The 72089-nt window shown below is 42.7% G+C and overlaps 1 long non-coding RNA gene across 1 annotated transcript; it reads left to right on the top strand.

Moving 5' to 3' along the window:
• Nucleotides 1-37563: 37563 nt before the first annotated feature.
• On the top strand, nucleotides 37564-55255 carry LOC308579203. Its single transcript, XR_014004369.1, has 3 exons — nucleotides 37564-37658; nucleotides 54085-54189; nucleotides 55151-55255. It is a non-coding gene; the product is annotated as an uncharacterized lncRNA (long non-coding RNA).
• Nucleotides 55256-72089: the final 16834 nt, after the last annotated feature.

Below are 72089 nucleotides of genomic sequence, written 5' to 3'. Positions count from 1 at the left end.
CGCCAAGGGGCCTGGTAGGAATTTTTTCTACTTGGCAAATTGGCACCAGCCATTTGGTTTTTCGCCTACCTCATAGCAAATCGTCACAACTTTCTCGGCATTGGCGGTTAGGCATTGGTAGGGGTATTGTTATGCAAATGAGAGGGGGGAAGGAAGTGCCATCACCTTTCCCCAAATCGAAGGGTAGTCCGGTAAAGGATTCCGGGGGGCGTTGCCCTGTCCAAAGCCTATGGAGGTGTGGGTCTAAGTTCGTAACGAGAGGTACCACTATATGTGGGTAAATAAACCAGATATCATAAAGACACGACAGGCTCCACTGTCCCTCTTTCTGAAGGAAACACAAACCCTGGGCAAGCACCTGGAACCCCTGGAATCTTGCACCGCTCAGATTGGAGTGGTGTGCAGCAGTACTTTGAAGGGCCTTTAGCATGCCAACACCTACCCTTTGGAACTCCTCCACTTCAGATCAGGCAGGTGCCATTGCTATTGTCCTTTTTGTACTCTTTTGGTAGACCTCCTAAGTGGATATATGTTATCCAAGCTGATATCGATTTTGGACTTGAAATTGTTTTTATATATGAAATTGTTTTAATTGTTTTTATACATACAATTGTTTTCACTGTTTTCATATACGAGTCCCCCCCCCATTGTTTTTATTGTTGCAAGATGCTTCACAGGAAATGATTTGTAAACGAAATTATGATAATGATGGGTTGTATCCAATGTTAATCCAACTCAATACAGACCCATTCAAATTGGTAGATGATGCTAATTTATGTCCATTAATTTCAGTGGGTTTAGGACTTAGCCGGATAAAATAATGTGTGAACACAGCATCTGTAAGGTCCTTTTGGATTTACCCCAACCTGGTGGATGGAGGCCCCTGTGGGATTAAGAGCTTTGTGCATGATTTCATAAGCAACTTTTCCAACACAGCATCATTATAGAAGCCTAAACTTTTTTTTAGTCTACTATGCTGAATTTTGTCCTCTAATTCCAAACTTGCATTATACAGTATGGAGTTTGCTGACAACTCCAGGCTTTGAATTAACCACAACCTCCTGGGTAGCAAAGCTCAAATGAGCAATGCAAAAGGAAACAGTTTCTATAGGGAAAGGGTTTTTTTGGTGGTGGTGGTGGGGAGTTAAAAGTGAAATGCAAGATTAAAAGGGTTTTTTGAGGGGGGAAATGCCTGAGCATTTTTAGTTGCAATGGCTGTTTTAGTTAATATTTGTTAAGGGGAGAACAGTTTGAAAATGTTTGTGGGGAGTTTGTAGAAGTGGATAGATTAGGAAGCTTACGGACCAAGTTTCTTTATCTAGGGCTGCCAACATCAACACCTGAGACAATGCATCCCTTTGAGGGAACCTTCTCTGACTGCATTAATTAGCTGTGTGTCCCCAGTTGTTTGAATCCTCAGTTCCTCTGGTGATAATGCAAATGATGTTGCCAATTATAATGCTACTTGGGGTATGGGTTAGTTATGGGAACACCTTTAAGCAATGCTGAAAGGGCATTATGGTGTGTATGGAACTGAACACACAAGATTTCACAGAAGTGAGAAAGTAAAGTATAACAGAGGGCATAAGCTAAAGCATGGAAGAAAAACAGCAACAAGACAATGATTCTTCCCCCCACCACTCATCCTCAGAAATGCTACTTCCCTTTCTCCACTTAATCATGCTCAGGCACCCCCCCCAACACAATGTAATTAAACAGCTTTATTTAACCCCATTTAATTTAAGGAACCAATGACCACTGTAGCTGGGAGAATGCTTTGGCCTTGTCATTTGATAGGCTAATAGCCAATAAATGTGTCATGTCAATTGATGAAATATTTCCCAAAGAAAGCTCAAGCATGTCTAGGGGCTAGACACATCTGCCAATTTTTATGCAATTTTGGTATGAATAGTGGCCCTTCTGGGTCAGATCAAAGCGTATCTGGTCCTAGCACGTTGATCTCACAGTGTCAAGAAGATACCTATGGAAATTCTTCAAGCATTCTTCCATTCATCATTCCTGCAGATGGTACCTTACAACCAACAATACTGGATGCATAGTAGCCATCACAACTAGGAGCCACTGATAGCTATCCCCTCTGTGAGTGTGTCTAACCCCCTTTCAAAGCTGTCTGCGAATTCATCGCCACATTTTGTCTTCATTCATATGCTGCTCGAAAAACCACTTTAATTTGTCAGTCCTGAATCAATCCAATCATTCAACTTCAGTGGATGACCCTAAGTTCCAGGATTACGCGCACGAGATAACCATCTCTCTGTCCAGTTTTATACACCTTTATCATGTCCTCCACAACTCACTCAATGTCTTTACTGAAACTAGAAGACCCCAATGTTTCAACTTTTCCCGTTTAAATGTTAAAAGGGAAGGAAATGCATGGACAGAGATAAAGCCTGAAGCTACACATTTTACACAACATGTCACTAGTCCTTGATTTGTTGCTGGCATTTATATTTTTAAAGAGACAGTAGACATGTGCTTGTGGGCCTCAGCTTTTGGTGTAACTCAAGGTTTCCTTATACACCGAATAAGACTTAAACTAATTAAGTAATACCTGTTACGTTCCAGTTTCAGACTATTAAAATCTGCATGCAGGCTTATATTCTTTTCCTATGCTGTTGCAAAACATCAAGCATGATGAAGGGTTTGATGGAACCAAAAGTTTGCTTGCTCCTTTGGTGACTTTTCAGTGGCCCTATTAAAGGGCATCACCCTAGAATTCCTTTTAGACTCCTGCCATGCTCACATGTCAATAGTAGGAGCTTCGTCATGAGAAACTGCTATTTCAAGAACTGGTTACACTTTCTGAATTTCAATGACCTTGCAGCAATGAATATGCCATTCAAATACTTTTGGAGAGAACATTATTATCTCTTCAGACACACCAGAAACAAGACCCACAGAAAGGGAGTCTGAAACTGGTAGAAGAAAGATAACAAGACTGCAATTTTTCTCCCCCCCCCTTTTTAAAAAAGAGGACAGAATGTGAGAAAATGAACTTTGCACTGTAGCATAGATGAGTCAAATTATCAGAAGACTGTCAATACGTCTTAGTGGTGAAGAGGATTTGGCTGATAAGTGATTCTATCTCCTCTCCCATGCTTTCAGTTTGGACTGATGAAATGAGAAAGATGCTATTTTAAGTTCAGTGCAATTTGCCACTATCCATCAGGTACTCTTAACAAGGGATGGGGGAAAAATTGATTCAGTTTCTATATAATGGTGAAACCTACCTAGTTCATACTTTGAAACAATATGAGAATCAAACCACAACCAGCCTTTTAAATGTGTACTTCTCTGAATTTTGCAATTCAGTTCTGCAGCCAAATAATGTGCAGAAAAATGAAAATACTAGGAGAGTGTGTGCATTAAAAATGCATATACTACAAAAAATAACACAAAAATGCATTATATTTGGAAAATGTGTTTTGCAAAAATGTGTCAATTAGATAAAATTGTACATTAAAATCTGCATATTAAGATAAATCAGCACTAAAACTCTGATCATGAGAGTTTAAAAAACAACAACAAATAAATGGTTAAATCTCAAACTGGGATAAAAATGTGGAGAATTGAGGAGTGGAAAACTTAGAAACTGAGATAGAAACTGAGAGAAGCCAATGTGAGCAGATTTGCCCATCCTTACTGTAAGCACAACTTGTTGAACACTTTCCTAAAGCTCAGTTGCAAGAGATCAGATGCTAGAAATAGTTTGCATGTACTACTAAGCCAAATCATGGCCCAGCATGAGTGTCTGGGTACCCACAGTATGAGTGTTTTGGTATCCACAGTAAAAATGGTCCTCCTCCAGTCCTGCTGTTGCCATGCTACTTGGTTTGGCTTAGTGTTCTGTGTGAATCAAAGCTCATGGCTTGTTTTACTCCAGAAAACCCAGAAGTGGTAAGCCAAGTGCAATTATTGGTTACAACTTTCATTGGTTAAATTCCCATACATTTGTTAAATATATTTAGGGACATTTAATATGATGCATTACTATCGATTAATGTTTGTTGATGTTGTCTCTTCCAACTCCACAATTCTATGATAAGCCTGCCTTTTCCAAGCAATGAGGCATGGAGAGGGATGTGTCAAAGCTGGGTCTCATTCTGGCCAAATGTTTCCACTACACAGCAGAAAAAGGCACACGCTTTGTTCATCAATAACGAATTAAATAACTGTCTCAAAATTGAACGTCCCTTATCTTTCCCATTCAAGGGGATAAAGCTTCTGTGCAGCTAAAGATGACTTTTTTTTTTTAAAGCACCACATGTAACACCTGAAGGCATTTCTTTATTGCCATGAGATAGTCTGAAATTGTCTGTTAGTTCCAGGGGTGCCTGCTTGAGCAATAATGGGGCATCTTTACCATCTCTTTATATGTCACTGTTGATACTGTTCTGGACCCCCCCCCCCCTTTCCTGCATGCCATAGCTCAAGTCAATTATAATGACAGATAGCATCCTCCTGGCTTATCTGATTACCTCTGACCTTTTTACAGCTGGAGAAAGCCAAAAGGAGCCTGAAAGAACTCATGCATATATGACACAAAGCTGGAATTTCATATCTCAGCCACAGTCAAGAGCACCCTGAATGTCAGCAGATTTCTGACAAAGCCTCTAGCAAATAATTTCTTGGATGGTTTGACTCTACTGCAGCCTGTCATCTATTACAACCGGGCACTGACAGGAGAAATAAACTTGATTAATCTTATATCGATACGCTGTATAACAGTCATTATGGGGCATTGTTCATTCGCCAGAGTCTGGAAAGGCCTGTCCAACAGGGTAGGCCCCTGATGAGGATGATGATTTACTTTGGTGGCTTAAGAGGAGGAAACATTAACTCAGCTTTAACAAATGAAAATGAACAACAAAATATCAGTGAATGAGAGAGTAAGGCAGTCTGCCACTATACACAGAAAACCTTTAAGATCTTATGTGGTTCAAGGAGTATCTGAACCAATCCTGACCCTGCAGCCTCCATTAGAGGCTCTTCTCCATGTACCCCACCCAAGGGAGAGACAGAGGGTTGTCACATGAAAAAATGGCCTTTTTAGTGGTGGCCCCTGATCAGTGAATGCTCTCTTTACATTCTGCAGCCTAAGGGAATCTTTAGGTTGCAGACTAATTTTGTTTTTTTGTTTTTACCCAGGCATTTGGTAACGAAGATGTTTCTTCCAGTGGTGCTCATATTTTAGTGGGGTCGGTAGGACTTCTCCTTAGCAATATGCTATTGGAGGAACAGTTCATGTATTTTGCATTGTCCATTGCTTTATTTTTTTCCTTGGTTTTCCTTTTTGTCTTTTGTTAATGCATTTTAATGCATTTTCTTCTTTTCTTTTGTATAATGTTACTTGCCATTGTAATTAACAACAGCAACAGCAGTAATAATATGGTAATGATGATGGGAAGGGTCTTTGTAGGAACTTGTGCTAGTCCCAAGTGGCTTCCAGTCTAGATCAGCCTTCCCTCAACCTGATGTCCTTAATTAGTAAGTGACTATATTAAGTCAATTAAGAAAAAAAAAAACTAATAATACTGTAATGGCATTGAGAAGGGAGATGAAGAAAGCAGAGGGAAATGGGGGCAGGAGTAAATGTGCCCTGAACTTTGTGTCCTTCCACACAGTCTGGGCCAGCCCTACCTGGTTTCCCTGAGGGCAGTTGATAGAACTTACTTGATGCAGCGCACAGCACTTTTCAAATACTCATGATCAGCTGGGCAGTGAGAATTACATAATGCTGTGCACAGAAGCCCTCAGGATCAATTGATCATTGGAGTTTGGAAAGCACCACCCACAGCAGAATATTCAACTACAACTCCTATCATATACTATCATATCCGACTACCGAGCTAAAGCAGCTGGGGACAATGAGACATGGTCCAGAAACATCTGTAGGACCCAAGACTGCAGGCCTCTTGAGAGAGATTGTTTCTTTAACAAGTGCAAATTTCATTTCGGTTTGCCCATTGTTTTCAAAAGTACAAATATAGTAAATGTGAACTGAATAAAGCTTAGTAAGAGCTCTTTTACAATGGAACGGTCTCTCTCAGGAGGCTGTGGACTCTCCTTCCTTGGAAGCTCTTAAGCAGAGGTTGGGTGGCCAGCTGTTGTGGATGTTTTAGCTGAGATTCCTGCATTGCTGGGGGTTGAATTTGGGGTCTCTTCCAACTCTACAGTTCTATGATTCTCCCCATGGCAAATATCACTGATACAGACAGTACTGTGTTAAATGGACCAATAGTCAGACCGTGGACAAGACAGCTCTGTGTGTTTTTTTTACAGATCACCAATGAGGCTCCAAAACACATGAAGGGCTGGAAGCACAGGTAAACAGAAGTAAATTAAATTATGCTGTACTGACAAAGTGCCAGTCAAATGACACAACCAGTTTCAGTTTTAAATAGATTTTTAAATTAATGTCTACAGTATGCAGCAGGGGTAGGCAACAACAACTCTCATCCTGCTTGGCCATTGACCATGCAGCCTAGGGCCAATGGGAGGTTTAGTCCACAACATTTGGAGGGCACCACTCTGGCTACCCCTGATATATGAAATAACCCTCTAGGTTCCCTATATAGTGGTACCTCTGGATGTGAATGGGATCTGTTCCGGAGCCCCGTTCACATCCAGAAGCGAACACAACCCGCATCCGCGCGTCTGCACATGCGCGGGTCGCGATTCGCCGCTTCTGCGCATGCGCGTGATGTCATTTTGACCGTCTGCGCATGCGCGAGCAGCGAAACCCGGAAGTAATGGAGCGCATTACTTCTGGGTCACCGCAGCGCACAACCCGAAAATACTTATCCCGAAGCTACTTCAACCCAAGGTATGACTGTATAGGAAGGTTTATTTCAAGGGATAAAGTGATAACGCTCTGAAATAAACCTTTCTTATGTGGAAATCTTTTTATGTCCTGCTGTTTTCTTTCAGAGGCCTCCGACCTCTCTGTAACTTTCCGAGAGAGAAAGGAAAACACACACACAATGGCTTGGGTGTCTTTCCAAGTAGTTTGGTGATAATATACACTAGCAAGTGGACTTTATTTTATGCTCAATTAAAATTTAATTGCTCACTGACACTGCTCATATTCCTCAAACTAAATCACTATTTCTAAATGAGGAGAGCGGCTCTGCTGTTTATGAGAACTTACCAAGGCAATCACCAGTTTGACAAAAATTGCCTGCCCTGCTGTTCTGAAGAGCTTCAGGTGGAATTAATGTGCATCAGAGTTGACAGCTAGTTTGACGTCTTTAAGATGATGTTGATCTATTTATTATATATCAAGCCAGTCCTTCCTGTATAGAAAATATGGGGCTTTCAGAGGTCTCCTATGCAGGCAATTGATTAGGTCCGGACCTGCTTACTTCTCCAGCAGTGCTATGACACTAGATGCTCCCAGCCTTTTGTTATTTCTTACTCCACTTTTGCACAGAATAATGGCCAAATCTAAAAGGAGCCATGAAAAGGCAGAAAGTATAATGAAGCTATTATAAAGTACAGTGAAATAGTTAATGTGGCTACATGTATTTTATTTCAATGTTAGCATTGAGGTGGTTCCATGGTATGCATACATAAAGCTCACTAGAGTCATCTTCTCTTAAAATAATTGTACCCTCATTCTCACACTCCGAGAAGAATTCAAGCTAGCAGACTTTCACTTTTCCTGGACTAGAACATCACTGTGGAGGGAAATGATATGATATAGCTTCCAAAACAGATCTGCCCTACTGCTCAGTAGTGATGAATGTGGTGGTGGGAAGCCATGAGGCCACCCTTATAAGACTAGATCTCTGATTGCCTGGACAGGGCTGGGGAAGTGAGGTGAGGAGGTTAGGGCCATTTGGGTGCACCAGCTGGAGCACAAGATTGGTAATTGGGGTCCCACTGGTGTGCCCATGCAACCTCAATCTCGCCTCCACCTCAGTGCAGGCCCATCCAAGCAAGGAACAGTGACGCTGGTGTTTGGAGGGTGCGTAGACACCACCATGTGTACCGCTGCTGCAACTGCTACTATATTACATATCAGTTCCCCAACTGTACTTAAAGCACCACCACACTACTTTAAGCAGTCATGGTTTTCCTCAAAGAACCATGAGAGTTGTAGTTTGTTAAGGATGCTGAGAGCTGTTAGGAGGTGCCCCCCTCCATTTCCCTCACCACAGAGCTCTCTGGGAAGAGGAATTTATTGTTAAACCACTTTGAGAACTGTAACTCTATGACGAGAATAGGAGTCTCCTAACAATTCTCAGCATCCTTAGCAAACTACAACTCCCAGGATTCTCTGGCGGAAGCCATGACTGTTTTTAAGTGCCACAATACAGCTTTAAATATGTAGTGCAGACGGGCCCTAAGTTGCAAACTAGAGTTTCCATCAAGTATTCTGTGTTCTACTGAGTTCAAAGGGATTACTTCTAGGTATGTGTGCACAGGATTGCAACCATAAAGTCTTAGCTAGGATTCTCTGCTAACAACCTTCAAAACCAAAGGCTTACTGGCATTCCGGGTGGCCCCAAATAAGCAAAGGTTTAGCGAAAGGCCTACTTGTGAGACCAGAAAATTTTGTCTCTGTCCCAGCCAACACCTAAAGGCTAGCCATGCTGTTTGCCCTGAAGTTAACTCAGCAGTAACTCTCTTCTTTGCTTATCTTTCTAAAGTCCACACTGATGTAGTTCTCTTTTTGTTATTTGAATCCATTTGCCTGACATCAATCTGTTATTGTTTCTTCTTCTTCTTTGTCTTTTTTTATCCAGTATGGAAACAATAATAAAAAAATCAATAGGAGATAATGTTAAAAAGCGTGGATGAAAACTGATATGCTTTAGAGCGCACTCTTACCAGATGGGAATATTTTATTATAGAGTAAAGAACCACATCAAAAATAAATCAAAAGTTGCAAAACAAGGATCCTTTCATATGACGAATTCCTTCACTTCTTGGCTTGGGTGAAATTAACAAGCAGGGCTAAAAACAACAACCACAACAACCTTGCAATCTCCTATAATTCTTTGGTCCCAGGCATCTTGAGGAATAAAAAATGATGAATGCTGCGTCTTCTTTTGAATTGGCAATAAATCCTGCAGTAGGCCATCTCTCTCCTAAGTATCCCCCAAAGGTCAGAAAGGGATGGATTTGTTGTTTGTTGTTTAGTCATTTAGTCGTGTCTGACTCTTCGTGACCCCATGGACCAGAGCACGCCAGGCACTCCTGTCTTCCACTGCCTCCCGCAGTTTGGTCAAACTCATGCTGGTAGCTTCGAGAACACTGTCCAACCATCTCGTCCTCTGTTGTCTCCTTCTCCTTGTGCCCTCCATCTTTCCCAACATCAGGGTCTTTTCCAGGGAGTCTTCTCTTCTCGTGAGGTGGCCAAAGTATTGGAGCCTCAGCTTCAGGATCTGTCCTTCCAGTGAGCACTCAGGACTGATTTCCTGAAGAATGGATACGTTTGATCTTCTTGCAGTCCATGGGACTCTCAAGAGTCTCCTCCAGCACCATAATTCAAAAGCATGAATTCTTCGGTGATCAGCCTTCTTTATGGTCCAGCTCTCACTTCCATACATCACTACTGGGAAAACCATGGCTTTAACTATACGGACCTTTGTTGGTAAGGTGATGTCTCTGCTTTTTAAGATACTGTCTAGGTTTGCCATCGCCTTTCTTCCAAGGAGCAGGCGTCTCTTAATTTCGTGACTGCTGTCACTATCTGCAGTGATCATGGAGCCTAAGAAAGTAAGAATACCACATTTAAAAACCTAAAACATCCCACCCTGGTAATTAGATCAGACCTGCAGGACCTTTGGCCAGTTAGATGTGGATAAATGGTGAATGGCTGAATGGCATCATGTGCTAGAGATGATGATGCACATCTCTGCCAATTGGAAAACTCATTAGAACTGAGGATTCCAGCAGAGACAGGCTTGGAATCCTCCTTAGGAGAGAATACACAACTCACTTGGGGGAGGGAGTATAACTCTGTGGTAGAGCATGTGCTTAGTATGTGAAGGTTTCCATGTTCCATCCTTAGCATCACCAAGTAAAGTTGGACAAGATCCCTTTCAGAAACCTTAAAGACCCACTACAAGTAGACCAGGATGAAGATCAGAAATTGGGAAGTGGTGACCCTACAGATCTTGTTGGCCAATGCCCAGGGTTCATGGGAGTTGTAGTCCAACAACTGGAAGGACATTGCTTCCTCATTCCTGCTGTACATAATATGGAGCTAGTTTGGTTAGACTGGTATGGGGCAGCTTTCTCTGCTAGTTTTGTCAGGGGAAAGTATGACAAGCCATTCACTACAATGATAGACTGTATGTACATAACTAATGTGGTGCACCGAGTACTGTGCTGGTGCCCAGTGACAAATTCATAGAGAACAAGGCTATCTGTGGCTACTAGCTATCAAGGCTATGTTCTGCCTGCACTATCAGAGGCATTGTGCATCAGCATACCAGTTGTTGGAAATTGCAGGTGAGCAGAGTGCTGTTCTGCTTGTGAGCTGCTTGCAGGTTACCTACACACATCAAATAGGCCAGTGTGAGAAAAGGAAGCTGGGTGAGATGGGCCATCATCCTGGTACAGTAGGCTCTTATGTACTGTTTTACACACTTTCAAGACAAACATGAGCAATGCCAAGCAAACTCAGGTAAGCAATTGCATGTTCTTGTTTATCAAGTACACCAGGAGTCAGTGTAGCAAGCATGTTGTGAAAATACATATCATGTTGGTTACAGGAAGCTTTCATGCAGTACTAGGAAATTCAGTAAATTGCTCTCTGGTGAGGCAAGACATATCTGGGGACAGGGGTGGCAACTATTTAAAATTCCCTATAGATTCCTCATGGTATCAGAGCATTGTCAGAAACTTAAAATGGAGGTTCATACTCTCAACTGCTGCAAGGATCCGTGGGCAAGTATCTGTGCCGTGCTGGGGAACTGGCAATAGTTTAAAGATGCTGAGTGTTGATGCCAAGGCCCAAACAGAGCAGCTGAGCTGGCCTTTACTTTGCTTATGCAAGAATAACTCTTTGAAAGCTCAGCACCTAAGGACCTTACTTCAGAAGTGTGATAAATAAGTGCAATTGCTTCCAGAATTCCCAGCTTATTAATTTCTCCTTGAGCTTTTGAGGTCAAAATTATAAGTATTGTTTCTGAAAATGAAAAGACATATAATGAATCCCAATGCACAGCACCTAAGGTTCATGATGGAAGAAGGGCTGGAGAGAAATGCTACAAAATAAATACGGTAAGATAAATACAATGATTTCTGAATTTTGTACAGAGTGCAATGTGTACCCAGTTCACCGAAGCCCTGCTTCAGCTGATATTTGTCTTCCCACCATGCATTACTGACACACATATGCAGATTGATAAAACACAGCTCATCTACAATTACAAAGGAATGTATGCATGGCTCTGCTTCATCCATGGGAAGTGTTTTATGCATGAACAGGAGCACACATCAATACTGAGACTGCAGCGAAAGCCTCTGGCAAAATTAATGACAACAAGACAGACAAAATAGGTCAGATAGCAACATTTGCATATGCTATGCAAATGGTAGGTCAACACTTTGCATGCAGTTTTGAAGATGTTCTGGGAAATATCACTGTGCATATTCTTAAAGTTTGAAAGAAACATGATGAGTGGCTAAACACATGCCCCAAATATGACTATGTATTAGTGCAGGTCCATTGTCCCCTTAGTTGTTGCTGGATTCCAGGTGCCATCAACCCCAGGCATCAATGGTCAGGTATGATGGAAGCTGTAGTCCAAACCCACTTAGGGTCACAGGTTTCCCATTCCCATTCCTGTCATAGTGGCAAACATATTTTCTTGCAACTGTGTTCATGTAGGTAAGAGCGCTTCTCAAGAACAGTGAACCAACACAGACACAACTGCCTAGCTCAGAACTTGACAAACAACCTTTTCCCCTTTAGCAGCATTTAGAATGATAACCCTTAGGTGGCGCTGCTGTTCTTCCAAAAACACTTTGCAAATTCCAGAAGCCCGAGTGAAAAACAAGACTCCTTGCAAAATGTATCAAGGACCAGGAGACATTGTGGGTATTTCATAGAATGCATTAGAACCTGAACTTTTTATTGCTATTTTGCTTAATTAGAAAGAAATATATTTGGAATAAACTTTTTTAAAAGCAATGGGTATGTCTATGCCCATCCAACAACATGCAGCTTTAAAAAGCTAATCAATATAAGCTACACAGTATATCGCTTGCGCATGTCTAGACACTAAATGATCGCTGGCCATCTGAATGCCAAGGGCAACATTATTTACTCTTTCCAATAGATTTAGATGCTGCAAAAGGACACATTGTTGTTCAATGTGTTGCTAAATCTAAGTACTTTAATTAAGCTGCATTGGTTTTCATTATACAGGTTTGGTGATGCCAAAGCATAGCAACAGACATTCACTACAGTTTCACATTAATGTCTTTCTAAGCACTTCTGTGGATGGAACAAGGAAAAGCCATGTCCTACATTCACTTTGATCACCTCTTGGGCTCTGCCCAGGTTGTTTTCTAGGATGGAGCCAGAAGTTGCTTGTTTCCTTTCAGCACATTTGGGGCCATCATTAGATCCATAATTTAACTCAATGCTAGTGATGTTTTCCAAAGGCACAAGAGTAAGGGGGGAGGAGAACCTTTTGCACCCCGAATGCCACACTCCTTTCTTGAAAACCTTTGGGGGGCATGCTGGAACCAGAGGAAAGCATGGGCAGAGCAATGAATGCAAATTGTGTGTGTGTGTGTGTGTGTGTGTGTTTGCATGCATGTATGTGCAATAGGCTAGTTTCCACACCCACACACCCACACACCCCTTTCTCTGCCCTCTGTAGAGGCAAAAGGCAATATCCAGGTTCAAGGACACATTCCATTCAGTCAAAAATGTTCATGGAGGGTACAAGGCCAATAGGGGACACAGCTGGGGAAGCTGTGAAGCCCAGGTCCGAGTTCCCTGCTCAAGAGCTTCAAAGCACAAGCCCACTGACAACCCTTGGGGTCTCCTAGTCCTCCTTTCCCTTCTCCTTGCTTTTCTTCTCCTCCTCCTTTCACTTCACTTGCCCTTTCTAAGCAAGCAACAGGAGCAAAGATGAGGAGCAGCAGCTCCTGTTTACCTTTCACTCTTCATCCTGTTTGGAACCAAATTAAAAGGCAGTGAATAGGTAGTGGTGACAGCAGCAAGAGAGAGCTAGAGGAGGGGCTCACCGAGGGCATTTAGCTCAAGCCCCATTCAGAGCTGTGTTAAGCATATGTGGTGGGGGGGGAGGATCCGTCTGGTGCCCCCCCCCCGGTTGCCCAGTCCCAGGCGCACAGGAGGGCAGAGCTGTCTGGCTGCCTCAGTGTCTTTCTGGTTCAGTTGCCCCTGAACTCGCAGTGCAGAGCCGCCCGCAGCAGAAGAGCCCACTGCAGCACTCTGAGCGATGGGCAGGCTCTTCCCTGGACTCAACTCTTGGGCCTGGTCCCCTGAGAGCCCAGAGCCTGGGTGCCCCACACCCCTAGCGCCTATGGGTAAGATGGCCCTGGCCCCGTTCCCCACTCTCCTACTGAAGCTTGGAGCTGATACTGTCAGTGTTCCTGTGTATGCATGGAGGGAGTGGAGCTACACATGCATTCCTTTGCATGGGTCATGTCCCTCCATTGAACTCAATGCATAAGTGCACATGAAACCCCAGATCCTAGCAAACAGGGGCAGCCCTCAGATGTTTTGCTACTCTGGGCAAAACTGAAAATGCCACCCCTTCCTGCCAGTTCCTTCTCTTTTTCCATCACTTGGAGGCAGCCCTGGGAGCAAAAGGAGGTCAGAGAGGAGTGGGTGGCAGTGCAGGCATGCAAGCACATGGGGGTGGGACGTGAGTGGCAAGCATGTGGTGGCAGCGGGTGGGCATGCAGAGGGGGCACATGGCAGTCATGTAGCAGTGGTGCCCCTCCCAGCTGTCTGGAGTCTGCTGTCCTGAAGTGACTGCCTCATTGGACCTCATGCCTTCAGGCAAGGGGCTTATTTTACCGGATGGAACTGAATGGCTCATCCCTAAAAAGATAAGCCATCATTTATGATTTACATCTGAACAAGTACAAAATATTCTTTTAGCAGAAAAGCTTTACCACAAGCCTGGGAGCTGATTGCATTCTCCAGGTCGCCAAGGGAGGGAGGGACATCCAGCTTCTCCAAGACAGACAGAGTCTGGATACTGTCAACTGGAAACCATGTCCTCCCATGAGTTTGGTTTTTGATAGTGCTCTGCCCATCACTTCATCTGCTTGCTGTGGTCTGTGATGATCTCTCCACATAATGTTTTCAGTGGTGTAGTTTTCCTGACTGTTAGTTGAATGTCTTTCTTCATGCAAATGTTGCCACTGTCAGCAGCAAGTTGGATGCTCAGGCACAACTTTAGCCAGTAGTCACTGGTGCATCGTCTGGCAATCTGCTGGGCACCATTCCTTGCCCTTCTCAGTGTAGCAAATGCCTTTTTTCGGGGCACACACTTGTAGTTCGCAAGAACCTCACACTTTGCAGTAATAACAGGACCCATGTCCTTAATGCCAACCTCAAACCAGTTTGGGACCTGCTGCTCTCTTTTGCCAAAAGAGGACATAGCTGTGTTGTAGGTTGCCTCTTTGATGTAGTTCCACCTTGCGTTGCTGCTGTCTCAATAGTTCAATGGAATTGGAGAAGCATTCACAAAATTCAGGTATGGCAATTTTTCTGATAGTGTTGATTTGAGGTTGCAATTTCTGCTTTGTGCTATGGGTCCTCTTTGGCTGGAGAAGGATATTGCTTACCATCAGGGAGTGTCACAGTTAGCACGGTGGTAGTTCCTTGCAACATGAACACAGTTAAGTACTCATCCCCTGGTGACAATAAAGTTCCAGCTATGGATGTCTCCAGAACACTCGCTGTTTTGCCTTGGCAGAGAAGATGCATGTTCTTATTCATGCTGCCAATACCAAAGTGGCGTATGCAGTTATCCCATGTGTGATGATCGTCCCTGACTCTGGCATTGATGTCTTTCAGCAGTATTAGGTATTTGTAGTCTGGGACCCTCCTGACAGCCTGGTCTAGTGCCTTACACTGAATAGGTCCTTCTGTATGTCAGTGGGAGTCTAAACACTCAAGATGTTAACCGGACTGGAAGATGGCAGAGGAAAAGCAAGAAGAGAGTTCCTCACTGCAAAGTCTACACTGTGAATAGAAATGGTGACCATTTTGTGTGAGAGTTCCTTTCCTGCCCTCCCCCCACATGCTGGCAGTGCATGCATAAGCCTTCACCCCATTACATCCCTGTTCCGCTCCACCCTTCCCCCATGCCACCCTGTTCCACCACTGTTCTGCCCTCTTCTGGGTACAAAAGGACTCATGCATCTGTGGTCCTGTGACAATTGGAAGCACACAAAATTGTTTCCATGTGTATGTGGTTCTTCTGTATGCCCTCTTTACCAGATAAAGGTGTAGTTCTTCCCTTGGAGGCTGCCATTTGAAGTAAGTCTGGTTCTCCTGTAGAGCAGCAATGTGAACATTACCATACTGTACAATGGGACATTCTGCATTCTTTGACTCAGCTACTTTTGTCTCTGGCCCCGCCCACCACTGATATCTGAAAATTTGCATTCAAAGAACTAAATTTGCACAATAATAAAAAATGAAACTGAAAAAAGGAAAGGGAAGATAGAAATGTGACCATTATTTCCTACCTTTCTCCATTTAGCTCAAGGTGGCAAACACAGCCCTTTCCCCCAATTTATCCCCACCTGTGTGAAGTAGGCTATGCTGCAAGAGAACGACTGGCCCATGATCACCCAGTGAGCTTTGTTCCCAGGGCTGACACCGTCATGAAGCTGAATGAAGCTGATGCTGGGTGGTGCAGAGGGGGAAAAACCGGGTTGGTGGGTCTCATGCATTAGAACATAAGAAGAGCCCTGCCCATCTAGTCCAGCATACTGTTCTCACAGTGGCCAACCAGGTGTCCATGGGGAGCCCAGAAACAGGTTCTGAGGGCAATGGCAACCTCCCCAGTTGTGATTCCCAGCAAACAATGCCTCCACCAGTAGAGCATGTCTCATAGCTACTGATAGACTTGTCCTCCATTAATTTGTCTAGTCCTCACTTAAAGCCATCCAAACTGGTGCCCAACTTCCCCTGCTATGGGAGTGAATTCCCTTGTTTGGCTGCGCACTGCATGAAGAAGCAATTCCTTTTGTTGTTCCCGAACCTTCCATAATTCAGCTTCATTGGATGTCAATTCTCTGCATTCTGTCACAGTGTGATGTGTCCAGAAAACAGAGCTAAATACAGACACCAGCTAACCCTGTTTCTTAGGAAGCTGAGTTTGTTGGGACAAACGATCCATGTGAGAGATGGATGGGAAGTCATGCTTAGTTTTTAATTTTTGAAGGATTCTGCTACTATGAGAGAGAAGGAAATGTTTCCCTATCCACTATCTCCACACTAGCCATTATTTATACACTACTATCATGGCAACTTTTATTGCCCTTACTCACCTGTCCTGTACTAAGTTAGCCTGCTGGCCTCAGGTGAAGTGGAAGATGTTGAAGGAAAATTCAGCTGCCAGGCTGGTCAATTTTGTACATGAAATGGCCTCAGGCAGCAAGCCAGCCGTTTACGGCTGCATGAGCATTCGAAACTGCCTGTCCCCAGTACCTTTCTGACACTCTTAACTATTCACACCACACTACTTAGAAAAGCAAGGTAATATTTTTTTAAAAAAGGATCCTGAGCTTCTTCAAGCAAAGTGAAAGTGTTTGTAAAGTCAAGAAGAAGAAAAAGTTTACACAGCTTGCTTGTGGTCCCAAGAGCAGTATGGTCGTGGCCAGGCAAGGTCAACACCAGGAAATAAAGACACAGGGCACTGGTGTTAGGGGAAAACAGGCCACAACTTTTATTGATTACAGATGTAAGTAGGCTTTGGTGAGGGCACTGGGTGTAATCTGGGATCAACCAGCCTGCCCACAGATTGATACTCTGGCTGGGTTGGGGGTTCCCCTAAGCCATACATCCAATTGGGATAACCCACCAGAACTGCTGTTTGGAGGGGTGCTATGGCCCATTGGCCCCTCCATGAGCTTCCAAACAGAGACACACCTTCCTGGAGCCATTTAACAGGGTACCCAATAGTCTAAGGATCCAAACCAATGCCTAATCCACTACCAGAGTCAGCTTCCTGCAGGGCCAACTCGTGAAGCAATGTAAAAGTGCTTGTAAAGTCAAGAAGAAAAAAGTTTACACAGCTGTTCAGGACAGGGGGCTTGCTTATCAAATTAAATAAGTGTTTCTGTAGTCCAAGCTCATTGTTTGGACTTGTTTTCAAGCTTCAAATGAAGATTAATTTGTCTATCTGCTGATCATGAATCAACCCTTTTTTATATATAGCTCAATTAACTAAATAGCTTTAGAGGCAATCTTGGTGCATTTATATGGATGAAAATCTTCATTGCTAATTGTCCCTAATATCTTTCCCCACTCATCCCTCCCAAATGAAATTAATAACCTACGTGCTTCTTGGAGTTTGTTGCTTCCCAGTGGCTCATAGGACTCCCTGCCCCCACAGTTTGTTAACAAAAGAAAAGATGAGTTTAAGATCAACACTGATAGACCTTGGCTGCCTCATCTCTCTTCAGTTCAGTTTTATTGAACTTATACAAATTATTTTGAATGAAATTATCAGAAAAGTGTGAAATCACTGAAACCTGACAAGTGATATTTATACATGGGTTACTGCAGAGGTGGGGAACACTCCCACCACCACTCTGAGGGTTACTGCCTAAGGTGGCAGATTCTGGGGACAGCAACATTAACCAGATATTGCTCACCATCTATCCAACCATTCCCTTCTGGCACTCCTGACTCTTCTAATCTGGTTTGCTGCCTCAGGAGCAGTGGACAGTATCCCATCACCAGTGTTGAAGTAAGATTCAATTGCTAGTTCAGTTGACCTGAAATAGAGAAGGGGCACCAACTTGTCTTTCACCTCAGGCAGCCAAATGTCTTGAGCCAAACATGAAGCAAAGGACAGATGGTAGCTGATAGTGGATTTGAGAAAGACTGAGAAAAGCACAGCAACAAATTAAAAATAAACCGGACTTCTAAGTTTGAATGCCTTTCACTTTACAAATTTTAAGGAATGTGCTTAGTTCTGTCTCAGCATAAGAAGCTGGATGAGTCAGATGACTTGTCCATTCAGTTTTGTATCATTTACACAAGTGTGAATGTATGTGTGCATGGGGTGTTTCTTGTTTTCATCCAGATGTTTTTGGACACCCATCAGCCCCAAGCAGGGATTGTGGGAGCTGCACTCAACAACATCTGGAGGGCTACTCCCACACTTGTTTCAACTGTGTAGAATGGGATAGACAAATAGTTTGACACAAGCCCTGGTCTGCACTGACTGCCAGCTACTCTCCAGGGTTTTAGACATGGACCTTTATCACCCTTAGCTAAAGATGGCAGGATTTGAACCTGGGGCTTTCTATATGGAACTTATGTGCTCTGCCACAGAGTTATGGCCTCTCTATTTACCAGAGCCTATGTAGCCTATAAAGCCTTAGCTTCAGAGCTTAGTCTGAACACCTTATACCTTGTGTAAGGAGGATGCCTAAATCCATTAATTGTTCACCTGGAACTCTGTTTTCATGGGGAGGGGGGAATCTTCCACATGCTACCCTTGTGTGCTACCACTGAGTGATGGTCCACACCAGAGTTAAACTGATTTAACACTCATTTCCTCTGGGAAAAACGGGACTGTTGGGAGAAACAGTGGTCTCCAGCACAGCACACTCATCTGCTCAAAATTCCTATGTCCCTGCAGCAGATCAAAATGGGTTATTTGGAAGAAGCCATGATGCTGGAAGTGTTATCAAGCCAATGAATGTTTGTAGTGTAGATATGTTGTGAGACTCTGAGACAGACTTCCTAATTTCTCGAAGCTGTTCTTTATTTCAGCATCCTTGAAGTGTGGCTCAAAAACAAACCAAATCAGAAAAATAGAGGGGCTAGATTGCCATCACTATTTTATCTTCACAGTAGTGCAGCCCAGCGTACAACATCCATCAATCTTAATATACTAGTCAAGGTCAGTTATTATTACTGCAGTAATATATACTGATAAGACGGGTTGCATTTTAAAACAGTCCATCATTTCTGCTTCTTATTCCAAACATAGAAGAACAATGGTTGGCCAGGGAGGGGGGTGATATTGGCAAAGGGATTATTCACGGTGTGATTAAAGGAGAAATATAGTAAGAAATATCAAATGCAGGCATCATGGCCTTCAAAAGGATTAACACAGATTGGAAAGTTCAACAGCATTCTGTAAACTTTTTAAAGATGGCTCTGGGGCAAAACTGTCAAAAGGAAGATAAAAGAATAGCTATGGCTATAGTCTCCTCAGAAGGATACAGGACCTGCAAGATGTCAGACAGCTTATGTCCATGCTTAGGATCTTGCAGCTTAGACGCTTACCAGTATTGGTTAAAGAATACTTATCAGTTTGTTTTAGATATTGCCTTTTGCCTTATCTGTGGTGCACTGACATCTGAACCCATTCTGATCTTCAGCTTTGATATGGCTTCATTTTATCATGGCTCCCTCAGAGAGGGCTTCATTGGAAGCCTGCTACATAGTGAGATTGTGCCCAATGGACATGCTGGGGCCTAGTGAGTACCCTGGAGTTCTGTGGGATACAGAACTTTCCCTATGACCAAAATGATCAGGTGGCCCAAGCAGCAGGTGCTTTAAAAGACTTTGGCCTTCAGGTTTCATTTCTAGGATGCGGGTGGCATTGTGGTTTAAACCACTGAGCGTCTTGGGCTTGCCGATCAGAAGGTTGGTGGTTCGAATCCACTAGACAGTGGTGAGCTCCCATTGCTCTGTCCCAGCTCCTGCCAACCTAGCAGTTTGAAAGCATGCCAGTGCAAGTAGATAAATAGGTACCACTGTGGCGGGAAGGTAAATGGCGTTTCCGTGCACTCTGGTTTCCCTCATGGTGTTCCGTTGCGCCAGATGTGGTTTCGTCATGCTGGCCATGTGACTTGGAAAGCTGTCTGTGGGCAAACGCCGGCTCCCTCAGCCTGAAAGCCAGATAAGCACTGCAACCCCGCAGTCACCTTTGACTGGACTTAATCATCCAGGGGTCCTTTACCTTTATCTTTTTTAACCTTCTAGTACAATATTCTGCACACTCACACGTCTTTGATAGTTCTGATTCTCTGTCTCTGTCCTTTCACTGTCCTTATCCCCCCCCCCTTGGAGGGGTGGAATGGTATAGATTATTCAGGGTCCAATTCCTTCCACCAAGAGTTTCTAGAACAAGAATGTGAAAGGAGCAATTCCCCCACGAGGAAAGGATGATGCATTTGGAACATTTTATCTGTGTCTTATTGGCAGTTACCTTATGTACAAATGTATTTTAATCTTATGTATAATAGTTTATTAGCTGTGTTCTATCACTAATTTTGTTATGTGCACTGCTTGGAGCAAGGGTGGGGAACCTTAAAAGGAGGCTCAAATCTTTTTAACTGGCCCTTGGGACTCTTCCCTAGGCCATACCCCTTCCTCCAGTACTTTTTACTGGCTGGAATGTATCTTTGAGCCATGAAAATGCATCATGTTTGCCTGATGGAGGATGAGCTGTGTGAGGGTAGTGCACCGTTGTGCTCAGATCCTGCTTGCAGGTTTCCCATAAGCATCTGGCTTTCTGCTGTGAGAACAGGATGTTCTTCTTCTGAGTGCACTTGCCACTACATCACTGTTCTGGTCATCCTTTCCGAACTGAAGGGAAACCATCTGTGGCAGTGAAGCATGCTCTACTTAAGAACTTAAGAAAGTCAATGGCCCATCTAGTCAAAGGCCTATATCAGGGGTTGTCAGCCTGCTCCCTAGTGGGCGCACTAGTGGGCATTTTAGGATTCTAGGTGGGCGGCAGGGGGTTCTACAGCACAAGCTAAATCCTCCTTCCATCCAGCACTGGTGGGCGGTAAGGAAATTTTACCATGAAGAAAGATGCATTAGTGGGCGGTAGGTATAAAAAGGTTGACTATCCCTGGTCTATATAGAGAAGTTTCTAGCACTCTCACAGTGGCCAACTAGATGCCTATGGGAAGCCCACATGCAAGACTTGAGTGCAAAAGCACTCTCCCCACTTCTGAATCCCAGAGATGCATTTCCTCTGACAGTGGAGGTGGAACCTAGTTATCCTTTGCCTTGTCCTCCATGAAATTGTATAATGCTCTTTTAAACCCATCCAACTTGGTGCCCATTGCTACCTCTTGTGGGAGCAAATCCCATATCTTAACTACGTGCTATGAGAACAAATACTTGTGTAGGACCACACCTGCACCAAGCATTTAAAGCACTATTATGCAGTTATGGCTTTCGACAAAGAATCTTGGGAACTGTAGTTTGTTATGGATGCTGAGAGTTGTTAGGAGGCCCCAATTCTCCTTGCAGAGTTACAATTTCCAGAGTGGTTTAAAAATAAATCTTTCTTGGCGTGGAACTCTGGGAATTTTCATCTCTGTTAAGGGAATAGGGGTCTTCTAGCAACTCTCAGCACCCTTAACAAACTACAGTTCCTAGGATTCTTTTGGGGAAGTAATGACTGTTAAATACTTTAAATGTACAGGACATATGGGGCTGCATGAATCAGAGGCTACGGATGGAATTTTCTGAAAAGCTGGATGTTCAGCATCTCCACACAAGTTCAAGAGCATACAGCTCAAGTGATCCTTCCAAGCATTTATATTTTAATGTCCCATTAGGGAACAAAGAGCAGGAACATTAGGTAGGCATATGCATCCTCCCCCCCTCCCCGCCAGAATTAAACAGCTTGTTCAACCACATCAGCAATTACACGATATCAGATAACCTGCAGTTTTATTGTCAGTTACCCACTGTTTTTCCTGCTCTTGGAAGTCTCTCGGCTCTGACACTGATAAATACCACAGAATAAACTGTTTCTATATTTAAATCTATAAACACTACATAGCTAGCAATAACTGTTACAAGTATTGATTTTATCTTCCTTAGTTCAAGACTGTAATTCCAATCTTGGAGAGCAACTTTGCCCAAATATTAAATCAGATGCTGCAAAGGTGTGGGGAGCAGTGGCAAGGCAGTCTAGTCAACTTGGATAAATATAGAAGTCAGGTGGAAGGCATTTTAAGACAGGGCTCCTGTTCATGGTTTTTCGTGGAACCAAATATGCATCACTCTTCCAAACACACTATTGCATATGCTCCCTTTGCCTATCCTCATAATTTCCATGGACAGTTTGAGGTTCAGGAAAGAGTGAGCAAAATGATTGAGGGGGTGGAACAACTCCCCATTGAGTTGGAGCAACTGCCCAATGGGAGTTTTTAAGTTTAGATAAAAGGTGAGTAAGAAGCAACATGATAAAGGTAAAGATAAAGGAAACCCTGACCATTAGGTCCAGTCGTGACCAACTCTGGGGTTGCGGCACTCATCTCGCTTTACTGGCTGAGGGAGCCGGCGTACAGCTTCCGGGTCATGTGGCCAGCATGACTAAGCCGCTTCTGGTGAACCAGAGCAGCGCACGGAAACGCTGTTTACCTTCCCGCCAGAGCGGTACCTATTTATCTACTTGCACTTTGACATGCTTTCGAACTGCTAGGTTGGCAGGAGCAGGGACCGAGCAACGGGAGCTCTCCCGTCGTGGGGACTTGAACTGCTGACCTTCTGATCGGCAAGTCCTAGGCTCTGTGGTTTAATCCACAGGGCCACCTGCATCCCTAAGCAACATAATAGAAGCATGTAAAATTATGCACAGCAGGGAGAGAGTAGATTGAGAAATGTTTCCATCCCCACCTGTCTAGAACTCATGGACATCCAATGAAGCCGAACACTCAAAAATTCAGGACAGATCAAAGGTAAACAATGGAACTCTCTCCCCAAAGAAGCAGTGAGGGCCACTTACTTGGGGGGCTTTAAAAGAGGATTGGACAAGTACATGGAAGAGGGGCTTTTTGAAGCCTACGACTGATGAAAGCTGTGTTCTGCCTCCATGGTTGGGTCCTGCTTGTGAGTTTCCCACAGGTATCACAGCTCCTTTGGATCTAGTCTATAGTTTGCCACTTTTGGAAATCAATAGGGCAATACCTAAATCACCATTCACCCTGGTTTCATATCAACTTTCATATCTACCTGTTCTATTTTTTAAAAAAACAATATTTATTAGTAGTTTCAAAGTTATAAAGAAAAAAGAAAAATTAAAAACAACACTGTAATACATAGGAAGAAAAAGAAAAAAAGAAACAACAATACAACAAAAAATAAAAAATAAAAATGGAAAACACAAGAAAAAAGAAAACAACATAGATCCTAAATTACATATCTATAACTTCCATTTGCTTGTTTCATTGACCTCCTCACACCTCCCTTTTTGTATTCTAGTTTAATTAATTATTTCAGCAAATTCTTTCCATCTTTCTCAATTTTTGTTAAAAAAATTATCTTGACAGTTTAACTTTATAATTAGCTCAGCAAATCCTTACCATCTTTCCTATATCTACCTGTTCTAAGTCAGACTGGTGGTCCACCTAGTTCAGTGTTGTCTACAGTGAGGGTTCAGCCACAGGTCCAGGTCTGAGCATCCCCCGCCCGGGGGGGGGGAGCTTCTCCTGCAAAAACCAGTTATTTACCACTGAATCAGAGCAAGCTGCAACCCAAGGAAAATCTGCATTTCCAGTTAGCTCCAATTCAGCAGTAAGGAGTGTGTTTTCTTGGGGAAAGTGGCAGGTCAAAAACAAAGCACTTGGACATGGATGAGGAAAATGCAGACCTATGCCCAGAAAATGCAAGGCAAAATGTCTGTATGTGTGGATAATTATTTCAGGCATAGCTCTTTCCCAGCCTTACCTGGAATTGCAAAAAAAAGACACACATTTTGAGATAATATGCAGACAAAAATGCGTATTTGGTGAAAAATGTTCAAAAGCAATGTAAATTTTAAATAAATAAATGAATAAATCAGAGATGGATGCAGAAACAGATCTATGAATGAACACATGCAAATCTGACAGACCAGGAAACACTGAGCCACCCATTCCTAGTTCATACAGTGGTACCTCGGGTTAAGTACTTAATTCGTTCTGCAGGTCTGTTCTTAACCTGAAACTGTTCTTAGCCTGAAGCACCACTTTAGCTAATGGGGCCTCCTGCTGCCGCTGCGCTGCTGCTGCACAATTTCTGTTCTCATCCTGAAGCAAAGTTCTTAACCCGAGGTACTATTTCTGGGTTAGGGGAGTCTGTAACCTGAGGCGTATGTAACCTGAAGCGTATGAAACCCGAGGTACCACTGTATCTTGCTTTATCTATATATATGAGCTTCATTTTATTGCCTATGCTGTATAGTTTTTTATTGTTTATTTTGTACATATACTCTAATTCTGCTAATCTGTCACTATGTTTTTTTTGTTTGTTTTTGAAAAATCCCCCCAATCTATATCTTTCCTTCCATGGTAATCAGGCACACCTTTGCTAAAGGAGAAGTAATTAGGGAAAGGTATATGGTGTAGCGCTGGTCTTATATGTAAAGTCATATTCAAATCATCCTCTGGCAGCAACTCTGCCTCAGGTTTGCCTAGAGCAGAACTACAGTGAGGCCTTTTAAACCTCAATATCATTTTGACATGGCTGACCTTATAAATAATATTGATGTTGGTGTTATTTTCAATATTATTGAATGTCACACTGCTAATGGGAAGCTAATAGGAAGTCCTGCAGAATTTATATGCGAAAATAGCTCTGCTTTATTGCAAGCTCCCCCCTTCCCATTTCTGAAAAAGAAAAAGAACCACCAAGTGATCAGAGCAGAAGGCTGAGGACTGGCTTTCATGATGCAAACCAAACCAATCCATCACATTTTTATTGTTGAAACTATAGCTCATAAGAAAGAAGAAAAGACACCCAGGCATCATCCATTCAGAAAGGTTGCAGAAATATCTGGAAAAGCACCAGTAAAAACAGCTCCAACTTCACACCAAACCCACTGAACTGGTCTGGAGATTGACAGAAATTTCAAACCATTATCATGCATATTCACTCAGAAATAGATCTGGTTGTGTTTCATACCTGCAGGACTCTCAGTTGAGGCAAAAGCATTCCCTTATGACTAGATATGGGGAAAACAGTCTTGTGAGTTTGAGTGTCAGCCTGTGTTATGCCTAAGTCCATTGTAATTCCTGGGGTTCTGGATCCAGGGAGGGTTAAAATTTAAAGGAGGATTCAATTGTTGAACTAGCTAGGCTAACTTCTTCATGAGCTAATGGGCCTAAGCATGGTCCTTAGTATAACAAAGGAAGTGGCTTTGTGCAATTGGATGGGTCCCACTCTCTCACCTGGCTGGAATGTGCGTAGAGGAGGGGGACAAATATGATCAAGGGTCTGGAAACCAAGCCTTATGAGGAACAGTGGAGAGAGTTGGGTATGTTTAACCTAGGAAAGAGGAGACTGATACAGGGGCGCCGACTTATAAAAAACATTGGGGGAGCCCGCGAAAGCTCATGAATAATAAATAAGCTCATGAATATGCAGATAAAGTGGCACCGCCTCCTCGTGAGCGAATAGGGGAGAGCGTGCTGCGCCTATTAATCAGCTCCGAAGGAAATTGGGTGGAGCTTTTGCTCGGGAGGGAGGGCAGGAGGCATGCAGCCCGACCCTGTGCATTTTGGGCTGGGGAGGGGCGGCGGTGGCGCTCTGCTGGAGGGGCGCCCGAGATTATTGGGGGGCGGAGCCCCCCAAACGAATTTTTGAGGGGGCTCGGGCCCCCTCAGGCCCCATGGAGTCGCCGCCTATGGACTGATATGATTGTTGTTGTTGTTGTTGTTTAGTCGTGTCCGACTCTTCGTGACCCCATGGACCAGAGCATGCCAAGCACTCCTGTCTTCCACTGCCTCCCACAGTTTGGTCAAACTCATGCTGGTAGCTTCGAGAACATGATAGCCATCTTCAAATATCTCAAGGGCTGTCAACATGGAAGTTGGAGCAATCTTGTTTTCTCCTGCTCTGGAGTTTAGGACACAAACCAATGGCTTCAAGTTACAAGAAAGGAGATTCTGACTAAACACCAGGAAGAACTTTCTGATTGTAAGAGTTTTTCAACAGAAGGTTGCAGACTCTCCTTCCTTGGAGGTTTTTAAGCAGAGGTTGGATGGCCCTCTGTCATTGATGCTTTAGCTGAGATTCCTGCATTACAAAGTGTTGGACTAGATGACCCTCTGGACTCCTTCCAACTTTACAATTCTCTGATTCTCTGAAGGGTTCTGGAGAACTTGGAAAACTTGCACACTTGTTTTCTTTCAGTTTTGCTTCTCCTAATATTGCCCTGATGTGATCTGTCTCCCCCAGAATTGGGTATCACGACTGCTCATCTTTTTTTACATAACTTCAGAATGTCCCTGTTTTCATTTGTGAAATATTAATGGAAGTTGTGTCCATATACATCACGGAACACAACCGATGCAAAGACTGTCCCATTTTCAGAAGTTTTGCCTTTGAAACTTGAAACAGGTGGATCTGAATATTAAAAGCCATGCCATAAGATTTCCACTTCCCCCACGAGCATTTGACTAACTCCAGGGGATTCCTTGGTGAAGTCATGCGGATTTTATGGAGAGACTTTGAAAGACTCAGCTGTGGGCTGAAAACACAAGCTCCCTGATCTAAATGCAGCACTTTCCAAAGACTTAGACGGAAGAGAAGGCCTGGATTTATTCTCTTTCTGATAGAAGATTCTCACTGTGTTCATGCTAACTGGGGAAAAAAGCCCTTTACAGCCCCGTGATAACCATAGTAAGTGGGGAGGGGAGGAGGGAAATGAAAGAACTCCTTCCTTTGATCTTGTTAACAATCACACAGTCACATAGAATAAGAAACAGGCACAGTCTAAATGGTTTAAAGTATTTATCTGATTTTTTAAAAAGTCTTCACAGTGATACGAAAAATGAAGAAATTTTATGCATCCCTCAAGCAACGACAAGCTGCTTTACATTCACTTGCTTGTAGCAACAAACAATAATCTAACAATCAGTGTGCATTTGTCTATTTTATAACCCTATTAGGGAGGCTACAATACTGTTCGGTTTGCTTTATGAATTAAGACTGCCATGTTACACACATAGGGGTTAACTTGTACTGAAGTCAAAGGAGCTTTCTTCTGAGTAGACATGTATATCATTAATATACAGTGGTACCTCAGGTTACATATGCTTCAGGTTACATATGCTTCAGGTTACAGACTCCGCTAACCCAGAAATAGTACCTTGGGTTAAGAACTTTCCTTCAGGATGAGAACAGAAATTGTGCTCCAGCGGTGCAGCGGCAGCCGGAGGCACCATTAGCTAAACTGGTGCTTCAGGTTAAGAACAGTTTCAGGTTAAGAACGGACCTCCGGAATGAATTAAGTTCTTAACCAGAGGTACCACTGTATAAATGTCAGAATTTCCTAGTTCAACCCAAATCTCTCTTTACCCCAACAGGGCAAAGTGCACTTGTGTTAGGAAACCGAAAATAAAGAGGCAAGACACAAGGTATGGAGTCACTTTATAAACCAGTTTATTAATCAATCAAAGTAATTATTTGGCTCCCACCATTACCTGGCACTGTATTATGGTGTGGGTGAAAAAAATCCACATTATCAGCCAATCACAAGAGAGGACAAAATATTCCTACATAACCCCAGATGTGCTGACTAGCTTAGTCACACTCAGCCATTGGTTTGCAGCACTATGACAGCCTTTGGGGGTCACACCAGCAAGGAGTCCTGGCATGGCTTCAACCACATATCATGCTATTGCACATTATGTCAGCACCTGGAGCACAGAGCTAAGCAAAGGAATATTTAAGCCCTCTCCACCCCTCTGCTGGCCTTCGGTTCTTCATAGCATCTGTGGGGGGACACTTCAGAGAAGAGCCCATAGAGGCAACAATGGTGATAGCAGAGGCAGGGCAGGAGGAGGGCAGTTAATGGCAGAGGAGTGGGAACTCCAGTAGTGGTAGCAGCCTAGCTCCTCTTCAGGGCCTTTGAGGGTTTGAACTCAACTGTGTGATGTGTCACTGGCAAGCATTTTCCTCACAAGAGCATGTGCACATGGGGCTTAACAGTGGCTGGACAGCCTTCCTGGTGACCAGCCAACCATATTTCCACACCATTTTTTTCTGCTCACTTCTTCCATCTTCGGTATCTGGCATGCACCTTGCACTGTTGCTTTATCATGCCCTGTGGGAGCAGCCAAGCCTATTTTCCTTCCCACCATGAGCAATGCCTCATTGCTTTCCACATGTGCTGCATCAGGAAGATTTTGGGCACCACATGGCAGGACAGAACCTCAAACAGGCCCACACTCCCAGCATATTCGCACTCCCCTCTCAGCGACATCTACACTGGCTTGGTCATGTCCACAGAATAGAAGATGGCATGATCCCCAAGGATGTGCTATACATAGGAAGCTGCCTTCAAATTGGTGATTTGCAATTCAATACCTTAATCACCTGATCTAAGGTTAAAAACTAACATGTTAGAGTTGAGAACAGTAACAGTTAATTATCAATGCATCTAGGTGCTTAGAGAGCTCGTATTGCTGTTCTTTATCTTCAGTGGAATCTTCCAGTGAAACCCTTTCAGCAATACACAACAGGCATTCCCCATTTCAGTGTGAATTCTGCTTAACTGGCTACACTCCTCACCATGCTTGCTTCAGATATCCCATGAGTGTTTCAGCTTGGTTGCAAAGTGTCCTTGTACTGCTACTGCTTCTTGCTTGCCTCGATGGATGGTAGAGAGCAGTGCATGTAGAAACTAACCTACAATACAACATGAAAAATTATATTGAACGTTCCATCCACTCTTGCCTCTGGCCACACCCACCACTGGCATATGGCACTTCAGAAGGTTGCCCAGAAGGGAACATGTCCCCTGAGATGAAGAACTTTCCCCATTTCTGGTATATAGGTTTTCAGTCTTAAGAAGACAACCAATTTACAACTGCCATAAAATTGTGAAAAAATCCCTTCAAAGAGCAGTGTTCCAAATAAAACTCCAGGAGATGTTGGGGGCAATGGCATCCGTTCTACACATTGGATGCGTGGGAGAAATCCTTCTATTTCAGTTGTATTGGGCACATTTTGAGTTATTATGCAGACAGACATTTTGTTTTCACAACGCCCCAGGATGTTCCAGTTGGAAATTATTAGCACTGACACCATTGTCATGTTAATTGAAAAGTCACATTTTCAGCCTGACTTGCTTAGGGGAACCTTTGACACAATTTTGATGTAATTATTTGCATGGCGTTTTCCTTCAGAAAGCTTGCAAAGTTTTAAGGGCTGTCTCTCCACTATCTTGATTATATTGACTGGAATGAGTCCTCACTTGCTAAGTAAAGTAGAAGGTATTCCCTCCGGGGATGGAACTGTGGCATTTCTGTCACTGACATAGCACCTAAAACAGCACCTTTTATAAAACAGTTTATAAAAAGTGGTAATGGAAATGGGCAGGAAGAGATAATGGGAGGTTAGGATTGCTACCTTCTTCGCTGGGAGGGCTCTTCTACTATCACCTTTTTTCTTTAAAAAAAAGTATTTTATTGATTTTTAATTAACAATAAAAAGGGGGGGGGATACAAAACTCTGAGCACAGATTACCTTTTCTCAAAGTGTCTTTTACCTTCACCTAGACCCATTAATTACTTACACAAATAGATTTTGCAGATGTTTTTCTACCCCGAGCTGCATCCCAGTGTATCTCAGACTGGTTAGAACCCTTAAAACAAATGAAGGACGTGGATTTAGAAGAAATCTGCTTCTGTGGATCAGTTTTGTTTGAAAAATGTATTAGGACATGTTTTATCCCAATATGTTAACTTTGGCTGGGTATTTTTTATATTTAAAAGGCATTCCCATGGCAAAAATCAATATATTCCTTGGAATACTTTTTGTTGCAGACACTTCTTGGTTGTTAAAGAGAAAACTCGATGTGGACATTTTAATCTGTATCATTGGAACAGTTGTATTTGGATTTTTTTAAAATCCAAAAAGTTACACTGGCTGGGACAAAACAAATGAACAAACCAATGACAAAAATAAATATAGTGGTTTTTTTCATTTATTTTTTTCATTTGCATTTCAAAAAACAGGAACAGAGAGCATGCTTAACCCCCTCCCCTCCCCCTGTCCCACTTACAACTTCGTACCAAATACAGCATGTATACATATACCATATGACTTCCCTTCCACACTTTTCCTGGTTCCTTTGCTTTTCTACTACTCCACGTAATCCATATCTTTTAAATCATCCAATTTGTTATCTATTAAAAACTCTATTTCAACTCTGCTGGATTTACTTGAGACCTGCTAAGCTATGTATTTGTTTATACTGGTTCTTAAAATATTCAATAAACATTATCCATTCCTCCTTGTTTTCCTTATCTTCATTTTCTCTTATCCGGTTCGTCAGACCAACCAGTTCAGCATATTCAAACATTTTATGCTGTCATTCTTCTTTAGTGGGCACTAGACTTGTTCTCCACCTTTGTGCCAATAAGATTCTAGCTGCGGTGGTGGTGTATAGTAATGAATTCTTTTGGGGTTTTTTTTACCTCTGTTGTTACCATCCCTAAGATGAAAATCTCAGGTGTGTGTGTGTGTGTTTTTTTTTTGGGGGGGGGAAAGCTTTTTTAAGTATCTTTTTAAATTCATTATACAGTTGTACCTTGGGTTAAGTACTTAATTCGTTCCAGAGGTCCGTTCTTAACCTGAAACCGTTCTTAATCTGAAGCACCACTTTAGCTAATGGGGCCTCCTGCTGCTGCCGCACCGCCAGAGCACGATTTCTGTTCTCATCCTGAAGCAAAGTTCTTAACCTGAAGCACTATTTCTGGGTTAGTGGAGTCTGTAACCTGAAGCGTATGTAACCTGAAGTACCACTGCATATAATTTCCCAATATTCCTTAATTATTTTACAGGACCACCACATGTGATAAAAGAGATTCCTCATTTTCACTACACTTCCAACATATGCCTTTCTCTTTTTTTAGACATTTTTGCCAATCTGGTGGGTGTTACATACCAAAAATAAATATAGTTTTGTGATACATATCTATCTATCTACACCTGCTTTTCATATGTGGAAATAATACTGTAAATGCAGAGTAGCTGAAATTTGGGTAAATTGTTAACTTCTGAGATGAGAATGTCCTCAAATACAGACATGTCCTCAAATACAGACATGCTGCCCTCCAGAAATTATTGGACTACACTCTCATCAGCCCCAGCTTCACCCCGCTGGAACCTTTGGAGGAAGGAACCTTTGGATCCAATCTAAACATATATGTTTCCTGGTACATTCCCTGCCCCATCCCTTCCCACTGAAGGCCAATGTACATGTTCATGCACGGGGTTCAGTTCAGATTGTGACACTATAATGGGATGGTAGGAGTTTTATACACTTGTTAGACAATGCAGTATTCCCAATCCAGATCTGCTGGATCTCTCAGCGGCCTTTGATACCATCGACCATAACATCCTTCTGGACCATCTAGAGGAGCTGGGAGCTGGGGGCACTGTTATACAGTGGTTCCACTCCTTCCTCCTGGGCCATGTCCAGAAAGTGGTGGTGGGGGATGAGTGTTCAGACCCCTGGACTCTCACTTGCGGGGTGCCTCAAGGTTCTGTCCTCTCCCCCATGCTTTTTAACATCTACATGAAGTCGCTGGGAGAGATCATCAGGGGGTTTGGGCTGGGTGTTCTCTGGGGTTATGCTAACAAGCCATAACCTGTGGGGTAATGAGGCAGTCTGGTGTGCTTTCACTGTGACTCAGCTTGCCGGACTTGTAGCAGAGTAAAAACACAGCATGTGCTCTGTGTGCAGGCATGCAGAAAAGGCATGCGGATGATACCCAGCTCTACCTTTCTTTCAAATCGGAACCAGCGGTGGTGAATGTCCTGTGTGAGTGCCTGGAGGCAGTTGGAGGATGGATGGCGGCTAACGGATTGAGGTTAAATCCTGACAAGATAGAAGTACTGTTTTGGAGGGACAGGAGACAGGTGGGTGTGGGGGACTCCTTGGTCCTGAATGGGGCAACTGTGCCCCTGAAGGAGCAGGTGTGCAGCCTGGGAGTCATTTTGGACTCACAGCTGTCCATGGAGGCGCAGGTCAATTCTGTGTCCAGGGCAGCTGTCTACCAACTCCATCTGGTATGCAGGCTGAGACCCTACCTGCCCACGGACTGTCTCGCCAGAGTGGTGCATGTTCTAGTTATCTTGGACTACTGCAACACGCTCTACGTGGTGCTACCTTTGAAAGTGACCTGGAAACTACAACTAATCCAGAATGTGGCAGCTAAACTGGTGACTGGGAGCGGCTGCTGAGACCACATAACACCAGTCTTGAAAGAGCTACATTGGCTCCCAGTACGTTTCCGAGCACAATTCAACGTGTTGGTGCTGACCTTTAAAGCCCTAAACGGCCTCAGCTCAGTATACCCGAAGGAGCGTCTCCACCCCAATCATTCAGCCTGGACATTGAGGTCCAGCACCGAGGGCCTTCTGGCGGTTCCCTTATTGCAAGAAGTGAGGTTACAGGTAACCAGATAGAGGGCCTTCTCGGTAGTGGCGTCCACCCTGTGGAACGCCTTCCCATCAGATGTCAAAGAAATAAACAACTATCTGATGTTTAGAAGACACCTGTTTAGGGAAGTTTTTAATAGCTGATGTTTTAAGGTATTTTTAATCTTTTGTTGGAAGCTGCCCAGAGTGGGTAGGGTATTATTATTATTATTATTTCATATCATCATCATCATCTCTCCTGCCTCATGCCTGCAATTTTCATTGCAAAAATGGTCCTATTCATTTTGAGTGGACTTCCTACCTGCAATGCAGATTACAGGTGGTGATGGCAGTGAGCTGGTGGTAGTGAGCTAGACTTCTGGTGGTGGGAAGAGAGGAAGAAGAAGAGCTAGAGGTTCTCTATACACCTCCATAGTAGGATCGTAGTAATTTCGTTGTCCCCGAGAGGGGGCAATGACAATAAATATATTATTATTATTATTATTATTATTATTATTATTATTATTATCCAGATCTGAACTGGTGGGTCAGCAATTTGATTGGAAAACAGAAAATCCCTGCATGCAAGGGCAAAATCATGTAGGTAAAATCATGTGCAGTTTGATTCTAATTTATGTTGTGCACACTCTTTTTTCTCTCCTCTCAGCAAAAAATGTACAGCATCTATAATCATCATCATCATCATCATCATCATCATCATCATCTATGGAGAAAGCTCAGTGACAGAGCTTGGACTTCCCTGTGCTTGGAAAGTCCCAGGTTCAATCCCCGAAATCTCTAGGTAGGGAGATTTTCAGACTCCTGTCTGAAAACCCGAACAGCCGCTGCCAATCAATGAACACAATAATGAGCTATATGAACCAACAGCCTGTCGAACAATGACAATCTTTCTTTGTATAATGGAAGAATGACCTGAAAAAGCTTTTGTTTCTTTTCCTTCTTCTTTTAAATGATGATTTATTCAAGAAGTAAATATTCAGTGGCATTTACAAATGACATGCTTGACTTGAATTCATAATATTGGCTTCCCAGCTTGACTTAAGATATTTGGACCTTATATAAACTTTAATTCAATGATCAATAGTTTCATTTCCGGTCACAAATGTCAACCTGCCTTGGGGGTGTACCAGTGAAATTCATTCACCCATGAAATGAAAGCACAGGAAAGGGGTGGGGGATCTATTTTTGCCTTCCATATTTTCCCTGCGACTCTTCCAATGGTGCTAATTAGGTTAACAGTTCCATTGTCAGGTCAGCTCATTGCAAAACCAATGTGCTAATGGCACATGCAAAGCTGAAGATGAATTTATTTCTATTAAAACATTCTTACTTTATGTCATTCAGCTATTCAGTCAGTGCTTACAGGGTAAACATCATATGGATTGTTTTACCTGAGTTCTTAGGGCACAATCCGATGGTCCTGGAATGAGTGTTTCAGGGATCACAGTATATTGTGGACTCCCACTCTACACATGTGCATTGGAAAGATTTCCAAGGCATCATGGGGTATTGCAATCTTCCTCTCTCCATATGGACTTGGAAAGGTGTCCCAAGGATTATAGGATATTGCAGACTCCCATTCCATACTTAGGCCACACATGGGCCAAATGTGATCCACACGTAGACCACAGAGATTTTTCCTGTGACATCAGCAAAAGCAGGTTTCCCAGTCATGCCGAGAAAGCAATAGACCCCTTCAGGCATTTGGCCTAAGCACATGGGCAAAACATGAGCAGGGAGCTACAAGTGAACCCTGCTCAAATGTGCTTGTGCTTGCTGCCTTACCCTATCCATTTCTGAACTTCATATCTTTACCAGGAGGGTCTGTATGATCTTAGAAGTCTCCCCACAATCGGGAATGGGGAGCCTTGCAAGTGTGTTCATCTGAATGCACTTAGAAGTCCCCTTTCAGATCTCCTCACTCAATGTAAAGGTAAAGGACCCCTGGACAGTTAAGTTCAGTCAAAGGTGATTATGGGGTGGGGTGCTCATCTTACGTCAGACCAAAGGTGCCAGTGTTTGTCCGCAGGAGTGCCCAGTGTCCATCAGCTGGTACACACACATTCTGCCCTCTACATACTGTGGCACACAAGCAGAAAGCCTGAAGAGTGCTAATATGGAAGGGTTTCTCTACAACAGGGGTAGCCAACCTGGTGTATTCCACATGTTATGGTATGCCAACTTCCATCATTCCTGGCCAATGTCTGTTTCTATGCCCCTCCTTATTTACTTTAAATTTCCAGTTCACACCAATTCAAACCTGCATGCCTTCCAACTGTTGTTGAACTCTAACTCCCATCAACCCCAGTCAGTGTAGTCAAGCTGGAAGCTGGAGTACAACATTATTTACAGGGCACCGTGTTGGTTACCCTTGCTCACAAACTGTCAAATGAGCTTACATAAGTCATGCATGAAGCCGCTCCTTCCTGCTATATTTGTTTGACACATCCAGTTAAAAGTTTTTGAGGGGATGGCCTGCTAAGAAAAAGACACAGCTAACGAAAACAGTTTGCTTCCACAACCTGGGGTGGGGGAGGAGAAAGAAAGATCTGTCTATAGATGGATATATTTGCTACTGTAGACCATCAAGGTTAGGCGATCTGAATTTAAAATCCTTTCCGTTCAGGTCTGAAATCTATGAGGCTGGAGGTGTCATAACATACCTGAATTACAAGTCACATCTTGCTGTTCCAAGGCTTTCCAAAAGTAATATGCCTTTTTTGTTTCATTTTGTTAACTTAATGGCATTTTTACGACCGAATGCAGAAAACAGTAGCTCTTCCTCCCTTGAAATTGGTACTGTACCCCCAACAGTGATATCATGTCCTCACAGTATGCTTGCTTCTTTGCTCTTTCCAAACAAAAACAACCTGAAAGCTTTAGGGAAACTCCCTCTTCAATAAGCAGTACAGTCAACCAGGTCTACTTCATTTAAAAGGGAAAGGGAAAATGATCTCATTTAATTATTCTCAGTTCCCTACAGGTGTCTGGTAAAGAGATGGAGTTCATTGAGAGTGCTACGAGTGGAGCTTTTATACTCCAAAAGGACATCTGCAAAACTGCCTTTCCTGAATCTGGAGTTTAAAGTCAGGAAGGCTGTAGCTGGCTGCATTTGGGATACTGTGCTCACCATGTTGGTTGCTCCATTCATAAACACATTAATTAGAGTGGAAACAAAATTCTGCAAGAAAACTGAAATATTGCATCACTTGTTTTTTAAATTAAAAAAAAAAACAAGGTTGGAAACAGAACAATATAAAATTCAGGATGTTAATTTTGTGGATGGCATTTTAATTCCAATGCTTTACACTTGTTGGCTGTTTTGATTTTTCTAGGTATCAAATATGAAACTCTGTAAGCTGTTTACTGAAGCTGTTGTGAAGAAATGCCATCACTGTGCCTTTACAAAATGTTAAGAGGACAGGCCTCTGTTTCAAGGACTTTGCAGTCTAAAATACCATGGTGTGTCATGATTGAATGCAACCAAATAGGAATGCCATTGAATGCCACTTAATACCATATACCACTGCATGCCAGTCCTTGTATCACCACACTAAATGCTGCTGTACATCTAACTCTAAAAAATGGTCAGTTGTCAAAACAACAACACAAAAAACGACAGCAATTACCATAGGCTGTCAAATACTGATTTCTTGGGAAATATTCAGAGAATATCTGGGTGTCTATTTGACATCAATATTTGTGGATGAGATGTTTTGTAGGTAAGGGATTTTTGTTTCCATTATTGCCAGAGCGTACTTCAGCCTTCTCATCCCCAATAGTTTCCTACCTCACGACCCTTAACGCCACATTGACACATTCACACTGGACTCTTCAAGCCTTATACCCTAAACTGTAAGATGGAACTGTACATATTTATCTAACTCTAAAGCAGTTTCCTCACAGTTATGCTCTTCTCTATGAATTTTTCATAGCTACCCTGCTCTGCTGTAAAAATCATACCCCCGCCCCTATGCACACAGCAGCTCAAACACACAGGGAGTTCAATATTTCAGAAACATATTGTGCTATTTGGGCACTCAAGGGTAAATTCCAAACAGCTATCCACATTATTCCCTACTGCATTGCTGAACCCATATGCAAGACTTTCCATGAACCTGAATGGAGGAGTTGTTGGTGTGTTGTTGTTGTTGTTGTTGTTGTTGTTGTTGTTGTTGTTATTATTATTATTATTATTATTATTATTATCTCTGTATGGAAAGTCTGGTACTATATATGTATATGCCTCTTCCTTTTAACACCTTCCAAGCTCCGCAAATTTGCAAATTTGATGAGGGCAGGCAGTTCTGTGGGCCTTATGGGCAGCTAACAATGGCAGTCAGCAGCAATGAGGTGGTAGGGGAGCACCAATGAGCTTTGCCCACCCTCCAAACTGCCCAAAATAGTGAAGCAAACTTCCCTTCACCACCCATTGTAGGACTAAGGATTTGAGAAGAGTAAGGGAGGCAGGTGAAGAGGGGAACAGAATCTGCTATGGCAAGGCCAGACTCTTCACCATAGGGCCTCCTACCACAACATTCCCCTTGTGGAAAGGTTTGTGTTTTGTTTATTTATCACATTATTTTATTTACTACATTTCAATCCTACCTGTGTGGATGCTTGCGAAGGACTCCAGCCTGTCTTTTCAGGTTTTGAGTGCAAAACTTGTGTATACTGCAGAAGTTTCAAAACCATGTCTGCCTCAATCGCTAGCAGAATCCGGAAGTGCCTTCTTCCTATTTCCCCTCCAGCAAAGAAAACTGGGAAGACCCCCTCTCCGTCTTTTTTCCTTACGTGGAAAACTATGCGACGGAAGCTGCTCATTCCCTTCCCTGGTAGCAGTTTTTTGGCTCCGCTCTCTCTCGTCTTCTGTGTCTCCTGAAGACTGCCCCTCCCCAGACTCTGACGAAGTGCAGCTGCTCAACAGAGGAGGCGGCTCTCTGTACGTTCCTGTCTCTCCCCTCCCCTGCAAACAGATCCCTGGCACATGGCTTCCCCCTTCCTCATTTTATTTCCAAAGGAACCCTGCAAGGTACGTTATACTGATCATACTGAGGAAGGATTTAAATCCTGGTCTCCCAGGCTCAAGTCTTACACTCTAACCTCTACTGGCTGATGAATTGTCATGTTTGCATTACTTAGTGTGGTTTTCAAGAGTACATTTTAGGGTTACATGTATATGTCATTGGATGAGCTGGTCTTTTACATAGCAGGATATGAAAACAGAAATGGAAGGGAAGATGTCAGTTCAACACGTAGCTTAACATGAAGCTCTGTTTCCTTTCTCTGACATAGAAGTTCCCCCCTCCATAACATATTTCTTTTGCTGTGCAGCACGCTTGGTGACAAATGCAACCTGTCACTTTTAGGAATGATAGCAGTACCCTTAAGCCAATGGCAACCTGACGAGTTGTGGGTCACTGTGGTTTGCTGTGACCATGCAATGAATCCATGGTGTTTGTCAAGTTGTACGTCTAGGAATGTGTATTACTTGTCAAAAAGGGTAATAATAATAATAAAAGACCTTTGGGTCTGATCTAGTTCTCCCAAGCTAAGGGAGCTTCTCATTCACTTCAGAAATGGAGCAGGAGCTGGAACTTTGTGAGAGCACTGAAGCTAACAGGAAGTTCTCTGTTCTGGAGTGTGAACTTTTTCAAAGTACCGTATTTTTCGCTCTATAACACGCACCCGACCATAACACGCACGTAGTTTTTAGAGGAGGAAAATCCGTAGGCATGCCACCCGTAGATTCCCTCCATAACACGCACAGACCTTTCCCCTTACTTTCTAGGAGGAAAAAAGTGAGTGTTATGGTGCAAAAAATACGGTATTTTAAAAACAGAACTAACAGTGCAAATCCAAGATCTGTTAGGATAAGTAAGTTTGGAATATGTGGGTCTTGGGCCATCCTTGCTGAGCTGGTGTTATGCCAGAACTACACTGGTGTAACTCTTTCAACCTAGCTGAGCTGGAGATATGCAGGCACAAGTCCATTACCCCACCTCAGCCAGGTTCAGCTGGTAGAACTTAAGCTGGCACAATTTATGGGGTGTTCAGGGCATGTGATGTGGTCAGGATGGAACAAGGAGAGACACTTATTCCAAATGTCTTTCTGCTCAGTCATGTGACCTGGCAACCTGGGAAAATGTTTGCTGGTCTTAAGTCAAACTCTATTTTAAAGGTTTGTCTTCATTCAAGCTGGGCTCAGCTGGCAGTAGCTCCATTCCTGAACAGAGTTTGGAATAAGGGTAATTTAGCCAGCTTAATTTAAGATGATGTATATTCCACTGGATTCCTATTCTGAAGCTTGCTCTGAAAATAAATCAAAACATACAGCCAATTCATATGATGCGTGAACCATGCAATCGGAGGGTTGTGCCAAACATTTGTGGGTGAATGTTTAAAGTGTGTGTGTGTGGGGGGGGGTAGTTTTACATTATTTCATGACAACTCAAAAGTCTGATATACAAACAATACCAGCAGACAACCAGCAGGTGGTAATGTACACTTAATTTTTCTTTTCTCAATGTAAACATGGTGCAGCCATTTTGTTTCTTTTTTTAAAAAAAGAAGTGTGTTCTTCATGTTTCTGTCATCAAATTTCTACCCCAGTGCCTTTCAGCACCATAGAACAATCTTGTCATAATTCTGATTACTACATCTGTTCACAGTGGCTATAATCCAGGGCAGCAATGCTGCCAAGTCGTATTGGTTTCAATGGCCCTCAAACCGGCTTACCTGTACATTGGACAGCTGCCAGGGTTGATACAACTGGGGATATTGTTAACAATGCATTCAAGGGATTTTCAAAAATGCAACAGTATCAACAGTAAACCTTATATAATCACCAGGAAGGCTGATCAAACAGCTACCCTGAACATTGCCTACTATGTACTCCTGTAGAATAGGGATTTGTCACTATTTGGGAATGTGGCAATGCACAAGACATATCTTTGCCTTACACAAACACACAATCTCAAACATAAATGCACCTTTCTCTTACCTGGAACAAATGAGATACTTTTGACTCTTACCAGAAGAGTTCTAGCATTTTATCCACCCACTCTTGACTTTGGAATATTCCCTTGAATACCTATTATTTCCTTCAGTCTCCAGACACACATGACAGCTAACGATGCAAAGTATCCAGGAAATTAAGACCCACTATTCTAAACTATGGGGTTATAAGAATGGCTTTGTTAAATGATTAGTTTAAAGTTGTTTCTTTTTATATATATATATATATATAAATCTGCACTTTAATGCCCTTTAAGAACAATTAGAATCAGTATTAACATTAGCCCTGGCAGAAGGAATTTCAGAATTATTTCTCATCCACATTAATGAGGCTTATTATAGAAAACCCTGAGGTATTTTATATCTCACACGGAAGAATATAATTAGACTCAAATTGATGGGCTTGTGCCTGATGCAAAATTAGTAGTTTATGGTGGATGATTCAGAACCCAGAGTATATTGTCCCGAGAAAAGCATCTCCAGAAGGTGTAACTAATCCTGCGAAATAATCTGTAACCAATCTGCCTGACGCTTCCCATTTTCTGATACACAAACCATTACAGAAGCAGCCAGGTGCGTTCGTTCGTTCGTTCGTTCGTTCTTCTTCTTTTTACAGCTTTTTACTCAACATGACTGAACATGTAATGATGACCTTGAGAAAAAAGTTATCTCAATTAGAGCTTTGAGTGCTAATGGCTTGGTGGGTGGTGGAGGTGTAGCTGTAAGAGGTTAGGAAGAAGATCTGCCACACTGGCACCTCCTCTGTGCATTGGAGGACACAGAAAAGAAGGAAAAGAAGGAACATGGAACATGTTCATGAGAGTGTTTCTGATGCTGCTGGTCCAAGGACCTCACAATTGGGAGATAATCCAATATAATCCAATTAAAGTGAGAGTGGAGATCTGTGGATAGCTACTACAGCCTCTGAAAACAATGTTGAGGAAGAGAGAGGCCTATGGTGTCCCCCCCCCCCCAGGCAGAAATGATAGATAGATTGGGAAAGGGAGATAAGAGTACAGGCAAATTAACATGGCCAGGGAGAGCTCCAAATGAAACTGAGCAGGAGTCAGACTTGTATCTGAGAGCAAGAGGCATGGGAACCTGCAATTGGACCTAATCGAGGACGTAAACAGGGTTTCTAGCTATAATTTTACTCAGGAGGTTATTGGTCCTGCAGGTGTTGGAATCAGCTGAGCTGGAGAACCTTTGGTCCCAAAAATTCAGAAGCAGAGCTTGTGAAGTCTGAGGAAGTCTGCTTGTTTTATTCCAGCAGGACTCTTCTTTTTTCTTAAATTGCTGGTTGGGCTACAAAGGTCTGGATATATATTTGTTGAATGTTTCTGAATGTTTTACACCTAAGACTACCTTATCGTTGACTCATAAGTATACCTGGACTCATTAGATTCAAATTTGATTTTATTCTTCAGCAAGAAATTGCTGAAAGATTTTTTCATTTTTTGCTCCCATAGAAAGAGTGAAATCTGAATGTCTTTCTTTCTTTCTTTCTTTCTTTCTTTCTTTCTTTCTTTCTTTCAGTTCAGACAGGCAATGTTTATCCATGCACTGTTTAGGACAAGAGCTGACAATCTGGCTGCAGATCTGATATACAGAATTCATGACCTGAAGCCAGTACAAAGAATTAAAATGGAAACTTTAGATTCAGATCATGAATTTGGTGTATCAAAACTGATTGCTAAATTGTCAGCTCCTAATGCGGCTCTAGTATTTAATCTTCCCTGAAGCTTAATTGTGAAATTACCTTTTGGACAGTTTTGGATTCTAGTCAGGACCCAACATGTGTGTGAGAGGGAAAAATGGAATAGTTTTTAAAGTGAGAAGAAAAATGGAAGGGGGGATGGTTAGACTTGAGTAGAGAATGTTCCCCTGAAAAGAAGTGGGACAACACCTCATATTAAAATCTGCCTTATACAAAATCAGACCATTGGTCCATCAAGCTCAGCAATGTCTACACTGATTGGCAGTGGCTGCCCAAGGTTTTCAGGAAAAGGACATTCCTAGCCCTCTCTGGAGATGTCAGGGATTGCTCCTGAGACCTGTATACAATGCAGATGCTCAACCCCTAACCTACAGCCCTTTTATCTGCTAATAAAGATGCAGTTTCACCACAGTCTTCAAGCCTATTATTTACTTCTAATGTTATAACTCGTTGCTGAACCTGTTCAAGCTGTTTCCATCTAACCTTATTGACATTGATCATAGGAACTCAGGAAGCTGCCTTATACTATTGACCCATCCTGCTCTGTACTGTCTATAATAACTACAAGCAGATCTCCAGGGTTTAAGACAGGCGACATTTCCAGCCAGACCTGGAGATGCTGGGAATCGAACCTGGGAAAACACATGCTCAACCAGTGAGTGCACCACCCTTCCCAACCCCACTTTGAGCACAAATTCTAGATTTATTGCCTGCCTATTTAGAACAATGTGTGTTGTTCTTACACATTCTAATCATGACAACAGAAATGCTTCCTTTGATTTCACTGAGTTCTAACCAAGAGGGGAAAGGTGCGGAAACCAAGCAATGTGTAGCTAAGCAACATATATCCTAACTTATTTATTATTGCAGACAGAATCACAAAATACAAAATGTGCTGGTGAGTGAATCTGTAGTGAGGACCAGGACTGCATGATTTGTTACTCATCTGTCTTTGAATGTCACCTGATAGGTACTTGATAACCTTTAGGACAGGGGTGGAAAATGCCTAGAAACACGGAGTGTTGGAGCCTCTCTAAGGATAGCATTCAAGATGGTTGGTGCTACTACTGAGAAGACCCTGCTTCTTGTACACATCTGCCACACATAATTTGGCAGGGGCACACAGAGCATGGCCTCTGCTGAATGGAATGCATGGGAGGACACATATGGCTGGAGGTGATCCTTTAGGTACCAAAACGCCACATTTCTTTGTTCTTATGTGCATTCCTAAATCTCTGATTTAGGAACCTTAAGTTCCCAGCTCACAGTTTTGCCTAGCAACTTGGTTAAATGCCTAAGCTCACCTATGTGGAGGGCTTGCCAGTCTCCCCAGGACCACCCCAGGACATTAGACTACATCACTTAGGTCCTTGAGTATAAATGCCCTATTAGATTTATTACAGGCAACTGATGACCTTGAAGCCAGGTGAATTGGCTACTCCCTCCAAGGTGTTTGCATGTCTCTCTGGGTTTCTTCAGTGACAGAATACATTGGTTATATCCCTGTTATGACTTTCCTGCTTTTTAGAGCCAAGAATTCTGAAGAGCGCCCAAACTTTTTATCCCCTCCCCAACCCAGGTTGTCAAAAAGGACAGAGGAAATGCTACAAACTTAATAATTATAATTTGGATGTCTGATTGCCATAGATTTTTGCTGTTCTCTTTGGTTGTTATTTTTGTTGTTGCAACATAGACAAATTGTAATTTTACACAGCAAGCCAAACTGGGAGCAACAGCTGAGAATGGGAGGAAAGCCTCAAATTAACCAGGAAGGGTGCCTGACAACACGTAGAGATACTGCGATAGCTGGTGTGACAAGACCTGTCTATCAGCTGCATGTGGGAATGTCATATGGAGATCTTTGCTGGGACTTTGCTTAAAATGGATACAATCCCCATCCTCCCCCAGCATGCAACTGTCTATCTTTTTTTTAACACACGGAAAAATTCAAATGACTGTTCTTGGCAAAACACACACATGGGTGGCTACTGCCCCATGCCCTCAGATAAGGAAGGCTTTAAAGGGAGGAGCTAAATACAGAGTTGTTTTAGCTTTGTTTGTCCACTATTGCATTATGGAAGAAAATCTAACATTGACCAGCCAAAAAAGAAAAAAAGAAGAAAAAGGAACTGAACAACACAAAGAGAAACATTTTTCTTTTCCATCCTGCCCTTTACCCGTCAGCTCATACATAGATCCATCATGGCGTGGTTGGCTTTCCTTCCACAGTATTGTCTCAGGATTCCTGAAAACATGGTGAGCTTCCCCATTCATTTGGAGGAAATGGAAAGGGAAGCTGGCCATGGAAATACTCAATGGATGCTTTTGGTCCATTGGGGGAAATGGGGCACTGCTCTACCAGCCTCAATAGGCCATAAGTCAGCTCCCATCTGCCTGCCTGCCTTCTCAATTCATTCGAGGGTGGCTTTACCTGCCTCTGGTGCCTCCTAATATTGCCCTTTCCCTGCTTTCCATCGTACCATTACCAATGGGCCACCAGCCACCACAGGAACCAACCATTTCCCGATCTACCATAATTTTTCGTTGTTTTTCCTGAGCTCTCCTTATCTCTCCAGGATGTGGCGAGATATTAGCTAAGGCCATCACATGACAGCCAGCAGACAAGGGGAGGCAGATTGTGTCCTTTTCATGAGATTGAAAAGGATTTACTCAGTTGTACATCAATGTCAACAACAAAGGTATTTGCCCACCCCCTGCAAAGTCAGGCTGATAAAATGGTGAAAGCTTGTGAGGGTGTGGTGGGGGAAGGAGCAGATTTTTGTGGGAAATGATTGTGAAACAGGGAAGAGCAATTTTGGGTTTCTCATTTTTCCAGCCTTTGAATTCAGTTCTCCACATTTCTACATCACTTTAAAAAAAAAGTCCTCATGAAAATTCAACAGCTGTTTAGGGTGAATTTCTCTCAAGATACACATATAGTATGTAATTTCATGTCGCGTACATGTCTGCAAAGACATAATGCATTTTTGTATGTTATTTTCACTAGCACATGTTATTTTTATGCACACTTTACCTGAGTATATGCACATTGCTTGACTAAAGAATGCACTGCAAAAATGGATGGCTGTGTTTTTGAGTCGTACGTTGTTTCAGAAACTGCAGATTAGGTAGATGGACCATGATGAATTAACTCCACCCCCCACCCCATTTTCAGTTTTGTTCCCGAAAACTTTAGAAACCCTGATCATTATTAAATCAGATGTTGATCGTTTTATCCCAGGCTATGCAGACTCATGGAGTACAGTTAGTAATGGGCTCCACCCCCTGACATACCATTTTGCATCTGGCTTCACTCCTAAGACACTTTATTGTCCCTGGCTCCAGCTGGTGAAGTCAGGGATCTATTAAGAAACAAATAAATAAATAAATAAGATCTCAGTAGCTGGAAATCTGCCCACAGTTGCAGGAAAGGCACCTAAGTGTGCTGTTTGGACTAAATGCAGGCCATAGACCAATTGCAGATGTCACAACACTTTCCTCTCTTCGCTACTACATACTAACTTACCCACCCTGCTGGAATTAAATTGCACAATCAATGAAGTAACATTTGCTATTGTGAGTCTAATCACACAGCCACTTAAGTCTGTGTTCTGCAGACAGAACACACACTCGCTGTATCTGATTTGCAGTTCATGTTTAAGCTTAACAAAGACTGTGGTCTCATTCAGTCACTTCCTCCTTATACCCCCCTCCCCTGTGGTTTTGCTCCTTGACCCTGAAACATCTCCCCTCTCTCAGCTAATCTGGCTGCCTTCATCTCCTCTTTTAGTCCTTCTTTTTCAGTCTATTGTTTTCTGAGCCACCTAAGGATGCCTCTCTGGTTCTCCTCATTCCTTCTTAGTGATATCTTGTCTCAGCATCCTCCCACTTTGTTTTTTCCCAGTTCCTTCAAACAATAGTTCCCATCAGTCCAAGGCAGCATGACCAGTAGTCAGGGATGATAAGAGCTGTAATCCAACAACATCTGGATGACAGCAAGATGACACAAGTACTCACTGTCCTTGGTACTCATTGCCAGTCCTTGTCCCATCTCCTAATATTGGTATGATTCATCTAATGCAGTTTATGAAGGCTTGTGAAGTATATGATGCCATTTGTGCTGTACTGAAGCACATCAAGGTTATGGGTTGGTTGAAGGATGTTTTTTTCTTTAATGACACTAAAGAGAAGGCCAGTGTGGGGTGATGATTAGAGTGCTGGACTAGGACCTGCAACACCAGGGTTCAGATTCCCACTCAGCCAAGAAGCTCACTGAATGACTCTCAGCCTAATCCACCTCACAGGGCTCTTGTGAGAATAAAATTAGGAGAATCATGCACGCCAACTTGAAATTATTGGAGGAAATTGGAGATTATATATATATACAACATTAAATAAATACATAATTAACATAAAATAAAATAGTACATTGGAAGCTGCCTTGTATCAGCTGGTCAAATTGTTTGCCAACCCAGCCTGACAGCCTTGTCAGAAGTCTTCCCCATCACATGTGACCTGTTCATTTTAACATACAATGCTTTTGATTGATTGCAAAGGATGGAAAACCTTTAGGAGTCTGTAAACATTGTGAGACCAGCATGAGCATGAAACCCATAGACTTGGTGGTGAAAATAGCATCACATTCTGACCAGAAGAGCTAGCCTGACAGTGCCAACTAGGGAGAAGGTTTATAGCTCAGTTGACAACACTGAGCTATAGATCAATAATCTAATGGAGTATAAGGCATCTTCAGAAGGATCTTCAGGAATGTTGTGGGAACAATTACTAGGATTTTTATTTTTCAGGACACACATGTACACACAAACATTTTTTGCAAGAGCGATCATGAATTTAGTGTTTTTCTCATGCATATAGATTCGTATTTTGATTCCAGTTTCGACCATATAGAAACCACTGCAAGACAGATATGCAAAGGAAAGGGATTAAATTGGGGCTATCAGAAACATGTAAATGCCAGTGATAGGATGTTGCTTTTTTACATGCATGGGCTTGCTAAAAAATAACCTCAGAGAGAGGAAGCTAAACAAAAAGTCATTGTATGCATACACCCCAGTCTTGAACTCTGTGTGTACTAAGTTTAGCACATGCATCCATGCATGTGTTGTTTCCCCTGTTCGCTTCAGTGGAGAACACAGCTATGTGCATACATCTCTAGGCACACAGAGAGCTGCCTCTTTCATTATTAAAAAAACACAATACCAGGATTACACTGGGAATTCTGCATTGAAGCAAACACACAAAGATATGCATTGCCATTGAACAAACAGATGTTTCTGCTTTCTGCCTGGTTCTTTAAGTGAGTTGTCTGATTGGCAAGAATGATATATGCCTTGAAATCTTCCAAAGAGTAGAAACAAATTAATCACATTTATGCCTTGCAGTTGTTCTAACAATGATGAATGACAAGATTACTTGAGGAGTGTTGCTGAATCATACAATAAAATGTTTACTATTAACTCTCAGTCTTAGGCACAGATCTGCTGACCTTCAGTATGTTCCTGACAGGCTCAGTTATCAAACTCCCGCATTCTGGCACATAGTGTACAACTCAGATACCACACAACTCTTAATGTGCAATGCTGATAATTGTGGCTGTCAATGATAGTGTCTTTCTTTCTTTCTTTCTTTCTTTCTTTCTTTCTTTCTTTCTTTCTTTCTTTCTTTCTTTCTTTCTTTCTTTCAAATTGCCCATCACAGGAAGAAAGAGGGGTGTTGGATATCCTGAAGATCATTAGCCCATTTTTCCCACGACAGAAATGCATCAGTTTCTATTAAAAAACAACAACTTCCGTCTTCATAAAAGGCATGCACATGTTATACAATGTTGTTTTGCATCTACGTATACCTATAAGAGGCAAAGAAGCTGTCTGTCACTTGACCCCTGTGCCACCTTTCTCACTAAGTCATCCTCTGAGCTGCAGTGATGGCACAGAATGTCCAGAGGCATTTTCACTGCTATCTGCAGAAGGTGTGAGCAGTAGAATATTGACACAGTGTAGTTTCCACTGCCATTGCAGGAATCCTGAGACTGGGGAGGGAGGGCACTGTTTCAACAGTGCTGCGATTCTAATTTTGTGCCCAAGAAGGACAGAGGTGGTGAAATTTCTGCCTTTTATGGGCGCTCGCATAGACATCTGCACTGAGAAATTATGCATAGTTGGCATAAAGGGAATGAGTAAGAAAATGAACATTGAGGGCTGGAAACTGGAGGACTCCAATGTGGGTTGTTGTGTGTGTGTTTTTTAATGCAATCAGCTGATTTTTACATGAATGTCAGGACCCCATGAGCCAATGCCTGCAAAAGTGAATGGGCCCTGACATCCCAGGAATGGGTAAACCTGCAGACTTCTAGACATTGTTGGACTAGAACTCTGACCATTGGCTTTGCTGGCTGGGGTGGATGGGAGTAGAACTTCAACATCTGGAGAATCACAGGTTCCTCACCACCTGCCATGGACTGTCACAATCACATGACGCATCGTGAATGGTTTATCCACAATATCTCATGTTATGGTTGGATGGAATGTAGGAGGTGAACATTGTCTTAAAACAAACACATTGAAAATTGCTTTGTTTTTACATTTCTGCTTCTGGTCGAGAGAAATAATTTGACCTGCTTTGGTACCACTTTGCATTTCTATAAAACAGAGATGGGGAACCTGCCCCCCCACCTCCCAGTTGATGGGCTGCAACACCCCTCACCCCCAGCCAGCACAACCAATGGTCAGGGATTATGGAATCTGGAATCCAACAACCTCTGAAAAGCCCAAAGGTTCTACATCCATACTCTACCCTCCTACATGTTTTCAGGCAGAGAAGTCTATTGTGGCTGCAAAGGCAACCATTTAAACTGACCATAATTACAGGGATCATAGGCATGCAGGCACAGCACACCAGTTTAATCAGTCTACTTTTCGCAAGGCCACTATACCAAAGTATGAATAGGAGGGTTTGCACATAGATGTCTGGATTATGCGATCCATCTCCGAATTTATATTAATTTCCAAGTTAAAGACAAACTAGGTTAAAAATGACTATGCTAAAATTACAGTCTTTTGAGTACAACTGTGGTAAATACTACTTTGGTAAGAATACTGAAATTACTGTATTTATCTTAGAAGTCATCCATTACAGTAATTTACAGTGGTGTAACAATAAACTTTCTTATTACTTAATACCAGGGTGGTAACAACTAAATTTACAGCTGCATATAAAAATCACACAGTTTCAAAGATCATTCTGTAGACAACATTTGACTCAGAGTAATGTATTATGTAGCTCATGCTTTTCAGTCACTGGAATATTTGCTAAGAAAAAGAGAAACATGTTCCACTCCTGCATTTTCCCATGATAAAGTCTTTAAGCTTATTTATAAATGACAGGGTGAATAAAATCCTGAGTGCTGTAGATATAGCAGCCGTGTACACATTCTTTATTGTAGGGGTGAAGCTGTTGGACTCCAGCTCCCATCAGTCACATCTAGCATGACCAATGGTCAGAGATAATGGACACTGGAATCCTGAAACATCTGGAGAAGACTCCCAATCTCTGTTCTGTTGCTTCTGGGTTAAGCAGGTATCATAGGAGGAGTTTGTATGGTTGCTTGAAGTGTTTGTTTTCCATTTGGATGGATTTTTCACACGATCCTCCCACAAAACCATCAGGTTTATGGTCTGCCAATCACACAAGTAAGACCTAATGAGTCTTATTTCCCTGAGTGGCTATTGGAGAAAGGCCCATTGCCATGGTGAAATTCCAGGTTTGAGATATGTAATCCATGAGATGTTGCATTGTTGCCAACCAAGATTTCCAGTGATTTGGGAGTAAGCCCAATTGAATTTAGTAGAACTTACCATAGTTCTAAGTAACCATGGCTAGGTTTTCACAGACTAATTTTAAATCAGTGGACTTACGTAAGTAATTATTAAGTCCATTAATGTTAATGGGACCAGTCTGAGTATGACCTGGTGGTAGTTCCATTTTCATTTAGGGTCTAGGCTAAGTGTGACTTTTTGCATGAGCTTTTAATTAACGACAATGGCTTTTATGTACTTTTATGGTTTATTACGTGCTGCTGCTTTATTATTGTTTCAGTCTGTCCTCTTGCTGCTTACTGGCAATTATTTTTCTCAACTTATTGTAAGCCACCTTGCACCCATGTTTATATAAATGTAGAGGAAGGACAGAAACACTCTCCATCCACCTGTCACTTTAAGCTAACTAAATAGAAATTCTTGTTGCCTTTACTTGCATTCTCTTCACATTTTGCATCAGTTGAACCATCAACATTCATTTGCAATGTATTTTGCTTTGGGTGATATTTGGTAGTGACTCAAGCCACTCACATATATATAGATTTCTATTGCTTTAATAGATCTGATACCTGAAACATTATCTAGTTCTCCCTATCAAGTGTAGCAAACATTCATGCTATGCTACAGTTTTGGTGAACTTTGATTTTCAGTGCAAATAATTTCTTCCTCTTTTTGTGTGCATGTGTGTGTGTGTGGGGGGGAGGGCATAAGAAAGGATCTGTCAAAAATCCTTATTTGCACTCTTTTGTAGTTAGTTCACCCACCATTAGATTCCATAATTTAATGCTGCTTCAGTGAGGTTTTTCCCCCTTCAAAAGACTCCTTAGGCATTCACTTTATAAACTTGATAACGTCACAGGCACTGTCATGGAGCCAATCAGATTTGGCTCCATGACAACATGGCTGAAATCAAACACAGCTCTACCATTGCTTTCACCAAGGCAGAGAGGGAAGAGAAACTGCATCACTCAAGCAATTGGGTCACTGCTTCTTGTTTTGCCAGGCTCATTGTCAGCTTCATTGCCCACTACGATTGTGCAGCAAGTCTTTCACCTCAATCTAGCTGTATAAAAGCGTAGTGTGACCAGTTGGGATGTGCATCATTAAGGACCATTGATCTCTTTTTCTTAGGCTATTAGTGGCTAGGTGGGCAAAACCACAGTAATAGAGCCCTTTTGCAGGTGCTCATCTTTAGTGAGGCGAGGAAAGATTTGTCATTTTTATTCTCATTGTTGGATGAACACCTTAGAGAATATTTGTTGTGTTTCATGTTTTTTTCTATGCGATTGGTTTTAAATGGTTTAAATGAATGACAAGCTGTTTGGTACTTTATATATTTGTAAGTCACTTTGAGACTTTTTTTTTGTAGGAAGCAATGAAGAAATGTCTATATTATTATAAACAATAATTTATTAACCACTTCTTACATGAGACTCAAGGTGATTCACAAACATACCATAAAAATAGTTTGAGGGATTGCACAGCCACTGCCCTACCATCAACTCAGAACTTTTGGCCCTTCAGATGTTGTTGAATTACAATACATGACCACGTTTGCTGCAGTTGATGGGAGTTGTAGTTCACCAGCATCTGAAGGACCAAACATTCTCCACACCTGTGATATAGTAACTCATATGTGTAGCTTATAGAAGTGCCTCCCAAATCATTACATGTCCTAGATCTCACACCTCAGAGGAAACAGGCCTCTCCAAAACCTGGGTTGACAAAATACAGTACTGAGCTTTCTGAAAGACTTGCATGCCTGCATCTGCCAACACTGCGTCATCTTGTTCACTTCAAAGGTGACAAAAACAGTAAATGTGATAATGGTATTTTACAACTGAAAGATTTATGATAAAGCTAACAGAGCACACCCGGTAAAAAAAATTCCTCAGGAGACTATCTGATGAACACACATTTTATCTGCATTGAATGAAAAATGGAACACATCCTTTAGGAGTGAGCATTGATTTCTGAAACAGCTGTCATTAACGGATTCATTAAGAATGCATGCTTCTTAATTACAGCTGACTCAAATGCATAGCGGCTTTTCTTGATGGCAAAAATCAATCAATCAAAACAAATGAACAATGATCAGACTTGGAAATCAGATAGACAGCTTTCCCTCATTGATGCTTCTTTGGTTCCTTAGATAATCTGTAGATGGGACAAAGAGGAACTGATTTAGCAGTGATGCCACGTGCTTGTAACCCTTACAGTTGACACAAGAGAGGGTCCCCCCCCTTCCTTACAGGGGATTTTCTCCCAATGCAAACAGTGGCTTCAGAAGAGGTATTTTCATCAGAACTCAAGCAGAAGAGAAAGAGGTTAAGCTTCCCCTCCCCATTAACTGCAGTCCTGTTAATTATAACACAATCTGAATGCCGAAGAGCCCAACAGGTATTAATCACTATCATCATCAATGGAACTCACCATGAGCACCAATCCCACCATACCTCTGTCATTTTCTGTCTTAGTCCAGTCTTTCAGATCATTGTACCTCGGGTTAAGAACTTAATTTGTTCTGGAGGTCTGTTCTTAACCTGAAACTGTTCTTAACCTGAGGTACCACTTTAGCTAGTGGGGCCTCCCGCTGCCGCCGTGCCACCGCCGCATGAGTTCTGTTCTCATCCTGAAGCAAAGTTCTTAACCCGAGGTACTATTTCTGGGTTAGCGGAGTCTGTAACCTGAAGTGTCTGTAACCTGAAGCATCTGTAACCTGAGGTACCACTGTACTAACTCAGCCCTAGGTCCAGAGCAGCAGGGGTAAATTCTCAAAGCAACATTGCATGTCGTGCTTAAGCAGGGAAACACTAGCATTTGTGCATCATTGTAGCTTTAGAAGAGAATAGATTATCAAAATCAATTGTCAGCTGGCATATTGCAAAATCTTGCAGCAAGTCAAGATAATTATAAGAACCAGCTGGGTTCACAGATCCATTTCTTTCAGAAACAAATGAAAAATGTGCTTACAGCTTCAGATTTATTTATTTTTAAGCAACATATATTGTCAGGGTCTAAAAACCCCACAGTGTACTCCAGGCCTGAACACATTAAAACACCAATCAAAATGTTAAAAGATAATTCAGGAGATTTAATATGTTGATCTTATTCTTTGGGAGGGAGGCACTATATATGCTCTCATGGAACCCAGTGATAAATTTAAGAGAGGAGAAAAGGCTCACAAATGGGGGAAAATGAGACCATCATGGACAAAGTAAGCAATGGGATAAATTAGGATTAGCAACCATACACACAATAAAGAAGACAAAGAACTAAACAGGAACTGTTGGTACAGTGGTACCTTGGGTTACATACGCTTCAGGTTACATACGCTTCAGGTTACAGACTCCGCTAACCCAGAAATAGTACCTCGGGTTAAGAACTTTGCTTCAGGATGAGAAAAGAAAATGTGCTCTGGTGGCAGCGGGAGGCCCCATTCGCTAAAGTGGTGCTTCAGGTTAAGAACAGTTTCAGGTTAAGAACGGATCTCCGAAACGAATTAAGTTCTTAACCTGAGGTACCACTGTATTCATATTCTAGATATGTGTTGTTCAGTGGCTTCTACTGTATAGCATTTTTCTTGGATAACATACTTTGTGATACTTTCCCTTCCATTATCAGGGGTCTGTTGAATTTGAAATCAGTGGTGCCACTATTCAAGGACTTTGGGGCAGATGACCAAGACCCTAATCAGTGGAACTAGCAGGTTGACTCCTGAGCATATGAGGGCTGACTTGCCACATTTTGAAATCTGTATACATTGCCTAAAGAACATGAGAAGAGCCTGCTGTATCAGGTCACTAGTTTCCTCTAGTCCAGCATCCTGTTCTCACAGAGGCTGGCCAAAGGTGTGCAGGAAACCTTCAAGCAGGACCCAAGCGCAAGACCATCCTCCCCACTCCATGGTTTCCAGCATCGATTATCCAGAAACATTACTGCCTCTGACTATGGAGCCAGAGCACAGCTATCATGGCTAGTAGACCAGGGGTCAGCAAACTTTTTATGCGGGGGGCCACTTCACTGTCCCTCAGAACTTGTGGTGGGCCGGACCGCGTATGCCCATATGCCTTCCCTCCCTCCCTCCATCCCTCCTTCCTTCGGAGACAGAGTGGCTGAGATACCTCCACTCACCTTCTTGCTGGGAAGGGCCCCTACCCTGGGTTGTCCATGACCGTGCTGCTAATGTGCCACCGCCGAGCAGCACAGAAGAGTCCTCCTCCTACCTCCTCGCAGGCTTTCTGCTCCTACTTCTTCCCACCCCTTCACTTCTCCTCCTCCCTTCTCAGAGCTAGACATGAACAAGGCGCCCTGCCCTGCGCCTCATCCCAATTGGAGCAGTGAGCCTTGGGAAGGGTAGCTATTGGCCACCGGCTCGCGTTAAACCTGCCAGTGGAGGGGAGGCCTGAGGTTGCCAAGGCTTCGGATTGGCCAGCATCATGGAAGTCTGAGCAACCTCATAGCATGCTGGGAGATGTAGTCCAGGGGGAAGATCACAAAAAAATGGCGCCCCCCAAAAACTTGAAAAAACCACACATGGTATTGCGCCAATTCAGAACTGTTTGCGGGCAGAATCCAGAGGGGATCCAGAGGCCGTAGTTTGCCAACCCCTGTAGTAGACACTGATAGTTTTCTCCTCCGTGAATCTGTCCAATCCTCTTTTAAGCCATCATTGCCTCATGGAGAGTGAGTCCCATAGTTTGTGTTCAACATCAATTATTTATTTAGAATGTTTATATCCTGCTTCGTAACCCTAAGAGGTGCTCAAAGCAACGGGCAAAAATTTCCTGCAATAAATACAAGAGCAAAGAAATGCCCCTATACTGACAGGGTTATTCATGCTGCATGCCCTGCCTTCCCACTTGGTCTTCCACTTTGTTGTTATTTAGGTCTAGAAGGAGGACTCATTCCAGCCATAATGGAGGCCAGTCTTTCTGCCAGGACCAAGCTTCCACTATAGTCCTCTGAAGCAAAGCACAAGGGCTGATCAGCATGTAAGTCGCTCAACCCATAATACCAAACTTCTTGTATTTAGAAAAGCAACCAGTTGTTCACTTACCACAAACCAATTCTACGTTGCCACAGCATTTCTGCAGCTACAAAAAATAGTATCCCTTTTCTCCCGGTATGAAATTAAAATGATATAGAATCCCAGAGACACTAAAACAAAATCTACCCATAGATGGCGGTGTTGCCACAGGAAAGGCACCCTCAAGTGAGATTAAGTGTCATCGCTTAAAAACATTTATGATTAACAATGAATTAATAAAGCCAATTATTACAATGGAAATTTTTTAAATGGCATACAGTGCTCAGATTAGATCAGCTGCCAGCACTTTTTAAAAATGTGTTTCAGTCAATTTAATCATCTCAATGGCCACCCTTATGATGCTAATATCATATGGGATGTAAGATTTCAGACGAATAAACTTCTTTCCCCTCCAAAAAGAGAGACCTTCTTGGGCTCAGATGCCGTTCTTGAAAATAAAAATAAAATCTTATATTTCTGCAGCAGGCAGATTTTTCCACTGAGGTAAATCTGATCTTACTTCAGCAAATGCAGAAGAGATCGATAGCTAGAGCAGCAGCAACAGAAGTTCTAAATAATGGGAAGGTTTGTAGCTGAGGAGATTGAGTGGACTGAATTCTAAACTACCGGCTTTTTTGACACTGTCTGTCCCTGTGTGGAAGCTTCTAGAATATTCACTGTTATCTTGTTAGCTGGTGCTGTGCAGCAATTACTTAAGATATTGAAAGTTGAAGGCACTTACGATAGTTTAGTTAAATTATTATATTCTGTTTCCAGAGACACAAGCCACGACACAATATATTTTAAACTATGCATTGCTGCTGTTTTTGTTTATACATAAATTTAAAACATCTGGGAGGTTTTGTTTTATTTTTTTAAAAACTCCTAACCAATATGGACAACCCAAACTGTTTTTACTGCCAAAGGGAGAAGACAAGATGGTACCCACAGATTCAAGCTGGTGAAGTAGCAGCATCCTTCATTATGCCCAAGGACAGAAGGACAGCATGATTAGGAGATTCAAGGAGGACAGTGGTGACTGGAGCCCATTGGGACTTGCGGAATAGAAGACAGGGGGCCTGACGGTATTAGACAGTCTCAAGGGCACCAGGCAGTACAAACTGGAAGTAGCGTTGTCCCAAGTCATGTTGCTGTTTGACTGACATGCTGCAAGTGGTGCCCCCACCTCTCTGAGTCAAGGTTCAAACATTTGTTGACCACCATGTCCAATCCTACAAGCACCTTGCCCTCCCACAGGCAATAATTCCCCCCCCCCCAATAATACATTAGATGAATTTGTTGACTTATCATGCTGGTCATCTTCATCTGATAGAGGCAGCCTTACTCTCCCTAATGATGGAGATGGGAGAAGAATTAAATTAACTTTGCTTTTAAAGGTGATCTTACCTAATCCAGAATAATGCACAATCTGAAAAACAGGTATCCTTCACTGCAGGTTTTTCCCTATCCTTAACCAGCAAAGTTATTTATTTATTTACAGACAAAACCAGCTTTCCTTGGCTTTCCTTCAAGGTTAGCGCCGGGTGGGGTGGGGAGAAGGCAACCCCCCCTTACTTCCCCTTAGTGCCAGACATAATCTGATTTTTGTCTTGGAATTGGGAGAAAATGATGAAAACTTCTTAAAATGGTAATAGCAGCTTAAAGGAGAAAATAATATGTAATAATAGGGTTGAGAAAAGAAGAACACAGCTGGAGCGTAAGCGCTTTAGAAATATAATCTATAGACTCACGTAGCATAAGCAGATCTTAATTAAAATAGTGGCCATTGTAAAGGCTTTCATCCACCACACACAGACACACACACAAACACACAATACAACACCTGCTGAAGAATGCATATCTGCTGCTTCTGAGTTTTTATGCAACGATGCAAGCCTTTTCTTAAGGACAGGGCTTTTTTTTTAATTCTCAAAGTCTATTTTAGTAATGGGGTTCTCAAAGTTTGTCTTAACTAAGCCTGCTACAGTTCACACTGGCCAGAGCTTTTCCAATGGATACTGAGAATAGATTTGCATGTACTTAGGATATAAATTACCTCCCCCAGCTACCTGAATTTTAAAAATAAAAGGAAGAAGTCTGAACGTTGCAGTTTCCCATTTCACAGAACACAAGCTTCCTCCCTCCAGAGAATAATGGATGAAATGGCCCTCATAATTTGACCATTGATGAATTTTGGAAACAACTGTTGATCCAGTTTTAGTGTTGTTGAATCTAATTTTAAGTTTGTTGTGGGAAGCCATGCATTTTCCCCTTCCCCTTCCAGTAGGATTGCTGCCTTTGGTAGGGTAAAATAAAGGACAGGTTGGACAAAATATGGGACAAGTCAAGGGAGGAACTTGGTGCAGAAATGACATCAAAGCAATCCATTACAAAGGCACACAGGGTTTACACTGGTATATTTAACGAAAATGACAGCGAAAGCACTAAGACCCACCCACCTTTGCCCATGCAAACTCCATCTCTCTCACTCTCTGACTCTAAGTCTCTGTCTCCAACCCACTCACCTCTATTTGCCCCACTCTCCACCAGGACTGTGCAAACCCCTTCTCTCGCTCTCCAGTTCTGACTCCCCTGCCCCCTGCCAGCACAAAACCCGAGACTCTACTCTAGAAGACCCGTACACTGCAAATCCCCCCTCTTGCATTATGCAACCCATCACCTGCCCACAGAAAAACTCTCTTTCTCAAACTCCTCCTTCCGGCACCGCCCCATCCTCTGCCTGCGTCCCGCGATAACTCTCGCTCTTTCTAAAGTTAGCTGAGCCAAGACTGATGTAAGTCTCCCAAAAGGGGGCTTGCATGGGCATGAACAGAGAGGGTTGACTTAGGTTGCATATTAAGCTCAAGTGAGAGCCAGTGTGGTGTAGCGGTTAAGAGCGGCAGACTCGTAATCTGGTGAACCGGGTTCGCTTCCCCGCTCCTCCACATGCAGCTGCTGGGTGACCTTGGGCTAGTCACACTTCTTTGAGGTGAGCGGGGCTGAGAGACTTAACAAAGTGTTTGTGGTGGGGGAGGAAGGGAAAGGAGAATGTTAGCCACTTTGAGACTCCTTTGGGTAGTAATAAAGCAGGATATCAAATCCAAACTCTTCTTATGTAACCTGGAAACCCAGCACAGAACACTGTTTTCTAAGATGTTTTCTCTCTGCAAAATTTAGGGCTTCTCTAGACTTCCATCTGTGCCACAATTTGTAGGCACATGTCCAACCAGGTTTTCTTTTGTGTGGGGGAGGTCCTGTTACCCATAATTGGAACAAATGGCAATAGGGCTTTCCACAGATCACTGCTCATTCTGATTCAGTGGTAAACAGCGAGTTTTCCCTGGGAAAGTGGCAGGTCAAAAATGAAACAGAATGCAAAAACACTCAGACCAGTGTTTGCAAATCATGGACCCCTGCCTACAAGTCACAGGGCAGATATAATAATTTGTAACAATAGTTTTATTATTTATTATTTATACCCTGCTCATGTGCCTGGGTTTCCCTCGCCACTCTGGGTGGTTTCCAGCACATATAAAAACATAACAAAATGTCAAACAAAAAGCAGACAAAGCAGCAACAGCAGCAGCCCTACTGCTGAACCACTTTTGGATCTGGTGTCACTTTACACCAGCTTGAACCTGCACTTGTTTGTTCTACACCAGCTCTTTGTCTGCAGGATTGCTCCCTTTTTCACTTCAATGTTACGCTGCTCATACAAGCAGCTCAAGTCAACATGCTTGTTGAGGTGGATTGCTGTGGTTACTGACATTGGGTCAGTTTTAATTTCCCTAGAAATATTCTGCACCAGAGGTAGCCATTGCAGTGTCCTCCATATGTTATTAGACTACAGCTCCAGTCACTCCTAACTATAAGCCATGCACAAGGCTACCCCTGCTCTGAACAGAAGCAGGTGTAAACATTTGAATCAAGTGCAGCATCAGAAAGTGTGTTTGTCCAAGTGTTCAGTGATTTACAGGTCACCTCTTGACAAATAAGTCTTCAGCATGAAATTCAGGGCTCGACAACACTTCCTTTTGTGCTGCACTTTCTAGGCACAGGTATGGGATTTCCAGGTTCGTGTCTGAGTGGTTTTTGTTTTGCCTGGGAAACCCACATTCTATCACTGAGTTGGAGCAAATGGTAAGCCATGAAAAACATGATTGCTGTTTGTTCTGATTTCCCAGGGAAAACAGCAGAATGAAAAACAACAACACAAACACCACCCAGACACAGACCTGGAAATTCCAGACCTGCGCCTAGAAACATGGCACAAAAGGATGAGCCTACAATCACTATTGTTGGAATTCATTCCCTATTGTTCTGTGGAACGATGGTCTCAGAAATGAAAGGTAAAGTAGGATCACTTGGTTACAATTGCTGGCCAGAGAATGAAAGACAAATAGAAGGTTACCCCTCTCACTCTCAGCAATTCTCAGCGTGAGAAAGATCAGCATGGTCTCAACTATTGGCCATTCTTCCTCCCAGCCTGAAAGTAAACACAGCTGGCCATCTCAATTGACAACATGGCTCGGTGTTCCTGTAATTACCAAAGGAACTGTCTGCAGACATACTGCAAAACAGTCATCTCAATCCAGCTGGTTTAGGATGTGACCGCGGAATTTAGCACAACAGCAACCTCTACGCTTATGAAACAACAACAAACAGAAAAAACCCTTGGAGGGCTATCAGTGCAACAACGAAGAATATCAAACAGGCAATAGTTACAATTATTTATTGGTTATTTAGATTTTATATCCCAAATTTCTTCACAGGAGCTCAAGATTCATGGAGAATAAGGCTATCAACAGCTACCAGTCATGATGGCTGTGTTCTACTTCCACTATTGAATAGCAGTTGCTTGGAACCACATGTGGGGAGGGTGCCATTGCACTCAGGACCTTTTTCCGGGCTTGTTATGGACATACTGGCTGCCCCCTGTGAGAACAGTGTGTTGGACTAGATGGGCCATTGGCATGATCCAGCAAGGCTCTTCTTATATTCTTGAGGTGTCATACATGGTACTCTACTCCTTCAGTTTATCCACACAGCTATCTATCCTACATGGTGGGTTAGGCTGAGAGATCGCTATTGTGTGGTCACCCCAGTGAGCTTCATGGCTGAGAGGAGATTTGAACCTAGTCTCCATAGCTGTCAACTTTTCCCTTTTCTTGCGAGGAATCCTATTCAGAATAAGGGAATTTCCCTTAAAAAGGGGGAAACGTTGACAGCTATGCTGGTCTCCATGGTCTGACTTCATGCAGGAAACCTTCCTCTGCTGGTAGAACACCCCCTGAAAGTTAACTGTGCAGATATCTCAGCTGCACGATCGTTTCTCAATTATTTTGTGTAGGAGTTGCAGCATGTAAGGGACACAGAGCTAAACTACTTAACTTTATTGCTACAAATAGCCAATCCAAATGTGCATGATTAGTCTGCTTCTGCTAACTCTCGGAATTCCTGTTTGATTCCCTCCATCCATAATAGTCAGGTAAACGTCTGCCAAATTAAATGTAACTGCCAGTTCTTTATGATGTGGGAAAAATCAAAGCAAATAAGCCAGTCTCTGCTTTCTTTTATCAGTTTGTCAATAATTACATTCCATGCTTAGCCATTTAATCACTCATCGCCTAGTCTGAAAAGGAAGAGGGATATTTAGAATTTTCTTTCCACCCCCCCTCTCAGTACTTTGTCTTATTTATCATCTGGATAAAATACCCCTGAGCTGAAGTGAATGTGTGGTGTGAATAAATGCCAGGAAATAGACCTTTTAAAAGACCTTTTAAAAGAACTATACTGGCAAAGCATGGTGTGTGTTTAAAATCATTTTACTGGGGAGGAGGAGGAACATGAGCACTTTCTGGAAGTTCTAATTGAGAGGGGCTACAACAGGGGTGGGAACTTCAGGTCCAGGGGCCAAATGTGGCCCTCCAGTTCACTCTACCTGGCCCCTGGAATTCTCAAGAGGCCATGTCCCTTTCCCCAGGCCACACCTCTTGCTGACTTTGCTTCATTTCCTAAGTGTTCTGGCCTGGCTGGAATATGTTATTGAACTTTGCTTATTTGGATAGAAGATAGAGGAAGGTGTGAGAGGGTGTGTAGAAACTAACATAAGGTACAAAATTAAAATTCACATTTATTGCTCCTTTGCTCCTTATTACTTTTGGTCACACTCACTGCTGGCATGTGGCCCTCAGATGGGGAGCCACCACAGAAAAGGCCTGTTCTCATGTTGCCACCCTCCAAAGTTATTGGGGGTGGGGGCATAAGAGATATTACAATAACTGCATAGCATTAATTAAGGCTGGCCAATAACAAGACCAGTACAAGACATTTCAGCACCTGAGGTGGACCCCCAAAATTCCACCCCCCACTAGGGAAGAAGGAGTCAGGGAAGATCTATATCAAGAACAAGGGGAGAAGATTGACACTGGGATCTGCTGTCCTGGTGGATCCTGCTGCCTGAGGCGGTCACCTCACTTGGACTCATACGTGAGCCAACCCTGGCCAATAATTCATCCATGATGTTCTGTATTTCTCACCACCACCACTGTTGGCATCTAATATGGAAAATCAGGGCATAAGGCAAGTTCCATTAGCCATTATAGTGGGGAAAGGGAAGAGACATGGTGCCCATTTTGAAAGAGGGACATATATTTACTGTAATGTCTAGTTTGAGCTTCATTTGAGGGTGTGGAAGAAACCCAGATTATGTATTTTGCAAGGTTGCTGAATTCCCCTAGAAAGGAGTATGTCTTCTTGTTGTTGAATCTGCAGTGTTGTAGAATGGCAGTTCATGCACTTTGGGAATGCTGGGTTGGAAGGCAAGGAGCCCAATAGAAGGAGGAGCCAGAGGTCCAAAACAGCAGGTAGAACCCACTCATTATAGTGTTGTCCCTGCCCCCCCCTTTCTGAGGTGTAGAAAGGCAACACTAAGAATAAGCAGGAGGATGCTCACAGGCTTGTCTAGCTATAAGGAAGAAGGTGTGCATGTGAAGCCTGGCTGAGTTGGGGGGCAGCACCCCATTTGCCGGGGACAGCCCCCCCCCATGAAGTGGCGGAATCCCGCAGTGATATCTTACTGGAAGAAGTGGCTGCCACATGATCCGGGTAAGTGATGCTTCTGCAGGGATGGAATGGTGGCACCGGGACAGCTTCCCAATTTACTTCAGGCAGTGAAATGGGATGAGCCGCCCCTGCCATTGGCTGTAATGGGCCAGTGTGGCTTTATTTAGAAGGACACTGACAAACTGGAACGTGTCCAGAGGAGGGCAACCAAAATGGTCAAAGGCCTGGAAATGATGACTTATGAGGAACGGCTAAGGGAGCTGGGCATGTTTAGCCTGGAGAAGAGGAGGTTAAGGGGTGATATGATAGACATGTTCAGATATATAAAAGGATGTCATATAGGGAGGGAGAAAGGTTGTTTTCTGCTGCTCCAGAGAAGTGGACACGGAGCAATGGATCCAAACTACAAGAAAGAAGATTCCACCTAAACATTAGGAAGAACTTCCTGACAGTGAGAGCTGTTCGACAGTGGAATTTGCTGCCAAGGAGTGTGGTGGAGTCTCCTGCTTTGGAGGTCTTTAAGCAGAGGCTTGACAACCATATGTCAGGAGTGCTCTGATGGTGTTTCCTGCTTGGCAGGGGGTTGGACTCGATGGCCCTTGTGGTCTCTTCCAACTCTATGATTCTATGATTCTATGATCTGCAAAGGTTGCTGGGCACTCAATTCCAGCTTAGAAAATCTCCTGTGACCAGGGTGTAAGAATCAAATCCATACTGCGGGCCTGGCCAGTTATCTGCAGAACCAACACTGCACTCATTCACTGCACATCCAAATTCAAAATACTAACCCATCTTTCAAGTGAATGGAGATAACAAGAAATAGATTTCTTCCCAACATACTAGGTGGAATATGTTAGCTTTCTACATGTCTAGAGAGCCCTTCCCCACAATAAAACATAAGGAGAGCCTTGCTGATTCAGACAAGACATTTCTGTTTCCATTGTGGCCAACCATATATCACAGGGAAGCCCACGAACAGGACATGAGCATGTTAGTACCTTCCTGCTTATCTTCTCCAACAACTGTGGTTCTGTCTGCACTAAAGCAGCATCATTGAACAGTCATGGTTTCTAACAAAGAACCCTGGGAACTATAGTTTGCTAAGGGTGCTGAGAGTTGTTAGGAGACACATATTCACCCTGGAAAGTTCCCAGAGTTCCCTGTTAAAGCACTTTGGGAATTGTAGCTCTGTGATACATTTTCCTCTCAATATGCAAGTTTTTAAACACATCTTAGTACACATTTCAACCAAGATCAACATTGGAACATGTTGTAAAGCGTGAAGAGAGTTTGTGGACTGAATCACAATCTGCACATTCCCCCAAGAGGCATGTGAGTGTGTAGCAATGGAATCCCCATAGGTAAAATTTCCACACCGTCCCTGCATGCAATCATCACTTACAGGAAAGGCAAACCTCAGGAAACCTCCATCATAGGGAAACATGACCTCTTCATTGCTGGTCTTTAAGAGGACCTGTAAGATATTTGTATTCCAGTCTGCATTGGATTAATAACATGCTAAGCTTTAATGTGCTCTGCTCTGCTGTAATGTGTTTATCCTAGTTAATATCTGTATTGGTCTTGAACTCATTTTATATACAGTGGTACCTCAGGTTAAGTACTTAATTCGTTCTGGAGGTCTGTAGTCAACCTGAAACTGTTCTTAACCTGAAGCACCACTTTAGCTAATGGGGCCTCCTGCTGCTGCCGTGCCGCCGGAGGTAATATTTCTGAGTTAGCGGAGTCTGTAACCTGAAGCGTCTGTAACCTGAAGCGTATGTAACCTGAGGTACCACTGTATTTATGTTGCTGGCTCTATTTCTGTTTTAAATTGTTTTTACCGTATTTTTCGCTCCATAGGACGCTCCTGACCAAAAGACGCACCAAGTTTTTAGAGCAGGAAAACAAGAAAAAAAATCTGACTCAAATTTTGTACTAAACTATTTAAAACAGCAAAGTGTGTGGCTCCTGTCCACTTTGCTGCTTTAAAGCGAGCCATGGTATATAATGATGAGAATGGAAAAAGGACGCATTCCATTATAATGTAGCTGTTTTCATTATCACTGGGAAGTCAGTATTGGCAGCAGTCACAAAAACTAAAATTTGAGCATTTTACTGTTATTAATCAAGAATATTAATAGTCAGGGAGAGAAACCAGGGCTGTGCAAATGAGAAGTGCTTGGAGTATGGAGGAACAGCAAAAAGATGATGATGATGATGATGATGATGATGATGATGATAATAATAATAATAATAATAATAATAATAATAATAATAATAATAAAATAATTTGTTATTTATACCCCGCCCATCTGGCTGGTCCTCCCCAGCCACTCTGGGCGGCTTCCAAAAGAATATTAAAATACTGTGAAGCTAAAGATCAAATGATTGTGCTCCAGTTCCTAAATCTCTGAAGTTTTCTCAAAACAGGCATGGTTGTTTTGAAAGGAAGATTCAAAATGGAGTGACTGAGCAAAGAACAGAGGAGGAAAAGAGGGCAGATAAATAGCTTCCATTCAATACCAAGAGAACACAATGTTTTTGGTTTAGTATAGGTGGACTGTACTTGTAAGAATTTGTATAATGAATTATAGAGTTGGAATGGAATATCAGAGCCTCTTTTCAGCAGTAAAGATTAGCTACTAGGAACATGGTCCACACACACAGGATGTCTGGTTATAGCTGTGCAGTTTAAACTGTTCCTGAGCCAGATACCTGCTCAGTTTTAGCTGAAATTACTATTACTGGTTTGTAGAGATGCTTTGCATGTATTTATGACTATTTCCCCAAAACTGCTACTTGAAGAAATCCCCAAACTTACTATTTGTAAACTTCAAATGGAGCTCAGAATCCAGTTAGGCAATCCTTTGCAGTTGAATTAGGAGGCACTGAGAGACAGCAATTTGCTGCTCCCCACCCCCACCCTCCACCCCAGGAGCACACAGCCTTCCCTCTACTTGCAAACCTTGCACGGACTTCAGGGGAAAGCAAAGGCTGTAGGCAGAGCAGTGTGGCTCCCCACCCCCACCCCCAAAAAGCACCCCAGCAGCACACAGCCTTCCCTCTGCTTCCAAACCTTGCAAACCTTGTCGGGACTTCAGGGGAAAGCAGAGGCTGCCGGTAGAGCCGCGTGGCTACTCCCCCCACCCCCAAAGAGCAGCCCGGGAGCGCACAGCCTTCCCGCTGCTTGCAAACCTTGTCGGGACTTTGGGGAAAGCAGAGGCTGCCGGCAGAGCACCGTGGCTCCTCCCCCCACCCCCAAAGAGCAGCCCAGGAGCACAGGACAACAGCGATTTGGCTCCAGGGAACACACATTCGCTCCATAAGACGCACAGACTTTTTCCCTTGCTTTTTAGGAGGGAAAAAGTGCTTCCTATGGAGCAAAAAATACGGTATATATGGATTTTAAAAACTGTTTTATATATATGCAATTGTTCTCTCTATATTTTTATGGCACTGTGTAAATCACTTTAGGGGGCTTAGTGGCAAGCTGTCAATTAATTAATTGATTTTTTTTTAAAAAAATCTGCTACTTGAATGATGGTGGAGTTGATTTGTTGTGTTGTGTGTGTTTTAGAATGTTGTAAACCAGCATGTGAGGCCAGTGCACTTTGAAAGGCATGTTGGAAATCTTTAAATAAACAAATATACTGTGCAGTTCTTATGAATGAAATAATAATAATAATAATAATAATAATAATAATAATAATAATAATAATTTATTATTTATACCCCGCCCATCTGGCTGGGCCTCCCCAGCCACTCTGGGCGGCTTCCATAAAAACCAAAAATACAGTAAAATATCACACGTTAAAAACTTCCCTGAACAGGGCTGCCTTAAGATGTCTTCTGAATGCCAGGTAGTTGTTTATCTCTTTGACATCTGATGGGAGGGCGTTCCACAGGGTGGGCGCCACTATCAAGAAGGCCCTCTGTCTGGTTCCCTGTAGCCTCACTGCTTCCCGGATTGTGGAAGAAAATACAGGTACATCTCACCTGTGTGTGTGTGGTGGGGATTACCTTACTAGCTACTGCATGTATAAGCAAACTTGTGCAAAGCTGGAATGCCGCCAGAGCAGCATTGCATGACCATCTCTACCTATCCAGAGCTGGCACTGAGTGGGTCATGTCCCTGCACACAAGGCGGACAGCTTTTAAAAGCCCACACCTTGTTTACTAGGCTCTGGGAAGGTCACATGAGGGCTCCCAAGAAATCTTGCAAGATCTCAGGTGGTCATTCCAGGTGTATTTTCCCCACTCTCTCACTCTTTAGTATTTTTTTTTTTTTGGGAGGGGGAGGTTCTGTGCAACCCTGTAGAATTTAATCACCTAAGTTAATTAAGATGTGATCTACTTGTAGTTACTTTCAGAGAGGCTCATACAAGTTCCCATCCCATCACTTAGGTAAGATTTGGTCCAATTTTGATCAAGGTTTTGACATGGCTGGCCCTTTCAATGTACTATTTTGCTGAGTTAAATCACTCCAGCCCAAAGTTGTTGGTACTGTCACATGCTGTCCCCATCTCCACAGCAGTGTGAGGTTCCAGTAGTTCCAGGAGTGCTTTACCCACCAGGGCCTATATTTCTTTGGGAAGAGGGGGCAAAGCGGAAACTGTGGTGTCCTTATGATATATGGTTTATTTACACATATATAGAATCTCAGATCATCAGCTTCTTATAGCAAAATTCAAGCTTAAACTGAAGAAAGTAGGAAAAACCACTGGACAGGTATGATACAATCTAAACCAAATCCCTTATGAATACACAGTGGAAGTGAGGAACAGGTTTAAGGATTTAGATTTGCTGGACAGAGTGCCTGAAGAACTATGGGTGGAGGCTCGCAACATTATACAGGAGGCAGCAACTAAAACCATCCCAATGAAAAAGAAATGCAAGAAAGCAAAGTGGCTGTCCAACGAGGCCTTACAAATAGCGGGGGAGAGAAGGCAAGCAAAATGCGAGGGAGATAATGAAAGATACAAGAAATTGAATGCAGATTTCCAAAGATTAGCAAGGAGAGACAAGAAGGCCTTCTTAAACGAGCAATGCAAAGAAATAGAGGAAAGCAACAATGGGAAGAACCAGAGATCTGTTCAAGAAAATCGGAAATATGAAAGGAACATTTCGTACAAAGATTACCATAATAAAGGACAAAAGTGGTAAAGACCTAACTGAAGCAGAAGACATCAAGAAGAGGTGGCAAGAATACACAGAGGAATTATACCAGAAAGATATGGATGTCTCGTACACCCCAGGTAGTGTGGTTGCTGACCTTGAGCCAGACATCCTGGAGAGTGAAGTCAAATGGGCCTTAGAAAGCACTGCAAATAACAAGGCCAGTGGAAGTGATGGTATTCCAGCTGAACTGTTTAAAATTTTAAAAGATGATGCTGTTAAGGTGCTACACTCAATATGCCAGCAAGTTTGGAAAACTCAGCAGTGGCCAGAGGATTGGAGAAGATCAGTCTACATCCCAATCCCAAAGAAAGGCAGTGCCAAAGAATGCTCCAACTACTGCACAATTGCACTCATTTCACACGCTAGCAAGGTTATGCTTAAAATTCTACAAGGAAGGCTCAAGCAGTATGTGGACCGAGAACTCCCAGAAGTGCAAGCTGGATTTAGAAGAGGCAGAGGAACCAGAGACCAAATTGCAAACATGCGCTGGATTATGGAGAAAGCTAGAGAGTTCCAGAAAGACATCTACTTCTGCTTCATTGACTATGCAAAAGCCTTTGACTGTGTCGACCACAGCAAACTATGGCAAGTTCTTAAAGAAATGGGAGTGCCTGATCACCTCATCTGTCTCCTGAGAAATCTCTATGTGGGACAAGAAGCTACAGTTAGAACTGGATATGGAACAACTGATTGGTTCCAAATTGGGAAAGGAGTATGGCAAGGCTGTATATTGTCTCCCTGCTTATTTAACTTATATGCAGAATTCATCATGCGAAAGGCTGGGCTGGATGATTCCCAAACTGGAATTAAGATTGCCGGAAGAAATATCAACAACCTCAGATATGCAGATGACACAACCTTGATGGCAGAAAGTGAAGAGGAATTAAAGAACCTTTTAATGAGGGTGAAAGAGGAGAGCGCAAAATATGGTCTGAAGCTCAACATCAAAAAAACGAAGATCATGGCCACTGGGCCCATCACCTCCTGGCAAATAGAAGGGGAAGAAATGGAGGCAGTGAGAGATTTTACCTTCTTGGGCTCCATGATCAGTGCAGATGGTGACAGCAGTCACGAAATTAAAAGACGCCTGATCCTTGGGAGAAAGGCGATGGCAAACCTAGACAACATCTTAAAAAGCAGAGACATCACCTTGCCAACAAAGGTCCGTATAGTAAAAGCCATGGTTTTCCCAGTAGTGATGTTGGGAAAGATGGAGGGCACAAGGAGAAGGGGACGACAGAGAATGAGATGGTTGGATGGTGTTCTTGAAGCTACCAGCATGAGTTTGATCAAACTGCGGGAGGCAGTGGAGGACAGAAGTGCCTGGTGTGCTCTGGTCCATGGGGTCACGAAGAGTCGGACACGACTAAACGACTAAACAACAACAACAACAGAATCTGAGGCGGGGTCCACAGCATTGATAACCCATTCTTTCAGAACCACGGCAGACTTAAGACTTAAGCAGACCCCAACCATTGTTCTCAAATGTTGCTCTTTGCCTTTCCCTCTCTAGCCCACTGTTTCCTAACTCTGTTGCTTCACTCCTAATACTCTGCACTGAGCTTCTGCTCTCCTCCCCTTATCTAAGCTATTGGGACCCAACTTCTTTGCCCTCCATGGCAAGTTTCTTTGATTCCTGGTACCAGATAGTTCAACTCTATGATCCTATGATACTGCTAACAACTCATTACCCCAGGCTAACACCTCATGCAGCAGGCGAGTTCTGACTTAATTAGCTGTGACACTTGGCTTAATTAAAGGATTAGCAGGGTCTAGCACAGCTCAAATACACACTTGGGTCTATCCTAAATACACATGAGTCTGGCTTTAAATTCCTGGCTTTAATACTCCAAACCAAATTTAAATTCTACCACTAGCTTAATCTGGAATTTAGGGTGTCTTGACTCCAAGATTCATAACAATACATTCCTAGGAGAGGGGGCACTTGTCTGTTCTTCCTTTTTAAAAACAACAACAAAACAAAACCATCTTTTTGAAGAGGAGCACTTTCAAACAGGGAAATAGCACTGTGGCCAGGGGCTTATTTTCCAAATGTTATGGCCTCTAGCTCCCACAACTGCTCTAAGCAAAGAAGAAACAGATCAATAAATTCAATGGGGGTATCCCATCTCATGTCTAGTCTGACCCCAATTCACACATACAGAATTCCATATGTGTTTGTTGCATTCCGAAAGGGATCAACATGCATTTATGAATCAGTCATTGGATATCTCAATTTCTTTGAACTGTTACTCATTAGAGGGGGGAAAAAGAAGTAGCCAGTTTTGTTTTCTTCTTACAAAATACCTGGGGCTTATTACCTATCTCTTCCAAACATCAATAGCAAAACTCCCACTGATCTGGAGTCTTGGAGATACTAACTCCAGAGTAGTCTCATTAACTTCAAATGAGACGCCTTGGAATTTGAGCCTATATTTCTTTAATAAATGCTTTGGAGATGCGAATCCTTGAAAAGTCTATTGATTTTGTTATCTTGTTTAGTTTGGAGTTATTTGAAATTCTCCGTCCTAAGCTCATTAGAGTAGAAATGGATCAAGAGAACTCACTTAAACTTTCATATCAAAGGAAAAGGACGTGGAAATTTCCAAATGCTCCCAGCATTTGCTTCATTACCTTTCCTGTTCAGGTCAGCGGAAACTGAAACATTTTAACTGGTACTAAGCCCCAGAAGTCCCCAAGCCCAGCTTCAGAAATGTATATAGGAATTCCAGTGCAAATGATTTCCAAGTGGAGAATAATCCAGGCCTTTTTTTAAAAAAAGAATAATGAATATAGATGTTTGTTTGCATGGACACCAAGTTAATACCATTTGGACGCATAACCTTCATGTAATTAAATGGAGGTTAAATGTAGGGATGAATCATTTAAGATGTTGCAAATTATTGGTTTTTCATTTTGAATACACAAAATGCAATAGCAACAACAATGAAGAAAAAGATCTAAGATCAAAGCAAGAATGGAAAATCAAAGAAAGGAAATATATGAGAAGGCTGGAGGGAGCAGTAGTACAGTGGATGCTCGGGTTGCGAGGCACGTTCGCAACCCGCAGTGCCGTGTCTGTGCACGTGCGGATTGCGATTCGGTGCTTCTGTGCATGCTCAAAGTGCAAATTAGTGCTTTTGTGCAAGCGTGAGTGCCGAAACCCGGAAGTAACCTGTTCCAGTACTTCTGGGTTCGGCGCGGTGCGCAACCCGAAAACGCGCAACCTGAAGCATCTGTAACCCGAGGTATGACTGTATTCCAAAAGCAGCATTACAATTCAAGGCAATTATTGCAATACACAATAGAAACATACCACTTGGGTCATTGTAAAACATTTACAATGAAACCTGATTTCAAAAAATAATAGTAGTTGCTTACTAGGTACATCATCAGTTACAGTGGAAGCTCGGTTTTCGAACGTAATCCATTCCGCAAGACCGTTCAACTTCTGAAACATCTGAAAACTGAGGATCAAAGCGCTGGCTGCAAAATCAATGTGGGGGGGGGATGAAAAACGTGCTTCGAAAGCCATTCATCATGGACATTTAAAAATAAATAAGTCACTGAGGGCATTGTGACTGCTAAAAGCAAAACTATGTCTCCATGCTTACCTTGTAAGGAAACAGCAGGGTGGGGACAGGGTGGGTTGAGGTATCTTTGGTGACTTAGGATGTTACCAGGACACTCCAGTCACAGTGTTTTTTTCTGGGGGGAGGGGTGTTAACAAAATAAAAAGCTTGACTTTCCAGTGCTTTTTGCTGCTCCTCTCTAAGGAGTAGTACATTTTAAAAGGTGCAATGGAGTTATACAGAGGATTGTTTTATGTTCCTTCTACCAAGTACCACATTTTAGCCCTTGCACCCAGGCCCTAGGACCATAAAGCTTCTGATCTCCAACACCTCTCATTTACATGCTAAGATCTGCAACTGCTTGCAAGTTTCCCATAGGCATCTGGGTGGCCGCTCCAATAACAGGACGTTGGACTACATGGGCCATTGTCCCGATCTTCTGAAGTCCTAGTCTCAAAGACTGCTGTGAATAAATGGCATATTAATGGCAGTATTTAGGTGTTCTAACTGGGTTATCTACACTAGTACTTAATTTGTTTAAAATTGTTTTTAAAGGGGCGCAACAGTGTCCCTCTAGTTAGAGCTAATAACTAAAATCCTGGCATATATTGTCTTCCTGATAAGGATAAAAATGTGCCGAATTTCAAATTTCCAGTAAAAATTGCCACAGGCACAGCAAGTTAAATAGTGCTGAAAATTGGCCCATTGAAACCTTTTAATGTGTTTTTTAAAATACAGGCATATCATATATTACTTTCCGATTTTGGGAGGAAACTACTGATGCACATTATTCAGACTTGTCAAGGAAAAAACATGGCTCATTGGCTTGGTGAAGTTCTGAACAGTGCTTCAAAAGTTATTAAGGCTTTCCCACCCCATCACACCCTATGGCAGCAATCACTGGTAAAATAACTATGGTGCGTGCACATTTCAATTTTGGATATGAAAATTTGCTGGGACTTCAATGTTTGCAGAAGGAGCCACCTGCTGGGTGCTATGCGCAATGTTCATTCCTTTAGTTATGGAATATGACATTGCAATAAAGTGATTTGACCTTCTTGGGGCCTATGGCCACATCTGGAAGCCTGAGAAACTGTGTTGTATGAACAAACTCTGCAACTATTCAGAGAGCCACTTGCAACCCTGCACGCACCCTGCCCCTCACTGAGGCAACATCACTAATGCAATGCAGTAAGGCTGCGATACTACATTAAGCAATGTGTGTTGTGCATTAGCCTTACCTCCCAGTTTCCTGGAGTTTTGTGAAGCTTGAACCAACTGGGAATAACCTATCCCTGATTTCAAACCAGCAGATATATATATTTTTAAACACTTATGTTTATCTGGACATCTAAGAACGATATTTTCTGTTCGTGATTTTAAACAAGTTAGGCCTAGCTTAATCAAGAAAAATATCAGGGTACCTGAGTTTCAGCTTAGCTCTCAAAGACATTTACAGCATCCAGTTACTTTCAACAGAGGATCCACAAATGTCAAACCCTTTTTCAGTTCATTCTTGCAAAACCCAAAGATATGCTAGAATTCCCCAATGCCTTATGCACAGTGTTGATAGATAAAAGGCTCCGCTTTGTCATCTATATTTTCTTTTACAGAGACCCTTAAATGTTTCAGACCAGAAGACAGAAATATTGTGCTCATTGACCTTTTCTATACTATATTGCTTCATTTTCTTGTGGAGAATATAAACTCCTTTCAATGCCTGAAATCCAAATCTTGCCTTCAGAAGCAGAATCTGCAGCAACTGATTCCACAACAAATAAAAGACAGTCTCAGTTCTGCGAAAGAATATAGAAAACATGAAGGACGCTTTTTCAAAGGGGTACAGTTGTGAAATGTGAAGAGCAATTAAGCCTAGCGCTTTTGAAATCATTGGGTGCAATGTGGTGGTACAATACTTGGCAACACACCTGTGTGTACCACATCCCAAGTGATTAGCAGCAGTTCTACTCTTAACCCTCTTGCATTAGAAGAGGCACCCCCATATCCCACTGTTCAACCCATCCTGCCAGCTACGGCTGTAAGCAGCAAA

The sequence above is a fragment of the Podarcis bocagei genome, assembly GCF_964188305.1.
Source record: "Podarcis bocagei genome assembly, chromosome: Z".
In the NCBI taxonomy this organism is placed as follows: domain Eukaryota; kingdom Metazoa; phylum Chordata; class Lepidosauria; order Squamata; family Lacertidae; genus Podarcis; species Podarcis bocagei.
The sequence above is the reverse complement of the archived record's forward strand: the minus strand, read 5'-3'. Positions and strand labels throughout refer to the sequence as shown.